We start from the raw sequence: 72089 nt of genomic DNA, 5'->3' as shown, positions 1-72089 counted from the left end.
ATCACCTTGCACTTATCCACATTAAATTTCATCTGCCATTTGGATGCCCAATTTTCCAGTCTCACAGGTCTTCCTGCAATTTATCACAATCTGCTTATGATTTAACTACTCTGAACAATTTTGTGTCATCTGCAAATTTGATTATCTCACTCGTCGTATTTCTTTCTAGATCATTTATAAATATATTGAAAAGTAAGGGTCCCAATACAGATCCCTGAGGCACTCCACTGTCCACTCCCTTCCACTGAGAAAATTGCCCATTTACTCCTACTCTCTGTTTCCTGTCTTTTAGCCAGTTTGCAATCCACGAAAGGACATCGCCACCTATCCCATGACTTTTTACTTTTCCTAGAAGCCTCTCATGAGGAACTTTGTCAAACGCCTTCTGAAAATCCAAGTATACTATATCTACCGGTTCACCTTTATCCACATGTTTCATGTTTCATCTCCACATGTTTTATCCACATGTTTCATGTTTCATCTCCATTATTGTTTACATGTTTGAATTAATAACCTGTCCTTTCTCTTCTTTCTCTGCCAAGTTCCAATCTCCCTGTTATATGTAACTGCATTTTCCGCACCACTGTTTTTAGTTTATGTTTATGATGCACCCCTGTTCTATGTGAACCAGCATGATGGGACTGCGTTCTCGAATGCCGGTATATAAAAACCCAAAATAAATAAAATAAATAAATAAATGTTTATTAACTCCTTCAAAAAAGTGAAGCAGATTTGTGAGGCAAGACTTGCCCTGGGTAAAGCCGTGCTGACTTTGTTCAATTAAACCATGTCTTTCTATATGTTCTGTGATTTTGATATTTAGAACACTTTCCACTATTTTGCCTGGCACTGAAGTCAGGCTAACCGGTCTGTAGTTTCCCGGATCGCCCCTGGAGCCCTTTTTAAATATTGGGGTTACATTTGCTATCCTCCAGTCTTCATCTGCAAATTTGATTACCTCACTTGTCATATTTCTTTCCAGATCATTTATAAATATATTGAAAAGTAAGGGTCCCAGTATAGATCCCTGGGGCACTCCACTGTCCACTCCCTTCCCCTGAAAGAATTGTCCATTTAATCCTACTCTCTGTTTCATGTCTTTTAGCCAGTTTGTAATCCACGAAAGGACATCGCCACCTATCCCATGACTTTTTACTTTTCCTAGAAGCCTCTCATGAGGAACTTTGTCAAATGCTTTCTGAAAATCCAAGTACACTACATCTACCGGTTCACCTTTATCCACATTTTTATTAACTTCTTGAAAAAAGTGAAGCAGATTTGTGAGGCAAGACTTGCCTTGGGTAAAGCCATGCTGACTTTGTTCCATTAAACCATGTCTTTCTATATGTTCTGTGATTTTGATGTTTAGAACTCTTTCCACTATTTTTCCTGGCACTGAAGTCAGGCTAACCGGTCTGTAGTTTCCCGGATCATCCCTGGAGCCCTTTTTAAATATTGGGGTTATATTAGGTATCCTCCAGTCTTCAGGTACAATGGATGATTTTAATGAGAAATTACAAATTTTTACTAATAGGTCTGAAATTTCATTTTTGAGTTCCTTCAGAACTCTGGGGTGTATACCATCCTGTCTAGGTGATTTACTACTCTTCAGTTTGTCAATCAGGCCTACCACATCTTCTAGGTTTACCATGATTTGGTTCAGTCCATCTGAATCATTACCCATGAAAACCTTCTCCAGTACGGATACCTCCCCAACATCCTCTTCAGTAAACACAGAAGCAAAGAAATCATTTAATCTTTCTGCAATGGCCTTATCTTCTCTAAGTGCCCCTTTAACCCCTCGATCATCTGATGGTCCAACTGACTCCCTCACAGGCTTTCTGCTTCGGATATATTTAAAAAAGTTTTTACTGTGAGTTTTTGCCTCTACGGCCAATTTCTTTTCAAATTCTCTCTTAGCCTGTCTTATCAATTTCTTACATTTAACTTGCCAACGCTTATGCATTATCCTATTTTCATCTGTTGGATCCTTCTTCCAATTTTTGAATGAAGATCTTTTGGCTAAAATAGCTTCTTTCACCTCCCCTTTTAACCATGCCGGTAATCATTTTGCCTTCTTTCCACCTTTTTTAATGAGTGGAATACATCTGGACTATGCTTTTAGAATGGTATTTTTTAACAATGACCACGCCTCTTGCACACTTTTTACCTTTGTAGCTGAACCTTTCAGTTTTTTTCTTACAATTTTTCTCATTTTCTCAAAGTTTCCCTTTTGAAGGTTTAGCACAAGAGCCGTGGATTTGCTTACTGTCCCCCTTCCAGTCATTAATTCAAATTTGTTCATATTATGATCACTATTTCCTTTTTTTTTTTTTTGCAAAATAATTTTTATTGAGTGCCTGTGCTCCACTGAGAATTAGATCCAAAATTGCTCCTTCTCTCCTCGGTTCTTCAACCATTTGCTCCATAAAAATGTCATTTATTCCATCCAGGAACTTTATATCTCTAGCTTGTACCGATGATACATTTACCCAGTCAATATTAGGGTAATTGAAGTCTCCCATTATTACCGTACTACCAATTTGGTTAGCTTCCCTAATTTCTCTTAGCATTTCACTGATTGAAGGACACCTATCTTATGCTGAACAACTTTCCATAGTTCTTGGTTCTATTGTCTATGATATTTAGCTGTTACCTTGTAAAGGTATTTCTTGTTTCTGCATGCATCTAGAGCTGAGGAGAGCATTGCCAGTCAGCTTTCAAAAGTCAGCAACTTTAAAACGAGCATGCTGGCACATGCTTTGGAGCGTAAGCATGCACGAGGGAACATACGTGGGCAATCAGGCATCGAGAATTAAAATTCACCCATCTCGCTTAGGTATGCTTCTAATTCTAACTGGAGGAACTGTAGATTTTCTATCTTCCTGAGGGGTTCGTAGGCTATAACTCACATAGGTAAGCGGATTGTAAAACCTTCTCACTGATAGAAAAATTCCAATTTTACCAATCAGTCTACCAGTTTGCCTGTGCATATTGTGCTGATCCAGACCCCTCTGGCTCCTCAGCCTGTTCTCCCCCCAACTGATCGAGCCTCGTCACTCAGTCGAATTAGGCCGTAACAGAGACTCCTACAGACTTGCACCTCATCAAGAGCAGAAATAAATATACATGGATAACCGGCTGTTGCATGCTACAGTGACCAGTTTTAAAATACACAGTTATGTGCACAATTGTTGGAAGCGCCCTGGAAAACCCGTGTCCTGCCCATGCCCTGCCCCAATTGTGCCACATTTCTGCTTGTGTGTGGCCCAGTTACATTCACTTATGGGCCGTTTTGTGTGAGGAACACTTTTAAAATTCCCCCCCACGGTTGTTCTGATGTTGCTGTGTTAAGCATATTCCGCACATGTGTAAACAACCATGAACGTACTTTGTTCTATACATTCGTTTGTAATGTAAACATGTGATGGTCGAAACAAGCATATCTATGATAGTATTATGATACACTTATTGGGATATATAATGAAAATGACAGGATGTATTTTTTTTTGGGAGGGGAGAAGATGAAAATGGATTTGGATTGATTAACTGATTTCTCAGACCCTGTTAATTCACTCTGACGTCTTTGATCCTTCTGTTTTTTAAATTATGTAACAGGAAATCTAAGGGATGACCTTGCATAGTACATGAAAGCTGAAAAAAGATGAACTGGCTCATCCCTTTTGCCCAGCTGTGCTGACCCTATAGCTAAGGATGCTTCCGAGCTGCCAGCATCAGAGTAAGACAACCTGACAGATTTCTCCTTCCACAGCAGTCTTTTTTCTCTGCCTCCTTTGTACTCCAACAGTTTTGCTGGAAGAAAATTCCCACTTCCTCCTCCCATACACCAAACTTATCCATCCCTAACTGGGAAGCTCAGTAATAACCTAAGCAGCCTGCATTACAAGTTTTACCATTGCCAGAACATCTGGGCCCCTAGGTCCCTTGCGCAGTCTGCCAGACAGACCTGGCTAAGTGAGCGCCTGCATTTCCGCTGGGCCTTCTTGTTATTATAGAACTTGCAGCCTGCAAGACAGACCCAGCTGCTAGTTTGAATCTAAAAAGCTACCATTACTAGCGATACTCTCAGGTGAACTCTCCAGACAGACATTGCTTCTTGTGCTTTAATGGTAATTTTACGTTGTCTTGCCAAATTCTCCAATTAGCTAGAAAATGATATTATAAAATCAACATTTAAAAAAAAAATTATTTTCTGAATACAAAAAACAGACAAATGATTTCAGTTTGTCTAGAAAGTTCAGTACACATGGGCTGGCCAGGTATTACTAATATACACACCCAGGTGAGTTGGTTGATAACTTACATTAAACTTCATTTTAGAAAAAATTGCTTTACACAGATTTGAATTGTTTTTCACTGCTAAGAGATGAAATGATGCATAGAATTTATAATAATACATTATTTCATATTTTGGTAATTTTGCATAACACTTGCTTTAGGTGATACTAAATATTTTCAGGAGTAAACATTTTTATCCATTGCTTTGTTGATTTAATTGTGTATTTGGAGAAAAATGATAACTTCAGAGAATGTCCTCAAGAATCACAATTAAGAGCCGTATTTTATAAATGTGCGCGAGCGCGTACTTTTGTTCGCGAGATTTTAATAGATACGCACGTAGCCGCACGTATCCATTAAAATCCGGAGTCGGCGCGCGCAGGCTGCCCAAAATCGGCAGCCTGCGCGCGCCTAGCCACACAGCCTGCCTCCGTTCCCTCCGAGGCCGCTCCGATTTCCTTCCACCCCCCCCGCAGCTTCCCTTCCCTTCCCCTACCTAACCCACCCCCCCGGCCCTATCTAACCCCCCCTACCTTTGTCAGCGAACTTATGCCTGCTGAAAGCAGGCATAAGTTTGCGCGTGCCGGCCGGCTGCCCCGTGTTCCGGTCCCGGGGGCTGGTCCGGAGGCCGCGGCCACACCCCCCGGAACGTCCCCGGGCAGAAACCATGCCCGTGTCGCCGCCCCTGAAACGCCGCGTCGTGTGCGACACGCCCCCAAAACGCCACGTCACTCCAGGCACGCCCTCGACACGCCCCTCCATGCAAGCCCTGGGACTTACGCGCGTCCCGGGGCTTGCGCGCGCCGCCGAGCCTATGCAAAATAGGCTCGGCGGCGCGCAGTGGGGGTTTGGGGTAGGTTTTCGGGGGGTACACGCGTATCCCTTTGAAAATCAACCCCTAAGTCTCCCAAGTAGGACACCTCAGCGTCTTACTAATTTTGTCTTTAATGATCTGTTTAACTTTCTCATTTCTTAGAGTATAGATGACAGGGCTTAGTAAGGGGGTTACAAGGGTAGTTAATAATTCCAGTATTTTATTTAGGTTTTTTATGTTAATGTGGGGTATCACATAAATGAAAATGCAACTTCCAAGGCTCAATATAACAACAATGAGATGGGAGGCACAAGTGGAGAAGGCTTTCTGGTGCCTCGCAATGGATGGCATACGCAGGATGGTGGACATGATACACATATAGGATATCAGGGTAATAAAGAAACAACTTAACAATAAAAACGAGGCAAATATATAAACAATCATTGTAAGAGTTTGGGTATCAGAACAAGCAAGTTCCAACAATGGACCCGTGTCACAATAGAATTTATCCATGATATTAGGACCACAGAATGATAGCTGCATGATAAAAATGCCAGGAATTGTAATCAGCAGGAAAGAGGATCCCCAACAGATGAGGACAAGCCATAGGCAAACTCTACCGCTCATAATGGTCTCATAGTGCAGTGGACGGCAGATCGCCAGATAACGATCATAGGACATGACTGCCAGGAGAATAAACTCTGCTGCTCCTATGAAGAAACTAAAATAGCATTGTGTAAAACAAGCAGCAATGGAAATGGATTTCCTCTCTGACAAGGTGTCTAGCAGCATCCTGGGGATAGTGCAGGTGATGATCCAGATATCCATGAATGACACGTTGCTGAGGAAGAAGTACATGGGTGTGTGAAGGTGGGAATCGATGCATACCAAGGCGATGATCAGACTGTTCCCAGTCAGGGTCAATAAGTAGATCAGGAGGAGAGCCATGAAGGACAGAATCTGAAGTTCAGAAGTGTTTAGGAACCCAAATCCCTGCAAAATGAACTCTGTCACCCTGCTTTTATTTCCAAGTCCCAGGTCTGAGATAATTTCCATCTGCAGAAACAAATATAAAAGTAAATATTAATGCAAGACATGGAACTGCACACATAAGGAAAATAAATGTCTTTGGTCCATCTCACAGAATGTACTAGTTTTGGCTTGATTCTGTACAATATGAAAGTCTTCTTCTTAGCTCTATTCCTTTCTCTTTTTCAAACTGTAAATCTAGTTTTCTTTCATCTAACATATTATATTTCTCATTATTTTTTATAATAAATACAAATAATTATGTGGACACCTTTTTATTATGCTACTCTTAATTTAATGTTTTACATAAGAAAATGCCATACTGGGTCAGACCAAGGGTCATTCAAGCCCAGCATCCTGCTTCCAACAGTGGCCAATCCAGGCCATAAGAACCTGGCAAGTACCCAAAAACTAAGTCTATTCCATGTTACCATTGCTAATGGCAGTGGCTATTCTCTAAGTGAACTTAATAGCAGGTAATGGACTTCTCCTCCAAGAACTTATCCAATCCTTTTTTAAACACAGCTACACTAACTGCACTAACCATATCCTCTGGCAACAAATTCCAGAGTTTAATTGTGCGTTGAGTAAAAAAGAACTTTCTCTGATTAGTTTTAAATGTGCCCCATGCTAACTTCATGGAGTGCCCCCTAGTCTTTCTACTATCTGAAAGAGTAAATAACCGATTCACATCTACCCGTTCTAGACGTCTCATGATTTTAAACACCTCTATTATATCCCCCCTCAGCCATCTCTTCTCCAAGCTGAAAAGTCCTAACCTCTTTAGTCTTTCCTCATAGAGGAGCTGTTCCATTCCCCTTATCATTTTGGTAGACCTTCTCTATACCTTCTCCATCGCAATTATATCTTTTTTGAGATGCGGCGACCAGAATTCTACACAGTATTCAAGGTGCGGTCTCACCATGGAGCGATACAGAGGCATTATGACATTTTCCGTTTTATTCACCATTCCCTTTCTAATAATTCCCAACATTGCTAATTTTCAGAATTAAAATTCCGAAACACAGTGGCTTAGTCTGCATATTTTCAAGTGATAGGACTTATTTTTATACCTTGATAAGTGCTAAGATTTCAGCCACAGGAGAGAAAGCTGCATAAAATGTTGTTCATGTCCCACAACAGCAGTGTCACACACTTGGCTTTAAATCCATTTAAACTCTAGTAAGTCTTAAATAAAATGGATTTGTTTTAATACAACTGTGTTAAAAAGGCCTAGACAGTCTCCAATTGCCTATTAAACATCTCCTCAAGAAAAAAAAAAGTATATTTATTTATCTTACGCCTTTGCATTGGAAATTCAAATCAAGTTACGTTCATGTACAGTAGATATTTTCCTGTCTCCATAGGGCTTACAATGTAAGGAGTGAATTTTCATAGGAGTTTCACATGTAACAAAGCATGTATGTGAAGAAATAACATGTACGCACATACATGAGATTTTGTAATCCTTGAGTGTACACACATAATTGCAATAGGTGGGCTAGGGTCATTCTCTGTGGTTCATAAGTAGGCACTCGAGTTTCTATTTTGTAAGAGGTATACACATACATTAGTGAACTTGTCCAATCACATTTAAACCTACTAATTGACTCACACATTTGAAATTTGACTTTTCTTTGGTCTCAGATTTTTGGGTAGGAGGTCTGGGTGAACTGGTAGGGATTCATGTTGAAATGCTATCACAAGAACTGCTGAGATTGGCTACACCCTAAAATCACCACATGCACGTTTTCATGCACCTATCTTTTAGGCTCTATAATGGAAAGAAAACCAAATATTTGTGTAAACATTGATGCTTTGTAATAACTACAGAAAATAATTAAGCATTTTGTCAAATTATTTCTAAGTTTTGATGGTACAGTCTGTGACAACATTGATTTTATTTATAGTGCCTTAAACAATGTTGTTTTCATAACCTTAGAGTGAGAGTTCAGAGTATTAGAGTGAGTTCAGTTTGTGAAACAGTTTGTGTGTATTCAGCAGTGCAGAAAGGAGCTGAAAGCAGGAATACTTCCAGAAATATGGCAATAGAGGAAATGTCTAGTAACGTCATGAGCTCAGCAAGGAAAACAAGACCCTATGATATTCAGACCAGTGAGGAGACATGGAATAGGAGTAACAATGGGATCCTCCTAGCAAATGCACTAAATTGCCTATAAGAGGGAAAAAAAACCAGAGCGGAAACTGAGAAGGATATATAGTTTATGAAAGAAGGTTAGGAACAGATAAACATGCCTAAAATGTTCCTTGGACTAGGAAGCTGGTGATGCATTTAGTTACAGTTCTGTTTGAAATGATCAGTTCAAACACTCGGCACAGATTTGTGATGACTTTGCACACTCAATAGTGCCTGTAGAGCAGTTTGTAAATAACAGTAATTCAGATTAGATTTCATAGCTACTCATCTGGAGTTCTCTAACAATATTTTGGGATCTGATTAAAGAAAACTGTGCTACCACAGACAGACATGGTCACCCTCTACTTTGAGAGCCTTTCATCCCCTAGTCCACTATAACAACTCACTGAACACCCTAAGACCATGTAGGACATACCTGTAACCTCCAGTTACAAGTCTGGAGCTTGAGAAATCCTCAGAAACCTACTAAGCAATGGCAAAATTGCACAAAGATCAATGTAAATGAGAAAACCACCCAACAATTCATTTTCAACAAGGAATGGTGAATTATCTTCCCAACTTTTTCTGGCCCATTCCAATAGTTTCCTCAGAATACGATCCTGCAGAATGAGCACAGCTTTAAAGATCCCCTCTACAGCTGAATCAAGAAATACCAGGGAGTTGAGATGATGAATTATTTGCCTAAACAATCCAATAAATTAAAAATAAAAACTTCATTTACATGAAAGTAGAATTAGATGATGCTGTGGTTTTCTTTGTTAGCTGTGGTGGGAGGTGGTTTTTGTGATGAATTGCTGTTTTCTATTTTGAAATCAAATTTAAAAAAAAAGCTTTTTTAATATGCCCTTGCCATTGGATTAGTTTTATTCTGGTCGAGGCTACAAACGTTTGCTCCAGTGTTGACCCTAGGATTGTAAAGAAACATTGGAGATCGTGATACTATTTATTGGACCATAAATACATTAAGTTGAATTCTGAAGACAGAAAAATACCTACAGTACCTTAATGTAATCTGCTCTGATGTGCTTGAAAGTGGAAGATAAATCAAATTAACAAAAAAAATACAAATAGTTATTTTGGCCGGGTCTGATTTCTGAATTTGCATCCCCATTACATTCTGCTATTATTGTTCTACTTCTTTCATTTGAAATCAAAATCATAGGACAGATGTGTAAAAACCTGGAGTGTCCAGAAGTCTACCTATATTGCAACTCTGCGTTAACCTGATGAGTAACAACAATGTTAATACCATCAAATTTTGAGAGGGCATAATATCAGATACATCAGTGTCACCAACCCTTATCCTAAAGATATCCATTCTATCGATATGAGATGGAAACCTTGTGTGGTGATGCAGTAAAGCTCAGGGAAGTGTACAGACCAAAGTGATGATTTCAGTGTTAGTAAATAAGCACATACCTGTTACCACTCCAGCTGGAGGACTGGAAGCTTCTTCACCCATGCATCTGGGCCACACTGTTTCTTCTGTGTGAATTCAGCAGTCATTATTGTGCACTTGTCCTCATGTCTTGTGCAGTTAGTATAGCTGTGTTTAAAAAAGGATTGGATAAATTCTTGGAGGAGAAGTCTATTACCTGCTATTAATTAAGTTGACTTAGAAATTAGCCACTGCTATTACTAGCAATGGTAACATGGAATAGACTTAGTTTTTTGGATACTTGCAAGGTTCTTATGGCCTGGATTGGCCACTGTTGGAAACAGGATGCTGGGCTTGATGGACCCTTGGTCTGACCCAGTATGGCATGTTCTTATGTTCTTACATGCAACAATGCAATATGAGTCACATCTTCCATTCTGTCTATTTATATCTTAGGTGCTATATGGAGAAGCACCTGCCTCTTTATTACATCAACTATGGTGTCTATAGGGTATAATTAAATCTGAAAGGATTTACAATAAGAAAAGTTTCATTCTACAGGGAATAACTTAATTGCAGTGGGTATATTAATCTCAGAACCAAAACCCACTGGATGTAATATTCATTATGCTGGTTAATGGACAAGTTTTCTGTTGAAAGTTAGCTGGATATTTTGTTTCTTATATTCAGCAGGATAACTGCCTCACTGAATATACTTGCTTAAAGTTATCTAGCTACATGTAGCCACATAACTTATAAACCTAACTGGCTATGTTTGAATATAGCTGGGAAGGTTGGTAAGTTATCCGGCCTTGTATGGACTGATAATTTCTACTTAACTGAATATCTTCAAAGTAGTGATGTCAAAGCAAAAAAACAAACCAACAAAGCAAAACTAAATAAAGAGACCTATGGCTGATTCTGACCCTCACTTTACCTAAATTTAATATACAGCTCTATCAGGCCATGCATTCCCCCCCCCCCCCCCCCGAAATAAGACAAAATTGCTGTGAGTTACCATTCAGGCCTGGTCCCTATACTCCTTCCTCCTTCCTGGTTTCTTTTTTGATTTAAGTGGGTTGCCTGGAGACCCTCCCACCCACACATCTATGGTTTCAAGATACCGGAAACTCAACACCCCCAATGCAAAAAAATTATTCCTTGTCGGGAGCGGGATACGAAGTTACCTGCTTCTGGCGTTGCAGCACTGCATCTATCAGGAGCAGCACTGTATGTTTAACCCATAGTTTATGCTTCCAGTTCTAGAAGCAAAAATTACCCACAGTAGATGTGTTGTGGACTTTTTATGCTTCCAGTGCAAATAGTGACCATTGTTTGTAACTGTATGCTATTTAAGTTAACAGGCACTATTTAAATTTAATGCACACAACTTCAAATTAGTGCACAACAATTTGTTTTAGTGTACACTAAAAATGACATTTAAAACAACATTTTTTCAAAACGATTCTAAACAAAATGGGGTGGATTTTAAAACCCCTGTGCGCATAAATCCGGCATGATTTACGCGCACAGGGTACTTGCGCGCCGGCGTGACTATTTTGCATAGGCCGCCGGCGTGCGTAAAACCCCGGGACGCGCGTAAGTCCCGGGGCTTTCGAAACGGGGAGGGAGGGGGCGTGTCCGGCGGCGTTTCGGGGGCGGACCCGGGGCGTGGCGCCGGCCTGGGGGTGGGGTCGAGGCCTCCGGACCATGCCCCCGGGACCGGAGGACGGAACGGGGCTGCCGGCAACGCGCGCAAAGTTACGCCTGCTTTCAGCAGGCGTAACTTTGCCGACAAAGGTAAGGGGGGAGTTTAGATAGGGCCGGGGGGGGGGGGGGGTGGGTTAGGTAGGGGAAGGGAGGGGAATGTGGAGGGAGGGTGAAGAAAAGGTCCCTCCGAGGCCGCTCCGAAATCGGAGCGGCCTCGGAGGGAACAGGCAGGCCGCGCTGGGCTCGGTGCGTGAAAGGTTGCACAAATGTGCACCCCCTTGCGCGCGTCGACTCCGGATTTGATAAGATATGCGCGGCTACGCGCGTATCTTATAAAATCTGGTGTACTTTTGTTCGCGCCACGCGCGTATTGTTTTAAAATCCGCCCCAATGTAATTAAAGAATGAAAAAAAAATAATATGATAAAAAAAATGAGTGATGCACACTCCTACTGGGTAACCTCACAAAATCCTCTGCTCAGTTTGAAGTCTCAGATTGCTTGCTGTGCCCTTGGAATAACCAACCACAGCAAGGAAAGCTGTGGTCATTGCAATCATGCCAATGTGTTGTACAGTTTTAGGTGTGGATCAATGCTTGATGAATCTTTGTCTTGTTTGAGAGGATGCTTGATGCTAGGGTGAGAGAACATAGAACAAAATTTCATCTTTTTTAGACTTTCCTCACTCCAAATGATGTCAAATCTTCACCAAGGTGTACTGTGCTGTTCGTACGTCTCCCTCTATATGCAAAACTGGCCCCTAAACCACCACTAACACCTCACGTCGACCTATCAGGGGGCCCTCCTATAGAGATGTAAATACTTAACTACTATGAGGGCCTTGTTATTGGTCTCTCTCTCTCTTATAGGGTTTATCACACTGCATGGTAAACTTACTGTGTAGTGCAATAATACTGATACAGTTTTGCAGTAGCTCCAAAATTTCCCTAAACATGCCCCTTTTTGATGTATTTCGGTGGGTAGCAATTTTAAATACAGAAATGTAGTTGGAAAAAAGGGAGACATTTTGAATGGATAAATCTTTCAAAAATTTAACCCTATAATAATCCACTTATGCCCCACCCAAAGTATCAGTTGTGATCTTTAAAGACTCCAGAATTATTCTCTTATACCTTTGATTTTTAGAGGGCAATTTATAAAGCTGTTCATGCAAGCAACAATTTGTAGTGATAGAGTAAAAGAACAGAGACTTGAGATACATTGAGAACTATCTAAGCAAGCAGAAAACCATTCTCTGAACAGAAGCGTGGCTGTGGGCCAGATCAAGGTCACTTGTATTTATATATGTATTTGTTTATTTATTTGCTTTTTGATTTATTTAGCTCTTCTTATATTCTGATAAATCCATACAATGTTCGGTGTTGACTACATCATATTACATTCAAAATAATCAAACAAATGTCACAGAACTAAAAATACAGGGCCGGATTTTAAAATCCCTGAGCGCGTGAATCCGACCGGATTTACGTGCACAGGGAACTCGTGCGCCGGCGCGCGCACAGCCCTGGGACGCGCGTAAGTTCCGGGGCTTCGTAAAAGGGGCGGGGAGGGAGCATGTCCGGGGGCATGTCCGGGGTCAGGGGGTGGTTTGGGGTGGGACCGGGGAGCATGGTGCCGGCCCGGGGGCGTGGTCGAGGGCTCTAGACCAGCCCCCGGGTCGGGTGATGGCGCGCCAGCAGCCCGCTGGCACGTGCAGATTTACGCCTGCTGAAAGCAGGCGCAAATCTGCCAACAAAGGTAGGGGGGATTTAGATAGGGCCGGGGGGTAGGTTAAGTAGGGGAAGGGAGGGGAAGGTGTGGGGGGTGGAAAGAATGTTCCCTCCGAGGCCGCTCCGATTTTGGAGCGGCCTCGGACGGAAAGGCAGCGCTCACCGGGCTCAGCGCGCACAAGTTGTACAAATGTGCACCCCCTTGTGCGCGCCGACCCCGGATTTTATAAGATACGTGCGGCTATGCGCGTATCTTATAAAATCCAGCCTACTTTTGTTCGCGCTCGCGCAAATTTATAAAATCTACCCCACAATATGCATTAATTATTTACTTAAAAGCAATTGAAAAATAAAATGGCTTCATATGCTTTCCTAAAACTTAAATGTTGTAATACAGTTAATCTCTACCGGAAGAGCATTCCACAAAGTTGGGGCTATGAATTGAATGCTCTATTACAAGTTACAAGTCCTTGGTGAGGCTCCACCTGGAGTATTGTGTTAGTTTTGGAGACCGAATCTCAAAAGGGACAGAGACAGGAGGAGGCAGTCCATAGAAAGGTGACAAAAATGGTGGGGGGTTTCCATCAAATGACTTATGAGGAGAGGTTGAAGGACTTGAATATGTATAGCCTAGAGGAGAGGAAATGCAGGGGAGATATGATACACACCTTCAGATACCTGAAAGGTTTTAATGATGCAATTTGACAAACTTCCATTGGAAATAAATCAGTAGAACTAGGGGTCTCTTCATGAAACTCCAGGGAGGATGACTCAGAACCAACATCAGGAAATATTTCTTCACGGAGAGGGTGTGGATGCCTGGAATGCCCTTCCAGAGGATGTTGTGAAGACGAAAATGGTGAAAGATTTCAAAAGGGCATGGGATAAACACTGTGGATCCCTAAAGGTTAGAGTATGGAAATGAGAAAAGAGCACATGGGAGGAACTTGCTGGTACAGCGGTTACTATCTGTAACCAACAAGCCTTCAGACTGTTGATGCAACTCATTATTGCTCTCTGCTTTAATGGCAGGGGGAAAAGAGGAATTAGATTTGGACAACAACCAATAAGGACATGAATTTTATGGTCTGGGAAAACAAATAAGCATGAGGGTAACTTGCTGATGCAGCTGTTATTACCCTTAACCAATAAGCCTGATACTTGTGATGTAACTCCAACATTGCTTTCTGCTTCAATGGCAAGAGATAACGGGGAATAGGACTTGGACAACAACCAACAAGGGCTCTTACTTTAACGGTCTGGGAAACTATGTATGAGGGTAAGGGTGGGTGAGGCGGCAGCACACTGCATGGAGTGGCAGTGGCCGTAGCGGCATTCACGGAGTGGGATGACAGTGGGTACCACCTTCACGGAGTGGAAGGTTGGAGGGCTGCCGCCTCACTGGGACAGTGGCAGCAAGCAGGGGGTAACAACACAAAGTCTTTGCCAGTGGGGGAGTAGGCCAGTCTTATAAAAGGATGTATGGCGCGACTGTACTACCATAAGCTTGCTGGGCAGACTGGATGGACCATTTGGTCCTTTTCTGCCATCAATTCTATGTTTCTATGTAATCTACAACTTTTAACAGCAGGTACCTGTAATAGATTGTGATCCTGTGATCTCAAAGCTCTTTTTGAATTTTTGTTGCCAGCACATTAGTAGTAGTTGTTTTATTCCAAAGCTTAAACACATTAGTAACTATCTTAAACTGTGATCTCCACTTATTTGGTAGCTAGTGCAATTCACATTGAATTACCTAGTAGACCATCCAAAGCAGTGATAAAGAGATGGAAGCAAGTAGGAGAAAACTGGAAACACAAGAACAGGAGCTTACAGAAGTAGAATAACCAATACTTCTGAGCTGTTGAACCATCAAGACCCTGGTATAAACAGGAAATATAAATTGACTGCCAATTATTCCTAACCTTTGGGAGCTAATGGAAGCTTTCTGAGGGATAGAGCTAGTAGGGCTGTGTAGAGGGACGCCATACGTTGCATTCGGGATTCGTATTCGTCGGGGGGGCAGATACGTTGCATTCGGCAAGGGGGGCCCTCGATATGTTTATATGTTAATTCTTATTCGTCCCGGCTAAAATTAAATTAACTACAACCCCCCCACCCTCCTGACCCCCGCAAGACTTACCAAAACTCCCTGGTGGTCCAGTGGGTGGTCCGGGAGCCATCTGCACTCACACCCTCGGCTGCCGGTTTCAAAATGGCTCCAATAGCCTTTGACCTACTATGTCACAGGGGCTATCGGTGCCATTGCTCCTACCATGTGACAGGGGCTGACCAATGGCACCGGTAGTCCCTGTGACATAGTAGGGCAAAGGCTATCAGCGCCATTTTGAAACCAGCAGCCGAGGGTGTGAGTGCAGGAGATGGCTCCCAGACCCCCCCCCCCCCGCTGGACCACGAGGGAGTTTTGATAAATCTTGGGGGGGTCAGGAGGTGGGGGGTTTGTTTAAATTGGCTACTTTAGATGCCCGAATAATTCGGCGAAGATTCGTTGTATTCGTGGGGAATCGCGATACGTTTCGCTTCCCCACAAATACAACAAATATGTCCCTATACATTGCGGATAGCCAATTCGTAGGGAACGAATGCACACCCCTAAGAGCTAGACTAAGTACAGAAACTGGTGACATCAGTATAGAAAATATTTAGGACCTGTTTGATGGACAATTCCCCGAGTAGGATCCCAATTTCAGCTATTTGTGTACTCATGAATGGGTTTCACTAGTTTTGGTCTGCATTTTCTCAATAACCAAAACTATTTTGAAATAGGATGAGCAGCATTAGAAGCACTCTGCTTTATGCTCTGCAGGTATCACCTTTAAATATCTAGAATTCCAATTAATTATGAAGGGCACTGTTCATCAAATATATGTGATGCTTGTCCCAATTGTCCATCTGCAAAGTTTTATTTGATCCACTTTGTCTATATATAAACCATACTTAATCTCAAGAAAACAATAGGCTATATGGTTTCAGCAGTAGATTATACATATTGGGTCACACAGGTCACACAGGTCACACAGGTCACACAGGTCGCTGTGTGACCTGTTCAATAGATCCCTAGAAACAGGAGTGGTACCAAGAGATTGGAGAAGAGCGGTGGTGGTCCCGCTTCACAAGAGTGGGAACAGGGAGGAGGCTGGCAACTACAGACCGGTCAGCCTCACTTCGGTGGTGGGAAAAGTAATGGAGTCACTGTTGAAAGAGAGAATAGTGAACTATCTACAGTCAGGAGAATTAATGGACCAGAGGCAACATGGATTCACCAGGGGAAGATCCTGTCAGACAAATCTGATTGACTTTTTTGACTGGGTAACCAAGGAATTGGATCAAGGAAGAGCGCTCGATGTCATCTACTTGGATTTCAGCAAAGCTTTTGATACGGTTCCGCACAGGAGACTGGTGAATAAAACGAGAAGCTTGGGAGTGAGTGCCGAGGTGGTGACCTGGATTGCAAATTGGTTGACGGACAGAAGACAATGTGTGATGGTAAATGGAACTCTCTCTGAAGAGAGAGCGGTTTTAAGCGGTGTACCACAAGGATCGGTTTTGGGACCGGTCCTGTTCAATATCTTTGTGAGCGACATTGCGGACGGGATAGAAGGTAAGGTTTGTCTTTTTGCGGATGACACTAAGATCTGCAACAGAGTGGACACGCCGGAAGGAGTGGAGAGAATGAGATGGGATCTAAGGAAACTGGAAGAGTGGTCAAAGATATGGCAGCTGAGATTCAATGCCAAGAAGTGCAAAGTCATGCATATGGGGAGTGGAAATCCGAATGAACTGTATTCGATGGGGGGGGAAAGGCTGATGTGCACGGAGCAGGAGAGGGACCTTGGGGTGATGGTGTCTAATGATCTGAAGTCGGCGAAACAATGCGACAAGGCGATAGCTAAAGCCAGAAGAATGCTGGGCTGCATAGAGAGAGGAATATCGAGTAAGAAAAGGGAAGTGATTATTCCCTTGTACAGGTCCTTGGTGAGGCCTCACCTGGAGTACTGTGTTCAGTTCTGGAGACCGTACCTTCAAAAAGACAAAGACAAGATGGAGGCGGTACAGAGAAGGGCGACCAGGAAGGTGGAGGATCTTCATCGGATGACGTATGAGGAGAGATTGAAGAATCTAAATATGTACACCCTGGAGGAAAGGAGGAGCAGAGGTGATATGATACAGACTTTCAGATACTTGAAAGGTGTTAATGATCAAAAGACAACGACAAACCTTTTCCGAAGGAAAAAAATCAGCAGAACCAGGGGTCACGATTTGAAGCTCCAGGGAGGAAGATTCAGAACCAATGTCAGGAAGTATTTCTTCACGGAGAGGGTGGTGGATGCCTGGAATGCCCTTCCGGAGGATGTGGTGAAGACCAGAACTGTGAAGGACTTCAAAGGGGCATGGGATAAACACTGTGGATCCATAAAGTCAAGAGGCTGCCAATGAAGAGTGGGTGACTCGCCAGAATGACGGCTACTGCCTGGAGTCAATACCCTTATTAAATAAACATACACAGGCTTACTGTGACTCCAAAATCGCTCTAAGCTTCAACAGCAAGAGGAAATGTGGAAAAAAGGATTCACACTCACAAAGAGGGGAGTAGCTGGCTTGTTACGGCGGTTACTACCCCAAATCAAATAAGCCTGATACTTCACTTTCAATGCATATACAGCATAGTTCTCTGATTCAACGGCAGGGGAGAAGAAAAACTGATACTTCACACATCCAGAAAAGAGGGTTCGCACTCGCAAAGCAGGGAGTAGCTGGCTTGTTACGGCGGTTACTACCCCAAACCAAATGTGCCTGATACTTCACTTTCGATGCATATCCAGCATAGCTCTCTGCTTCAACGGCATGGGAGAAGAAAATCAACCAATAAGGGCTGTATAACAGTCTGGGTAAAACAAATAAACATGGGTGCAGATTGCTTATTGCGGCGGCTTCTACCCCTAACTAATCAAGCTAGATATTTCACTTGGATGCAGCTCCATCACTGCTCTCTACATTAAAGGTGGGGGGTGGAAGGGAAATAGAACCAAGAGCTAAGAGAAACAGATAAGTATGAGAGAGAAAATTTGCGGGGCAGACTAGATGGGCCATTTGGTCTCCTTCTGCCGTCATTTCTATGTTTCTATGTTTCTATGTTTCTATTAAGCTTCGATGATGCCAACAGTAACATCTAGTGGGCATAAAGGATAAGACTTCCATTGGTTATGGGTTTCTTCCCTTTGCCTTACTTTTTCCTGAAAACAACGTTTTCGCTGTTACCTTGCTCCCTGGTGCAGAAACCAGAGGAAACATATGTTTCAATGGAGGGAGAGAAAATATTACTTTACACCTAGGCTTAAAGTTTAGCTTCTTTTCTGAAGAGCCCATGGGAGGATCATGGGAAGTCAAGTTAAGATGGAGCAGCCTTTCCATAAAAGTCTCATCATTTATCACTCTGCAAAGGTTGAGCTGTCTGCCTATGCTGAACTGTGCTTTAATTTTTATTTTATTTTACAGGGTGTGGTTTCTCCTCCACAAGACAAAAACGCATTCCGTGCAGCTCCTCTATCGACTGGACCTATTGCCACTCAGCACAGAGATGCCCTCAACAATGGTAACGTAATGCAAACTTATATACAACATATAGGATACAATGCAATGAATCTTTATATACTGGTGTTCAGATAAATATGTGGATGAAGGAGTGCATCTCTTTTGCTGGGTTACATTATTGTATCCTAAGGTGACCTCTTCTACTGTTGATTTACAGTCTTTATTATATGTTTTGACATATACAAGTCTTTCTGATCATGCAGCCGGCACCAAGGCTTAATATGAAGATTCTACTTGATTCAATTTTATTTTCGTGGGAGTTAAAATAATTGTTCTAAAAAGTGTGGATGTTGAAAAGGCACTAGAGTCACATGCACAGGCATTGCTGGCTCTGATAACGCTTTGTTGGTCTGCTATTAGAAGTCTCCAAGATTTGTACTTGAGTTTTCAGGACTGCATTGTTTCTTTCTTCAGAGGACTGGATTTTATTTTCCTGTTACCTAAAGCCATTCCTCTCAGGCAGATGTCAAACAATAACATTATTATATTCTTTTTCGTGGTATTTTTTGGTAGAATTGTTTTTTTTCTCTCTGAAACTTGCAGGTTAAAACAAAAATAAGATGAATAAGAAGAATACCTTACGGATGTTTCTTGGTTAGATTTTAGAAGGAGTAGCACAGTGGATATAGTAGCCAGGAGTTCAAATCCTGCTTCTCCCACTGATGCTCCTTGTGACCTTCCATTGCCTCAGGTACAAACTTTGGGTCTGATTTAATATGTGTTTTTTTCCTTGTAAACACAGAGTGGGAGAAAAACCCATTAGAGCCCTATTTACAAAATATGTTTTTTCCATAGACACAAAATGGGAGAAAACAATGAGGAAATAGGATCTTTAGATTTTTAAATCCACTTAGGCAGGACTCTACCTTGTGCACTAGATTGCAACTTGCCTTGAACTCTGGTCTGGAAAGGCAAATAATTAAATATTACATCCATAGCCACCCTGTTTATTGGTCCTGAAAAATAGAATGAGCAAAAGTGTTTTCAAGACCCGATGAAGGAAGCGCTAGCTCCTCAAAGTTAGTCAAGAAATGTATTAAGTTTATGCAATGAAAAGTTCACCTGAAATGGAAAAAATATTCAAGAAATTAGTATAATAATATAGAAAGGAACAATATGGAATAAAGTGTAGGAATAGTATGCAGTGTCTAGTACAATGTGTCCATGTCTTCACAGTAATGAAGGACACAGAGAGGTGAGACAAAGCTGTTTCTGGATGGAGACTCATGGGCAGTCCTGGGGTTTTCAGAAATCATTTTCCAGACCTTTTTTTTTGCATGGGTAATCTTGCCGCTTCCTTTTGAAAGCAACTCTGCATGTACTGAAATACAGAATTTATAGGAGCAGTCAGACGGGTCAGGCCCAAGTCATTCTGTCTCAGAGAATGGCAAGCGGCAGGTGCAGAGTGTAGAGCTCTCTGTTCACGCTCGTGTTCTTCCAGTGTCCAGCAGTGATAGTTATAGGAATGCATTGAAGCTGAGATGGTACCCCTGACTGCTCTTTTGTTAAATGGTCTGTGATTGTTTTTGCCTTCCATAAGTTTGACTAATCCCTTTATGAAACCCAGTGATGGCTATTTTCTTCCAAAACATCCCGGAAAATGTACTTCCTTTTTTCAGCTCAAACTGGTTTTCTGATAGCTTCAGTGGGTGCTCCTCTACATCTTAATATTATGAAGGAACGGAGTCAATACCCAGTGCTGGCAAAAAAAGCCTTCTTCATGAAACTGGAACTTCTCACATTTTTGCCCTGTCTAAAAATGACACCTCTGGGAAACGCGTGGCCGTGGGCGACTTTTTTTTGGCAATGGTTAGCCTAGCTCTCTTTTACCTTGCAAGCTGAAATCTTGTGTTCTGTGATGAGTTTCCGAAGGATAAGAAGGAAATGCAAAGCTCAGCATGTGCTCTTTTTGAAACCAAAGTCACCCAGCAGCAATACAAAAAACTGATTTCCTTATCATCTCAACACATGGGGATTATATCAGCTCCAGAAAGTAACCCTCCAGATCACAAATATACAACCTAGTTTGAAGTAGGAATAGTCTCCAAGAGGATTCCCACCCGGTTTGTCGGCATAGAAATCCATTCATTTCCCCTCAGTTTACAGAGCCAAAATCTATCAGCTTTTTATTAGATTGAAACTAACATTGTTACAGCAAAACCTACCACAGGTTGATGGAAATCCAATATGAATAATGTTGGAGGGGCAGATTTTCTGTTGTGCCATGATAGATTTTATGAAAATAAATGTCACAAATGAATCCTGTCATTTCAAATGACATTTGAAATGACAGGATTCAAATGGTACCTGTCATTTCAAATGACATTTGAAATGACAGATACCAGCATGTCCAAGAAGCGTTAGGACAGCGCACCCAGGATACTGTATAGCGCTCTATACAATAAAATGGGTTGCGCGGGCCTAACGCTTCACAGACGCTTCTTGGACGCAGCTTGTATTTGTAAGCTATTTACATACAGTATCGAGCGGTAGGTGAGCCGGACTGTGCGTGCGGCAACCGCGGGTGCGCCTGGCACTAATGCAGCTCTTCCTACCGCTCCTTACTGTATCGGCCTGTAAGTTAGCATTAGAAGAATAAACTATGGTGTGGTAATGTAGTGTCTGTAATTAGAGTTAATCACACAAAAATGATTCAGAATTAACTATGACTTACAACATTCTACCTCACCTGACAGTTATCCCAGAAAGTTAAGATACTTTAGTTTGTTAATGTTCTTTTTGTATTGTCTCACCCAATTTTGCCTAGGCCATATTGAAGTAGAAATTTCATTAGGTCTTAAAGTATTAAAAGGTAAACTTCAAATGTGTCAATTATAGATAAGATATTACGCTTTGTTCACAGTTTTACGTAATGCAAAGACTCGAGTAATCAGATTGGAACGCATGACAAAGTATGAAATCCTTTTACAATCAAGGAATATTATCTTTCATCACTGTTCTGCTCTCACCCTGCTACCTTGTTACTAGAAATAATTGATTCCAAACCATGATTGTGCAGTACTAATGGAGTATGAATTGCAGCCCCGGGAAGGCTTAAAAAAATATCCCTCTTTCTAAGGCTGATGCAGTTTATTTTGTAGATGGCTCTGCTCTCCATGATGATACAGGCTCGCTGCAGATTGGATATGCTGTATGTACCCAGTGGGAAGTGCTGGAAGCTGGACCTCTCACTCATGCACGATCAGCACAGACTGCAGAATTGGTAGCCCTCACTTGGGCTTGTTTTAGAGGAAAGGGATTATGTCTCACTTATGGGGCATTATGGAAAATGAGAGGATTTTTAACAGCAAATGGAGAAATGATTAAGAATGGGTCCTTTGTTAAAGCTTTGCTAGAAGCTATCTTGTTGCCTCTTGAGCTGGCAGTAGTTAAATGTGCAGGGCATAGCAAGGAAGATTCAAATGTAGCCAAAGGGAATAACTTGGCAAGATAAGACAGCCAAGCATGCAGCTCTGACCAACAATACTGTGGGAATTGCAGGATGCCCTTTGCTAAAACACAGAGAAAACAAAGACTTTAATATTAAAAATTTGATTCAGTGGCAGGCACAAGATAAGGATTATTGAAAGCTATGGGCAAAAGGAGGGGCCACTATCCAAAATCAGGAACAAGATCAAATATGATTTGGCCCAAATGATGAATTAGTGGCCCCCCGACATATACTGCCCCATATTTTATTTTCTCTTCATCAGGCATCTCCTTCAGCATTAGTGGTTATGTTCTTTCACCACTTGTGGAGATGGTTTCAGCAGTCATGGCTCTGGCTATTACCATATGTTCTCAGTGTATGCAATGTAATTTGTACAAAGCCTCCAAGGGCTTGATCATCACTCCTGCACACCTAAAGCGTCCCCTGGGTCATTTTTTGCAGATCCAGGTTGACTTTATCGAATTACACCAATGCCAAACATACAAGTATGTACTAACAATGATTTGCAGCTTCTCAGGATGGGGAGAAGCTTTTCCAGTAGTAAAAGCAGACGCAATCTCTGTAGCTAAGATTTTAATAAGAGAATTTATTCCAAGATATGGAATCCCAGAATCAATTGATAGTGATCAGGGGTAAAAGGAGGGGTACCAAAGGACCCTGATCACTGATCACTATCAATTGATAGTGATCAGTGATCAGGGTCCTTTGGTAAACATTTTTCATTACATGCACGAACAATAGTACGCGCAGGCGTACTTTTATAAAATCTACCCCTTATTGGATTACATAATAGAAATGTCATGATTTAATTTTTGGGGCGGGGAGAAGATGAAAATGAATTTGGATTGATTAACTGATTTCTCAGACCCTGTTAATTCACTCTGACGTCTTTGATCCTTCTGTTTTTTAAATTAGGTAATTGTAAATCAAAGGGATGACCTTCCATAGTAAATGAAAGCTGAAAAAAGATGAACTGGCTCATTCCTTTGGCCCAATTATGCAGTCCAGATTGCTAAGGATGCTTCTGAGCTGCCAGCATCAGAGCAAGACAACCTGACAGATTGCTCCTTCCAGAGTAGTCTTTTTTCTCTACCTCCTTTGTACTCCACCAGTTTTGTAGGAAGAATATTCCCACTTCCTCCCCCCATATACATCCCTAACTGAGAAGCTCAGTAATAATGTAAGCAGCCTGCATTACAAGTTTTACCATTGCCAGAACATCTGGGCCCCTAGGTCCCTTGCGCAGTCTGCCAGACAGACCTGGCTACGTGAGCGCCTGCATTTCCGCTGGGCCTTCTTGTTATTATAGAACTTGCAGCCTACAAGACAGACTCAGCTGCTAGTTTGATTCTATCATCTCAGCTTCATCTAAAAAGCTACCATTACTAGCGATTCTCTCAGGTGAACTCTCCAGACAGTCATTGCTTCTTGTACTTTAATGGTAATTTTCCATTGTTCTTGCCAAATTCTCCAATTAGCTAGAAAATGATATTATAAAATCAACATTTAAAAAAATTATTTTCTGGATACAAAAAACAGACAAATGATTTCAGTTTGTCTAGCAAGTTCAGTACACATGGGCTGGCCAGGTATTACTAATATACACACCCAGGTGAGTTGGTTGATAACTTACATTAAACTTCATTTTAAAAAAATTGCTTTACTCTGGTTTTAATCCTTTTTTACTTCTAACAGGTGAAATGATGCATATAATTTCTAATGATATATTATTGAATATCTTGGTAGTTTTTCAAAACACATAGCTTTAGGTAATACTGAATATTTTCTAGAGTAAACCTTTTTAACCATTTCTTTGTAGATTTGATTCTGGGGCAAAATTATAACCTCAGGGAATGTCCTCAAGAATCACGATCAAGTCTCCCAAGCAGGGTACCTCGGTTTCTTATCAATTGTGCCTTTCATGATCTGTTTAACTTTCTCATTTCTTATAGTATAGATGAAGGGACTTAGGAAGGGGGTTACAATGATGTTTAACACTGCCACCATTTTGTTTAGGCCTATTGAGTTATTGTGGGGTATCACATACATGAAAATGCTACTTCCAGAGCTCAATATAACAACAGTGAGATGGGAGGCACAGGTGGAGAAGGCCTTCCGGCTCCTCCCAGTGGATGGCATACGCAGGATTGTGGAGATGATACTCATATAGGAAAACAGAGTAATAAACAAAGAACTTAACAATGTAAATGAGGCAAGGATAAAAATAACCAATTTAAGGGTTTGGGTATCAGAACAAGCAATCTCCATCAATGGCGTTGTGTCACAGAAGAAATGATCAATGATTTTAGGACCACAGAATGATAGCTGCATGATAAAAATGGCAGGAAATGTAATCAGCAGGAAAGATCCACCCCAACAGATGATGACAAGCCATAGGCAAACTCTACCGCTCATGATGGTCTCATAGTGCAGCGGACGGCAGATCGCCAGATAGCGATCATAGGACATGACTGCCAGGAGAATAAATTCTGCTGCTCCCAGGAAGTAATAAAAATAGAGTTGTGTAAAACAAGCAGGAATGGAAATGGATTTCCTCTCTGACAAGGTGTCTAGCAGCATCCTGGGGATGATGGAGGTGGGCAGCCAGATCTCCATGAAAGCCAAGTTGCTGAGGAAGAAGTACATGGGTGTGTGAAGGTGGGAATCAATGTATACCAAGGCGATGATCAGACTGTTCCCAGTCAGGGTGAATAAGTAGATCAGGAGGAGAGCCATGAAGGACAGCATCCGAAGTCCAGAATTGACCGTAAACCCAAATCCCTGCAAAATGAACTCTGTTACCCTGCTTTTATTTCCAAGTCCCGGGTCTGAGATAATTTCCATCTGCAGAAACAAATGAAAAAATAAAGATCAATGCAAGTCAGAGAGCTGTACACTAAAGGGAAAATAAATGTCTTTGATCAATGTCACAGAATGTGTTCATTTTTCACCTCTATTTATTTCGGTATTGTTGTCAATGCTAGTGTGACAGATTTTGCACAATATCAAAGTATTTTTCTTAGCTCTGTTCCTTTCTCTTTATGGTTCTGCAAATCCTTGTTCTAATATATTGTATTTCTTATAATTTTCAATAAAGAAAAACAACTGTTTCTGTTACACAGGTGCTAAGAAAAATGTATATTTTTGTAAACCGTTATGATGGCTCTACCGAATGACGGTATATAAAACTCAACAAAGAAATAAATAAATAAATAAATAAACTATGTTTTCAACTTTTGATTAAGCCACCCCTCATGTAATATTTTCAGAATTCCAAATCTCAAACACAGTGGCTTAGTCTGCATGTTTCCTAGTTGATAGGACTTTATATACCATGATACTGTAGGTGCTAACACTTCAGCCACATGAGAAGAAGTCTGAATCAAATTTTAAAGTCCCACAACAGTTTGTACTTGTAGCATGCATTCATTTAACTGGGAAGAAAAAGGGATGGTGTTAGGGATATTCCGATGGATTCATAAGTAGATGCACAGTCGCTATTTTGTATACGCACAAACATTACTGAATTTGTGTAAACACTTTTACACCTGCTCATTGACTCACACAATTGAAACTGGACTTGGATTTTGTCTGCATTTTTTGTGCAGGAGCACTGTGTACACTGGTGGGGGGGATCATGGAGAAGTGCTGCAGGGCTAGATGAACTCGTGAAGGTCTAGGTGAACTGCTGGAGGCATTGGTGAATGTGATTCCGAATACTTGTGCACCTAATCATTTTCAGGTTGGTGCAGCTACTCTGCTGTTATACTTTGCCCTCCATGATTTGTTTTAATCTTTGAATATTTATTTTATGTATGTTCTATTGTAAGCCACCGAGAGCACTGAGTTGGAGGAAAATAAATTGAGAAAAAGAAATAAAAAAATACCTGCCTTCAAATTTAATTTTGGATTATTACATGTGATTTGTTACAATTATTTAGCACGTAAAATATATTATGTATATTTTTACAAAATCGACAGAAAAAGTATGCATGTTTCTGCTTTACAAATATATACTTGAATTGTAACATATGCAGTTTTGTAAAGGCAAAAAGTGCCACACAGTTTATAAAATACTATCACAAATCTCCACAATCCTATTTTCATGTACAAATAATTGGCCATGGAAATAGTTGAAAGTGGGCTCCATATATACTGTAGTAAAAGAGACACAACAGCTCTACCATTCTGGCCACCCAGATAATCATCTATACAATGCACAGCCATCTTACAGCTGTGTATACATAGAGTATTCAATTCCTGAGCAACATCTGCTTCCTCCTCATCCTCCAACCATTCCTCTCTACTCCCGTCTATCCATTTAACTTCACGTAGGTCCCAGATCAAAATTAGACTTGCTTATAAAAAAGGGACTACTTCTCTTTTCTATTCCTACAAAAATTCCAAGTAATTTAACAGCCCACTAATATCTTTTGATAATCTATTCCACAGAGATAAAGCAATTACCGAGAAGGCTATTTTTCTGAATCCATGTCTCTGCAGTGATTTTACATTGGGTATTTCCGGCAGATGCTATAAGAGTATAGGGAAGATTCTGGCTGGGACATTGAGTTTTTTTCTTACATGCTAAGAAATGTACTGCCATTCCATCAGTATATAGCACTAGTGCCGCATGGTATGTTTGAGAAAAGTGTTAGTTCCTGTGATTTGAGCACTGGTGATGGTACACAATAGAGAGTTGTGAGCATACCTTACAGGGAATAGTTCTGAGTACTAAAGTGAGTTCAGTTTGTCAAGCAATTTGTGTGCATTCAGCTATGCAGAGAGGAGCTGAAAGCTGGAGGAATACTTCCAGTGATATGGCAAGGGAGAAACTGTTTGCTACTGGTGAGATCATGAGCTCCTGCAAGGAAAAAGGCCATCTTATGAGATTCATTCTAGTGTGGGCATGGAACAGGGAGTAACAATGGGATCTTTCTTGCAAATGCAGTGAATTGCCTATAAGAGGGAAAAACTGCAAAGCAGAAATATTCACAGTTTATTAAAGAAGGCTAGGAATACATAAACATGCCTCAAACATCCAACAGGTCTTTTTTAAGAAAATAAATTTGTTGATGCATTTAGTTACTCTTGCGTGAAATGATCAATTCAAATTCTCATAACACATTTGTCATGACTGTACAAACTCAATAGTGGCTGTAGAGCAGTTTGTAAATAACAGTGTCAGACCAGTTTTCAAATCTACTGACCTGGAGTTGTCTACTATAATTTCAAGGTCTGGTTAAAGAAAACTGTGCTGCCACGGAGAAACATAGGGGGCAGATTTTCAAAGGGGTACGTGCGTAACCCCCGAAAAGCTGTCCCTTCCACCCCCTGCATACGCCGAGCCTATGTTGCATAGGCTTGGCAGCGCGCGCAATCCCCGGGACGTGTATAAGTCCCGGGGCTTTCCTGGGGGGGCGTGTTGCGGCCTGTGTCATCCCGGGGGCGTCATTGGGGGCATTCTGGGGGCAGGGCTGTGGGCATGATTCTGGCCCTGGGGCGTTCCTGGGGTGTGGACGCGGTCTCCGGACCAGCCCCCGGACCGGAACATGGTGCGCCGGCGTGCACAAGTTACGCCTGCCTTGGGCAGGCGTAACTTTTGAAATAAAGGTAGGGGGGGAATTAGTTATTGCTGGGGGGGGGTGGGGTGGGTTAGTTATCTGAAGGAAAGGGAAGGTGGGGGCGCCGGAAAGAAAGTTCTCTCCGAGGCCACTCCGATTTCAGAGCAGCCTCGGAGGGAACGGAGGCAGGCTACGTGGCTTAGCGCGCCCAGGCTGCTGATTTTGCACAGCCTTGTGTGCGCCAACACCGGATTTTAAAAGATATGTGTGGCTACGTGCGTATCTTTTAAAATCCGGCGTACTTTTGTTTGCACCGGGTGAGCGAACAAAAGTACTCGCGCGCGTACTTTTTAAAAATCTGCCCCATAATCTCCATCTACATTGAGAGCCTTTCATCCCCTAGTCCTCTAAAACAAGTGATTGACCACCCTGTGACCTGTTCAAAAGATCCCTGGAAATGGGAGTGTAATGGTTAATTAAAGCGACTTTGAAGAGAGAAAGGTGTTAAGAGGAGTACCACAAGGATTGGTTTTGGGACTGACACTGTTCTATATCTTTGTGAGTGACACTGCAGAATGGATAGAAGGTAAAGTTTGTCTAATCGTGGATGATGCTAAGATCTGCAACAGTGTGGGCATGTCTGAAGGAGTGGAGAGAATAAAAATTGATTTAAGAAAGCTTGGTCGAAGATGTGTCAGTTAGAATTCAATGCCAAGAAGTGCAAAGTCATGCATCTGGGATGAGATAATCCATAAAAGTTGTATATGATGGGGGTGAAAGACTGATGTGCATTGACCAAGAAATGGATCTTGGAGTAATAGTGTCTGGCAGTCTGAAGTTGGTGAAGCAAGGTGATAGCTAAAGCCAGAAGAATGCTGGGCTGCATAGAAAGAGAAATAGCCAGTAAGAAAAAAGGAAATGATAGTGGTCTTGTATAGGTCCTTGGTGAGGCAACATCTGGAGTATGGTGTACTAGAGCCCATAACTAAAATTGATAGAGATATGGTGGAGGTATTCCAGACAAGGGCGACCAAAATGGTGTGGGGTCAGTATTGGAAGACTTGTCAGGAGCGGCTAAAGGATCTAAAAATGCCTACCCAGAAGAGAGGAGGTACAGGGGAAATATCATAGAGACCTTCAGAAATTTGAAATGTTTTAATGATACATGAACCTTGAACATTTTTGTTGGAAAGAAATCAGTAGAAGTTGGGGTCACGAAATGAAACTCCATGGTGAGATGCCTCAGAACCAATGTCAGGAAATATTTCTTCACACAGAGGTGGTCATAAAGACAAAAACAGTCAAATAATTCAAAGGAGCATGGGATAATCACAGTGGATCCATGAAGTCTAGAGGATGGAAATGAGGTAAAGAGTGCATGGGAGTAACTTGTTGGTGTGGTGATTACTACCTTAATCAATAAGCCTTGATGCTTTTGATGAAACTAAAACATGGCTAGCCACTTAAACAGCAGGGGGAAAGGGGAGGTGGATTCAAACAACAACCAATGAGGTTCCTGACTTTTGTGGTCTGGGGAAGTAATAAGTATGGGAGTAACCTGCATGGAGCAGCAGTTACTATCCTTAACAGAAAGCATGGGATTATAACCTTAACCAATAATCCTTGATGCGTTTGACACAACTGCAACATCGCTCTCCACTTTGACAGCTGTGGTGATGGTGTGGATGGAAGAGGAATTGGATTCAGATGACCACTAAGACGGGCTATGACGTTTATGGTCTGGGGTACTAATATGCAGACGTAAAAAGAAAAAACACAGAATTGCTTCTAAGACCAGGTCCACAAGCAAAGCACATCAAGCAACACTATCTGAATTTTCAAGAAGGCTCATCACCCATTAAAAATGTTGCTAACATTAAATTATTTTATGGCTTATCATAAGGCTTGGGGATAACTGTGCGGAGTGGAAATTACTACCCATAAGAGAAACATGGGGGTAACCTGCATGGAGCAGCAGATACCCCATAAGAATCTTGCTGGGCTGATGGATGGATCATTTGGTCCTTTTCTGCCGTCATTTCTATGTTACTATATTAGTATGTAAGACCATTTAGGACGGCCCTCTAACCTCTGGTTACAAGTTTGTGCAATTTTGCCAGTGCCTACCAGGTTTGTGGGGATTTTTCAGGCTTCAAATTTCAAAGTAAATAAGAAAACCACCCAACAATTCTATTTGAATGAGGAGTTGTGAAACATCATCCCAAAAGTTACTGCTCCATTCCAAAAGCTTCTTCAGAATACGATCTTGCAGAATGAGCACAGCTTTAATGATTCTCTTTATAGCTGAATAAAGAAATACCAGGTAGCTGAGATGGTTTATTAGTTGCCTAATCAAGCCAAAAAAACAACAAAATAACTTCAGTTAAATGAAAATAGAATCTGTTTGTGCTGGGGTTTACTTTGTTAGTTATGGCGGGAGTTTTTTTTTGTGATGATTTGCTGTTTTCTATTTTGAAATCAAAGTGAAAAAAAAGCTTTTGTAACATACCTTTGCCATTGGATTGGATTTATTGAGGTTCAGGCTACAAATGTCAGCTCCAATGTTGACCCCAGGATTGTAAGGATACATTGGAGATCGTGATATTATTTATTGGACCATCCAATATACTTTAAATTCTGAAGACAAAGAAATGCCTACAGTATCTGAATATAATGTGGTTTGATATGTTGAAAGCGGAATATAAATCAAATAAACAAAAAAATAAATAAAACAAACAATAATTTACAAATAGATATTTTGTCTTCTGATTTCTTAATTTGCATCTCTATTACATTCTTTTATTATTTGTTCTGTTTCTTCCATTTCAAATCAAAATAATTAGGAAGATGTGTAAGCACCTAGAGTGCAATTATGGCATCTCTGCATTAATCTGATGAGTATCGACAGTGTTAAATTCAATCAAACCTTGAGAGAGTATAATATCAGGTGCATCGATGTCACCAACCCTTACCCTGAAGACATCCATTCTGTCAATATGGGACAGAAACCTTGTGTGATGATGCAGTAAAGCCCAGGAAGGTATACATACCAAAGTGATGATTTCAGTGTTAGTAAATAAACATATGCCTGTTACCATTCTAACTGGATGACTGGAAGTTTCTTTTCCCATGCATCTGGTCCACACTGTGTCTTCTGTATGACTTCAACAGTCCTTAATGTGTACTTGTCTTATTACCTTGATCTACATGCAACACTGCAATACGAGTCACAACTTTCATCCCCTCTATTTATATCATAGGCACCATGAGAAGCACCTGCCTCTTTATTACATCCATTATAGTGTCTATAGGGTATAAATAAATGCGAGATGGATGATTTGCAATAAAAACAACCACCTTATTCTACTGGGAATAAATTAATTGCAGTGTGGTTTTTCGTCTCAGAACTAAAACCCACTGGGTGTAATATTCATTATGTCGGTTAAAGGACAAGTTTTTTGATGAAAGTTAGCTGGATAGCTTGTTCCTTACAGTTAGCAGGACCCCCAGGGATTATTGGCAAGCTTTTTGGCCAGCTTGGGGGGCCTCCTGACCCCCTCAAGGCTTGCCAATAATCCCTGGGGGTCCAGCGGGGGTCCTGGAGCGATGTCGTCATCGGCTGCCAATAATCAAAATGGCGCCGATAGCCTTTGCCCATACTATGTTACAGGGGCTTTCGGCGCCATTGGTTGGTTCTCCTACCATGTGACAGGGGCTGACCAATGGCGCCGGTAGCCCCTGTGACATAGTAGTTCAGAGGCTATTCGGCACCATTTTGAGTGTGGCTAGCACTAGCACACTGGGCACGGCACGGAGGGACAAATGGCACCCGGGACCCTGCTGGACCACCAGGGATGTTGGTAAGTTTTGGGGAGGGATCGGGATGTGGGGGGGGTGGGGGTGTATGTAATGTATTAAAATTAATTTAAATGCGTGGGGTGGTTTTTTTTTTAGCTTTGTTTTCCCGCGTCGTTTTTTGGCCCGGTTTCGGTTTTCCCCGTTTAGTTTTTTTTTTTTTTTTGCAAAAAAGCTAAACGATAAAAACCGAACTTTACCACGAAGTATCCGAGTCAAAAAACTACCCGGTAGCAAAACACAAAGCACATCTCTAGAAAAAAGATGAACTGGCTCATCCCTTTTGCCCAGCTATGCTGACCCTATAGCTAAGGATGCTTCCGAGCTGCCAGCATCAGAGTAAGACAACCTGACAGATTTCTCCTTCCACAGTCTTTTTTTCTCTGCCTCCTTTGTACTCCAACAGTTCTGCTGGAAGAAAATTCCCACTTCCTCCCCCCATACATCGAACTTATCCATCCCTAACTGGGAAGCTCAGTAATAATCTAAGCAGCCTGCATTACAAGTTTTACCATTGCCAGAACATCTGGGCCCCTAGGTCCCTTGCGCAGTCTGCCAGACAGACCTGGCTATGTGAGCACCTGCATTTCCACTGGGCCTTCTTGTTATTATAGAACTTGCAACCTGCAAGAGAGACCCAGCTGCTAGTTTGATTCTAAAAAGCTATCGATACTAGCGATACTCTCAGGTGAACTCTAAAGACAGACATTGCTTCTTGTACTTTAATGGTAATCTTCCATTGTTCTTGCCAAATTCTCCAATTAGCTAGAAAATGATATTATAAAATCAACATTTAAAAAAATTATTTTCTGGATACAAAAAACAGACAAATGATTTCAGTTTGTCTAGCAAGCTCAGTACACTTGGGCTGGCCAGATATTACTAATATACACACCCAGGTGAGTTGGTTGATAACTTATATTAAACTTCATTTATACAAAAAATTGCTTTACACAGGTTTGAATTAGTTTTCACTGCTAAGAGATGAAATGATGCATAGAATTTATAATAATATATTATTTCATATCTTGATAATTTTGCATAACATTTGCTTTAGGTGATACTAAATATTTTTAGGAGTAAACATTTTTATCCATTGCTTTGTTGATTTAATTGTGTATTTGGAGAAAAATAATAACTTCAGAGAATATCCTCAATAATCACAATTAAGTCTTCCAAGCAGGACACCTCAGTTTCTTACTAATTTTGTCTTTAATGATCTGTTTAACTTTCTCATTTCTTAGAGTATAGATGAAAGGGTTTAGCAAGGGAGCTACAATGGCACTTAATAAATCCACCATTTTATTCAGGTTTTTTATCTTAATGTGGGGTATCACATACGTGAAAATGCAACTTCCATAGTTCAATATAACAACAACGAGATGGGAGGCACAGGTGGAGAAGGCCTTCTGGCTCCTCCAGTGGATGGCATATGCAGGATGGTGGAGATGATACATATATAGGATATCAAGGGTGATAAAGAAAGAACTTAACAATGTAAATGAGGCAAGGATAAAAATAATCAATTTAAGAGGTTGGGTATCAGAACAAGCAATCTCCATCAAAGGCGCCGTGTCACAGAAGAAATGGTCTATGATATTAGGACCACAGAATGATAGCTGTATGATAAAAATGGCAGGAAATGTAGTCAGCAGGAAAGATCCTCCCCAACAGATGAGGACAAGCCATAGGCAAACTCTACCACTCATAATGGTCTCATAGTGCAGGGGACGGCAGATCGCCACATAGCGATCATAGGACATGACTGCCAGGAGAATAAACTCTGCTACTCCCAAGAAGAAATAAAAATAGATTTGTGTAAAACAAGCAGCAATGGAAATGGACATTCTCTCTGACAAGGTGTCTAGCAGCATCCTGGGGACTGATGCAAGTGGTGACCCAGATATCAATGAAAGACAGGTTGCTGAGGAAGAAGTACATGGGTGTATGAAGGTGGGTATCAATGTATACCAAAGCAATGATCAGAGTGTTCCCAGTCAAGATTAATATGTAGATCAGGAGGAGAGCCTTGAAGGGCAGAATCTGAAGTTCAGAAGTGTGAGGGAACCCAAATCCCAGGAAAATGAACTCTGTCACCCTGCTTTTATTTCCAAGTCCCAAGTCTGAGATAATTTCCATCTGCAGAAACAAATAGAAAATAAAGATTAATGTAGGACATGGAACTGCGCACATAAAGAAAATAAAGTCTTTGGCCCATCCCACAGAATGTACTAGTTTTGGCTTGATTCTGCACAATATGAAAGTCTTCTTCCTAGCTCCATTCCTTTCTCTTTTTCGAACTGTAAATCTAGTTTTCTTTCATCTAATATATTATATGTCTTATTATTTTTACTATAAATACTATTGGAACATTTAAGAAAGGAGTCAAAGCTTGGCTCTTTCAACAAGCATTCTATTAACTCTATAGTTCAAGTTCCTTGATTTAGTATTTTATTTTTTCTTATTGTTTTTTACATGTTTTCTAAAGAATTTGATGTATTTTTTCTTATTGTTTTTATATGTTTTTATTAAGAATTCTATGTGTTTTATGATTTCATGATTATAATTTTGCAATTCAAATGTATTTTAATTGTGTATTTGACATTTCATTGTAAACCGATGTGATGTTTCCTACGAACATCGGTATATAAAAATGAATAAATAAAATAAATAAATAAATACTAATAACTATGTGGACACCTTTTTATTAATGTTTTGTTGCTAATTTTCAGAATTACAAATCCCAAATACAGTGGCTTATTCTGCCTGTTTTCAAGTGATAGGACTTATTTTTATATCTTGATAAGTGCTAAGATTTCAGCCACATGAGAGAAAGTCTGCTTAAAATGTTGTTAAAGTCCCACACCAGCAGTGTCACACACTTGGCTTTAAATCCATTTAAACTCTGGTAAGTCTTAAATAAAATTTTTTTTTTCAAAATTATTTTTATTGGTCAAGGGTAGTACAAAGCCGTGCAAAAAGGCTGCACGCTGAACAGTATGCACAGTAAACAGTTACAAGACATAAGTCAAGCCACAATGTGAAATATCAGGTTGCAGAGAAAATATGAAACATGGGAGAAACATAGCCGTACACATAACCCCTGACCTTCGGTTTTCCTGTTATGCTTGCGCAACCAGTAACGCTGTACCCCCCCCCCCCCCCCCCCGGAAACAATCATTTCAGTCCCAAGCCTAGGCACTTCCCCTTCCCCACAAGCGCTATCTCACATGCATACATACATCTTTTATTTATTTATTTATTTATAATTTTTCTATACCGAAGTTCCTGTATGAAATACAAATCACTCCGGTTTACAAGGAACATAAAATCGCCCAGGGCTTTACATAAACGCCCAAAGGCATTACAGAAAACAATTAAACAGTAAGTTTCCATAGAACAATAAAACAGAAAATTGCCCAGGGCTTTACATAGATGCCCGAGGCTATATATAAAACAATTACATTAAACAGTAACTTGCCAATGGTTTTACATAAGAACAATTGAACAAAGTAGTGGAAGGGAGGCATAGAGTAAGAGAATAATTATGAAGTAAATGATACATGAATGCATTAAAAAGAGTAACTGCATGAAAAGAAATTCAAATTTAAAAGGGAGGGGTACTAAAAAGTGGCGCAACAAGAGAGGGGGAGATCAGATTGGATTGTAGAAGGAAAAGCAGAAGGGAAAAGGGATCAGCATTGTCTTCTGATGTGGGAGGACCTACGGGGGGGAATTGAGGGAGGAAGAGACAAGGACAGCAAAGGTAGTATCACCTGTAATGAGAGACAGCATAGTAAGCTTAACGAGATCATATGTCCAGCAGCCATTCTAGCACTTCCCCTACCCCCCCCCCACCCCCACCCGAGACCAAGGAAAAAGCTTAGGTCCACACATTAGAGTAGCCCGCAGTGTGTAAGTTCACCTGCATCCCTCTAGGGAGGCCCTGAAAGAAAACCTGCCAACATTCTCATACTGCTTATCTCATGCACGATGTCCCATAAGACAGTCCATGTCATCCGGGAATACCAAGCTGTAACTGGGGGCACGGTGTTGGGTTCCACCCACATGGAGAGAATGGTCCGAAATGTCAGTAACATCGCTAGACGAGCAAATTTGGCTTTGGATAGTGAACAGGGGAGAGAACTGTGCAGCGGATGAGTAACCACCATGGCACCCGCACAATGTATGGGAATGCCGGTACATTGAGAGACAACCTGCAACACCTGAGTCCAGAGAAGATTAACAGTTGTACAGTGGAGAAGGCGGTGCTGTAGATTGCCCTCCTCTTTGCCACACTTGATGCAAAGCGGGGAATCCGTAAGGCCCATTCGGAAATGCCTCACGTCATCATAATACGATAAGTGAAGGATTCAATACTGTAATTCCCGAAGCCCCAGATCTGGGTTCTGTCTGTGTAAAGACTTGAACCAGCGCTACAGGTGGTCAGACGTCACCTCGCTATCCAGGATGGTCGACCAGCGGGAGGCTAGTATAGTCAGATGGTCCCTGCATTTGTATTCCGCACCCAGCCTTTTCCAACCCGTGATAGAATTAGCAAGACATGTTGTGTCAAAAAGTTTTGTGGCAAATAAAGTTTCCACGGCAAGTTGAATGTAATGTCGGGCTTGTAGATATCCAAATAAATGTTTGGGTGGTATATGAAAGGTTCTAGTTAGGGTTTGGAAGTCCACAAGTTCATGGGTTTCAGGATCAAACATGTGAAAAAGATACACCATCCCCTGGGTGGCCCAGAGTTGAAAAATGCCCCTACAGTCTCGGCCTGGACAAAAGTCCAAATTTCCCAGGAGTGGAGTCATCAAAGATGCAAGACCTCTCAGGGTTTTGATGCAAGGGTAGATGCAAGGGTAGATTAAGGGTAGATGCAAGGGTAGAGTAATCTTCTAGGGAAAACCAGCGCTTGCAACCCCTTCGGGTTTAACTGAGGAAGAGAGAGAGGTGTCCAGGGAGTGGTCATGCTATTCAGTAAACCCTCATCACATTAGCAGTATTGATCAACAATCCATTCCCCCAGAAATCTCAGCTGGCTGGCTGCATTATATAGCCGGAAATCAGGCAACCTGTAACCTCGCACCTCCCTAGAGTGCTCCAAAACAGTGTACTTTATCCATGCCTTCTTACCCTTCCAGAGAAATCGAGATAGCCCAGCACGCAGGCGCTGTACATCGCAAACAGTTAAATTTGATTTAGGAGGGCCGCCAGTATTTTAAGATCGACATTGTGCAGGGAAATAGGTCTATATGAGCCCACATCTGCCTGGTCTTTGCCCTTTTTTGGTAGGACCACAATAACCGATTGGTTTGTCTCAGCGGGTAACTCCATGGTATTAACCAACTCATTATAAAATTTAGAAAGTGAGGTCAAAAGGTGAAATTTGAGGGTTTTATAGAATTCTGCCCCTAATCCATCTGGCCCCCAGCTTTTCCCTGCTTCAAGCCCTGAATCACCTAATATATTTCTTGGTCAGCAATAGGCGTATTTAATAGCGACTGCTGATCTTGAGACAAGCGTGGCCATTGTATCTTTTGGAAAAATGTGGAAGTGACATCAAGATCTTGGCCCTTCTTCCCATAGAGATCCATATAGTACTCTAAAAATCTGTGCACTATATCCGCAGGAGCGGTCACATAGTGGTTCAAATGGTCTCTAATCCCTGCAATAACCATTTTCTGATTTCGAGGTCAAATTAAGGGCCTCATTTTCCAAGGAGTTACCGTGCATGATAATTCTGCAAACCACGCTAACAGCAGTTAATGTGGTTTGTGAATGCAAATTTTTAATTTTGTATTCAGGGGGTGGAGCAAATGTAAAGTAGGGAGGGTTTATCATGTGCTGCGAAACAGCTGCACTGTTAGTGTGGCCAATAACTACACATCTTTCATTTGTGTTATGTTGTGCAATCACACGTGCTACAAGTCGGCAAGAGTTTATTGTGGTTCATGATGTCTCCTGACAGATGAGAGAGAGAGAGAGAGAGAGAGAGAGAGAGAGAGAGAGAGAACACGTTGCCATAGTGTCTCCTCCCTAGACAGGTATTTGTATCCCTATGGGAGGCCCACCTAGTAACTCGAGGTGAGGTTTAAGTATTAGTGTAGGGGGTTAGGGGCCACTTTCACATTCAACGTGAGACGTACGAACAGAACAGTGGTCTCTTGTGAAGATTTGATGACCTATGGGGTGAGGAAACTCACTCCAAGATGAGATTTGTGCAATGTTCTCTCCACCTTGCTTGTTGTTACCCAGGTAGAGAGTCCATAGGAGTTTCACATGTAACAAAGCATGTATGTGAAGAGATAACATGTACGCACATACATGAGATTTTGTAATCCTTGAACGTAATTGCAGTAGGTGGTCTAGGGTCATTCTCTGTGGTTCATAAGTAGGCACTCAAGTTTCTATTTTGTAAAAGGTATGCACATACATTAATGAACTTGTCCAATCACATTTAAACCTACTAACTGACCCACACATTTTGACATTGGTGTCTAATTTTCTTTGGTCTCAGATTTTTGGGTAGGAGGTCTGGATGAACTGGTAGGGGTTCATGTTGAAATGCTATCACTAGAACTGCCGAGATTGGCTACACCCTAATATCACCGCATGCATGTTTTCATGCACCTATTTTTAGGCTCTATAATGGAAAGAAAACCAAATATTTGTGTAAACATTGATGCTTTGTAATAATTACAGAAAATAATTAAGCATTTTGTCAAATTATTCCTAAGTTTTGATGGTACAGTCTGTGGTTTTATTGATAGTGCCTTAAACAATGTTGTTTGCATTACCTTAGAGTGAGAGTTCAGAGTATTAGAGTGAGTTCAGTTTGTGAAACAGTTTGTGTGTATTCAGCAGTGCAGAGAGGAGCTGAAAGCAGGAATACTTCCAGAAATATGGCAATAGAGGAAATTTCTGGTAACGTCATGAGCTCAGCAAGGAAAATAAGACCCTATGATATTCAGATCCAGTGAGGAGACATGGAATAGGAGTAACATTGGGATCCTGCTAGCAAATGCACTATATTGCCTATAAGAGGGAAAAAAACCCAGAGCGGAAACTGAGAAGGATATATAGTTTATGAAAGATGGTTAGGAACAGATAAACATGCCTAACAAGTTCCTTGGGTTATTTCTAAGACAAGGAAGCCGGTGATGCATTTAGTGACAGTTCTGTGTGAAATGATCAGTTCAAACACTCTGCACAGATTTGTGATGACTTTGCGCACTCAATAGTGCCTGTAGAGCAGTTTGTAAATAACAGTAATTCAGATCAGATTTCAGAGCTACTCATCTGGAGTTCTCTAACAATATTTTGGGATCTGATTAAAGAAAACTGTGCTACCACAGACAGACATGGTCACCCTCTCCTTTGAGAGCCTTTCATCCCCTAGTCCACTATAACAACTCACTGAACATCCTAAGACCATGTAGGACATACCTGTAACCTCCAGTTACAAGTCTGGAGCTTGAGAAATCCTCAGAAACCTACTAAGCACTGGCAAAATTGGACAAAGATCAATGTAAATGAGAAAACCACCCTACAATTCATTTTCAACCAGGAATGGTGAATTATCTTCCCAACTTTTTCTGGCCCATTCCAATAGTTTCCTCAGAATACGATCCTGCAGAATGAGCACAGCTTTAAAGATCCCCTCTACAGCTGAATCAAGAAATACCAGGGAGTTGAGATGATGAATTATTTGCCTAAACAATTCAATAAATTAAAAATAAACACTTCATTTACTTGAAAGTAGAATTAGATGATGCTGTGGTTTTCTTTGTTAGTTATGGTGGGAGGTGGTTTTTGTGATGATTTGCTGTTTTCTATTTTGAAATCAAATTTTAAAAAAAAAGCTTTTTAAATATGTCCTTGCCATTGGATTAGTGTTATTCAGGTCGAGGCTACAAACATTTGCTCCAGTGTTGACCCTAGGATTGTAAAGAAACATTGGAGATCGTGATACTATTTATTGGACCATAAATACATTAAGTTGAATTCTGAAGACAGAAAAATACCTACAGTACCTTAATGTAATCTGCTCTGATGTGCTTGAAAGTGGAAGATAAATCAAATTAACAAAAAAAATACAAATAGTTATTTTGGCCGGGTCTGATTTCTGAATTTGTATCCACATTACATTCTGCTATTATTGTTCTACTTCTTTTATTTTAAATCAAAATCATAGGATAGATGTGTAAAAACCTGGAGTGTCCAGAAGCCTACCTATATTGCATCTGTGCATTAATCTGATGAGTAACAACAATGTTAATACCATCAAATTTTGAGAGGGCATAATATCAGCTACATCAGTGTCACCAACCCTTATCCTGAAGATATCCATAACACTAGCAGCCGTCACTCCACCCCACTTGGCCGTCGTCCCTACCTTCTGATCCCTTACCGTACCTTAGATACAAATGCATTTCTTTTGAGTACACATATAACACAGAAACTGTTGTTGGTATAATAAGGCCGCAGCTTTTATTTAACATGTCAAGAAAAGCTTCCCTGGATACCCGAGCCGGTGTGATGTCTCCACCGCTGCCCGCCGTAGGGACCAAGCAAGGCAGCCTTACTCCATGGGCCACCCGCCTTCTCCACCATTAAGTGAGCCCCTGGCCATTGGCGCATTCCACGCCCCCACCTTCTAGCGCCGCCCCAGGCGCCGATCGGCTACCACGCCGTCCTGTGATGTCACCAGCACCACTTGCAATATGCCCAACCGGCCCGGGTAACCGCCCCCTTCTTCTCAGCTGCGACAATAACCCGCCACAATGCATAATATTTTGACTGTACTAACTAACCTAAGCATGCTATCTGCTGAATATGTTAGCAGTTATAACCAGGTACACATCATAATATTGAGAGCTTAGTATAATCCACAGTGTTTCTCTTCCCTTCGAACATCGCTCTTTAAAGACATTGCCAAGTTTTGTTTTTTTTTTAACTTATTTCCAAGGGTGGGTGGGTGGGATTTTCAGGCGCGCGGTCAACAAGAGGGATCTCTGGCCTCCGTCGCAGCCCTTTAAAGGGCCGCTGACATCATCAGCCGGCGCCGCTCCCTATCGGCGCCGAAGCCCAGGGCGTGGCTTAGTGCCACATACTTGCTCTTGCGTGCGTAAGGGGGGGTGTGCCCGATCCTGCCCCGGCTCGCTCGCTAGCGTCGTGCGCCTCTTCTCTCTCCGTTTTACGTCCCGCCGTCCTTCGTGGGGAGGACGGCACTTCGGTTATGGGTTGGGCTCTGGCCAGTCGGCGCAGACCCACCTATTTCTGTCGGTATGAGATGGAAACCTTGTGTGGTGATGCAGTAAAGCCCAGGGAAGTGTACAGACCAAAGTGATGATTTCAGTGTTAGTAAATAAGCACATACCTGTTACCACTCCAGCTGGATGACTGGAAGCTTCTTCACCCATGCATCTGGGCCACACTATTTCTTCTGTATAACTTCAGCAGTCATTATTGTGCACTTGTCCTCATGTCTTGTGCAGTTAGTATAGCTGTGTTTAAAAAAGCGGCAGTAGCCACAGAGGCATTCACGGAGCGGGATGCCAGTGGCCAGTAGTTGGTGTTCCACCTTCACGAAGCGGAAGGATGGAGGGCTGCTATCTCAAAAAAAACCTCCAAAAAACAAAAAAACAAACAAAAATAAAAACAGGGGTGGGTAAGAGTATGGGATAAGGGTGTGGCCTGCTTGTTACAGCGGTTACTACCCCTAATTGAGCTGGACGTTCACTTGGATGCAGATACGGCGCTGCTCTCTAAATTGGTGGTGGGGTGGAGGGGAATTAGGGCTGGAGGGTACTGGAAGCCAATAGTAACAGGTGGGAGAGAAAAAAAGGGGAAAAAATGGATAAAGTGCGTAGCTTGCTGGGCAGACTGGATGGGCCGTTCGGTCTTCTTCTGCCGTCATTTCTATGTTTCATTTCATTTCTATAAGTTCTTGGAGGAGAAGTCTATTACCTGCTATTAATTAAGTTGACTTAGAAATTAGCCATTGCTATTACTAGCAATGGTAACATGGAATAGACTTAGTTTTTGGATACTTGCCAGGTTCTTATGGCCTGGTTTGGCCACTGTTGGAAACAGGATGCTGGGCTTGATGGACCCTTGGTCTGACCCAGTATGGCATGTTCTTATGTTCTTACATGCAACAATGCAATATGAGTCACATCTTCCTTTCTGTCTATTTATATCTTAGGCTCTATATGGAGAAGCACCTGCCTCTTTATTACATCAACTATGGTGTCTATAGGGTATAATTAAATCTGAAAGGATTTACAATAAGAAAAGTTTCATTCTACAGGGAATAACTTAATTGCAGTGGGTATAATAATCAAAACCCACTTGGGGTAATATTCATTATGCCGGTTAATGGACAGGTTTTCTGTTAAAAGTTAGCTGGATATTTTGTTTCATATATTCAGCAGGATAACTGCCTCGCTGAATATACTTGCTTAAAGTTATCTAGCTACATGTAACCGGATAACTTATAAACCTAACTGGCTATGTTTGAATATAGCTGGGAAAGTTGGTAAGTTATCCGGCCTTGTATGGACTGATAATTTCTACTTAACTGAATATCTTCAAAGTAGTGATGTCAAAGCAAAACAAACAAACAAAAAAAACCCCAAAACAAAACAAAACAAACAGAGCAAAACTAAATAAAGAGACCTATGGCTGATTCTGACCCTCACTTTTCCTAAATTTAATATACAGCCCTATCAGGCCATGCATCCCCCCCCCCCGAAATAAGACAAAAGAGCTGTGAGTTACCATTCAGGCCTGGTCCCAATACTCCTTCCTGGTTTCTTTTTTGATTTAAGTGGGTTGACTGGAGAACCTCCCACTCACACATCTATGGTTTCAAGATACCGGAAAATCAAACCCCCCCCCCCATCCCAATGCAAAAAAATTAATCCTTATCATGAGCGGGATACAAAGTTACCTGCTTCTGGCTCTGCAGCACTGCATCTATCAGGAGCAGCACCGGATGTTTTACCCATAGTTTATGCTTCCAGTTCTAGAAGCAAAAATTACCCACATTTTTTCAAAACGATTCTAAACAAAATGTAATTAAAGAATGAAAGAAAAATAAAATGACAAATAAAATGAGTGATGCACACTCCTACTGGGTAACCTCACAAAATCCTCTGCTCAGTTTGAAGTCTCAGATTGATTGCGGTGCTCTTGGAATAACCAACCACAGCAAGGAAAGCTGTGGTCATAGCAATCATACCAATGTGTTGTACATTTTTAGGTGTGGATCAATGATTGATGAATCTTTGTCTTGTTTGAGAGGATGCTTGATGCTAGGGCGAGAGAACATAGAACAAAATTTCATCTTTTTTAGACTTTCCTCACTCCAAATGATGTCAAATCTTCACCAAGGTGTACTGTGCTGTTCGTACGTCTCACTCCAAATGATGTCAAATCTTCACCAAGGTGTACTGTGCTGTTCGTACGTCTCCCCCTATATGCAAAACTGGCCCCTAAACCACCACTAACACCTCACCTCGACCTTTTAGGCGGTCATCCTATAGAGATGTAAATACTTAACTACTATAAGGGCCTTGTAGATGGTCTCTCTCTCTTATAGGGTTTATCACACTGCATGGTAAACTTACTGTGTAGTGCAATAATACTGATACAGTGGTGCAGTAGCTCCAAAATTTCCCTAACTATGCCCCCTTTTGATGTATTTCGGTGGGTAGCAATTTTAAATACAGAAATGTAGTGCAGTAGCTCCAAAATTTCCCTAACTATGCCCCCTTTTGATGTATTTCGGTGGGTAGCAATTTTAAATACAGAAATGTAGTTGGAAAAAAGGGAGACATTTTGAATGGATAAATCTTTCAAAAATTTAACCCTATAATAATCCACTTATGCCCCACCCAAAGTATTAGTTGTGATCTTTAAAGACTCCAGAATGGTTCTCTTATACCTTTGATTTTTAGAGGGCAATTTATAAAGCTGTTCATGTAAGTAACAATTTGTAGAGATAGATTTAAAGAACAGAGACTTGAGATACATTGAGAACTTTCTAAGCAAGCAGAAAACCATTCTCTGAACAGAAGCGTGGCTGTGGGCCAGATCAAGGTCACTTTATTTATGTATGTATTTGTTTATTTATTTGCTAGTGCAATTCACATTGAATTACCTGGTAGACCATCCAAAGCAGTGATAAAGAGATGGAAGCAAGTAGGAGAAAACTGGAAACACAAGAACAAGAAATTACAGAAGTAGAATAACCAGTTCTTCTGAGCTGTTGAACCATCAAGACCCTGGCATAAACAGGAAGTATAAATTGACTGCCAATTATTCCTAACCTCTGGGAGCCAATGGAAGCTTTCTGAGGGATAGAGCTAGTAGGGATGTGCAGAGGGACGCCATACGTTGCATTCAGGATTCGTATTTGTCGGGGGGCAGATACATTGCATTCGGCAAGGGAGGCCCCCGATACGTTTATATGTTAATTCTTATTAATCCTGGCTAAAATTAAATTAACTACAACCCCCCCCCCACACTCCTGACCCATGTGACAGGGGCTGACCAATGGAACCAGTAGCCCCTGTGACATAGTAAGGGCAAAGGCTATCGGTGCCATTTTGAAACCAGCAGTCGAGGGTGTGAGTGCAGGAGATGGCTCCCAGACCCTCCGCTGGACCACCAGAGAGTTTTGGTAAGTCTTGGGGGGGTCAGGAGGGTGGGGGTTTGTTTAAATTGGCTCTATTATGGGTTCCATGGGTCTTTTTTATCTTTTTTAAAGACTATAATTGACCCCAGGCTAACGTTTGGGTTAATGGGGAATTATCTCAAGATTTTACTCTAGCTCGTGGTACCAGGCAAGGATGCCCCTTATCTCCCCTATTATTTTTTCTTTCTCTGGACCCATTATTACGTGTATTGGAGGAGAATCCAGGCATAGAGGGGATAAAGATGGGACCAGTGATGTTCAAAGTTGCGGCATTTGCAGACGACCTTTTACTGCATCTGACAAATCCTACCAAATCACTTCCGGTTGCTCTTGAGGTAATTGCAGAGTATGGGCTTTATGCTGGATTACGCCTGAACTTAGATAAGTCAGAAGCTTTGATGATAGGCTGGCAAACTCTATTCCATGGAATGGGGAATTTCCTTTGAAGTGGGCAGGTGATCGCATTAAATATTTGGGGATTTGGGTCCCTAAATCACTTGCTCACTTGTATGAAATGAATGTATCCACTTTGCAAGAAAAAACAGAACTCTTTCTATATGCATGGCTTCCACTTCCACTTTCTCTCATTGGACATATTCATTTACTCAAAATGACAATTCTACCACGCTGGCTATACATGCTTGGTGTTCTTCCTCTCCTTCTTACACAAACCACTGTAGCTAGATATTAGAGAGTAGTAACAAAATTCATATGGGGAGGTAAAAGGCCGAGGATTAAATTATCAATATTGATGAAGCCATTCTCTATGGGGGGATTGGGTCTTCCAGATTTAAAACTTTATAACCATGCAATAAATCTGAGACATATTGGTGATTGGTTACTAGGCACGCAATTTTTTTCTGATACTTCATTTGAAGCGCAATTACTTGCTTCCATATCGCCACGCTATGCTTTACATGTCCCTCATGCCTCTATTTCTAATATAATATACTCGGATTTGCTTTTAAGACCATTACGATGGACCTGGAGGTGGCTATTACAAAAGCTCTCCTTACTGGACAAGATATCGCCATTCCTTCCATTCTGCGGTAATCCAGTATTTCCTGCAGGTTCAGACTCTTCACGATTCCGCCTCTGGGATAGATCACGACTATATTGTATTGGGCAATTGATCCATTTGGATGGAACATTACTTACCTTCTCGAAAATACAGTCATCTTATGGCCTAGCAGCTACAGACTATTTCCAACATCTCCAAGCCAGACATTATTTGCGTTCTCTGGGCTCTCCCACCTTTTTGGATGCTAAATGGCAATTACTAAAGACATGGTTTGACTTGGACAACCCCCAGAAAAGATCTATTTCTTATTTATATAAACAGTTGGAAGATATACATAATAGATTGTTTTTAGAAGAGGTTCAGATCAAATGGCAGAGAGAACTTAGATATCCAATTCCGGTTACATCGTTAAAGACTGCCTTCATTATGACAAAGAAAATTAGAAGCAACTCAAGCAGTGCCAGGTGGTACAAAGGAAAGAAATCTCCGTTTATTTTTTTTTTCCTAATTCTGCAGAGATAATAAGTATTCCTGTCTTTCCGGGGACTCCAGGTGCATTTAATTAAATGGAAAAGGCCTTTCTCAGCTAGGCAGATATAAGAATTTAGTTCTTTGAACATTCCTGAGAAACCAAATGGCTAATCAAGAGTTTGTGTAAGGCTATAAAATTTAATCCTTGAAGGGGCTTCTTCCACAACCAGAGATAAGGATTTAGCTTCAAAGCTGTTCCTTTCAAGGTCTGGGAGGGGGGTTGAAAGGCATCTAAGAGAGACCTTTTTATTTATTTATTTCTTTTTTGACTAGTGCTAAGGTTTTAGAAAAAAAAAAAGAAGGCATATGGAAATCAATGTTGTTTCTCTTATGGCCTATTGATTACTGACTACACTGAATATAGTTAATTATCAATAAACACAATTTAATAACATATTTTCTGACACCGGGACCCACTGTGGAACCATGAAAGTGAGCAGACCCGTGCGCGGGACGGCTGCGGGCGGGGAGCGTAGCATACGCAGGCAATCAGGCATGAAGAATTAAAATACACCCATCTCGCTTAGATGTGCTTCTAATTCTAAGAACCAACTGGAAGAAATGTAGATTTAGTATCTTCCTGAGGAGTTCGTAGGCTTTAACGCACGTAGGTAAGCAGATTGTAAAACCTTCTCACTGGAAGGAAAATCCCAATTTTACCAATCAGTTTACCAGTTTGCCCTGCGCATATTGAGCTGATCCAGACCCCTCTATCTCTTAAGCCTTTTCTCCCCCCAACTGATCCAGCCTCATCATCCAGTCGAATTAGGCCATAACAGAGACTCCTAGAGACTTGCACCTCATCAAGAGCAGAAATAAATATACATGGATAACCGGCTGCTGCATGCTACAGAGACCAGTTTTAAAATAGATAGTTATGTGCACAATTGTTGGAAGCACCCTGGAAAACCCGTGTCCTGCCCATGCCCTGCCCCAATTGTACCACATTTCTGCTTGTGTGTGGCCCAGTTACATTCACTTAAATTTCACCCCTCTGGTTGTTCTGATGTTGCTGTGTTAAGCATGTTCTGCACATGTGTAAACAACCATGAATGTACTTTGTTCTATACATTCATTTGTAATGTAAACATGTGATGGTCGAAACAAGCATATCTATGATACTATTATGATACACTTATTGGGATATATAATGGAAATGACAGGATGTTTTTTTTTTTTTTGGGAGGGGAGAAGATGAAATGGATTTGGATTGATTAACTGATTTCTCAGACCCTGTTAATTCACTCTGATGTCTTTGATCCTTCTGTTTTTTAAATTATGTAACAGGAAATTATAGGGATGACCTTGCATAGTACATGAAAGCTGAAAAAAGATGAACTGGCTCATCCCTTTTGCCCAGCTATGCTGACCCTATAGCTAAGGATGCTTCCGAGCTGCCAGCATCAGAGTAAGACAACCTGACAGATTTCTCCTTCCACAGCAGTCTTTCTTCTCTACCTCCTTTGTACTCCAACAGTTCTGCTGGAAGAAAATTCCCACTTCCTCCCCCCATACATCGGACTTATCCATCCCTAATGGGGAAGCTCAGTAATAATCTAAGCAGCCTGCATTACAAGTTTTACCTTTGCCAGACATCTGGGCCCCTAGGTCCCTTGCGCAGTCTGCCAGACAGACCTGGCTATGTGAGCGCCTGCATTTCCACTGGGCCTTCCTCTTATTATAGAACTTGCAGCCTGCAAGAGAGACCCAGCTGCTAGTTTGATTCTAAAAAGCTACCATTACTAGCGATACTCTCAGGTGAACTCTAAAGACAGACATTGCTTCTTGTACTTTAATGGTAATCTTCCATTGTTCTTGCCAAATTCTCCAATTAGCTAGAAAATGATATTATAAAATCAACATTTAAAAAAATTATTTTCTGGATACAAAACACAGACAAATGATTTCAGTTTGTCTAGCAAGCTCAGTACACATGGGCTGGCCAGATATTACTAATATACACACCCAGGTGAGTTGGTTGATAACTTATATTAAACTTCATTTATACAAAAAATTGCTTACACAGGTTTGAATTAGTTTTCACTGCTAAGAGATGAAATGATGCATAGAATTTATAATAATATATTATTTCATATCTTGGTAATTTTGCATAACATTTGCTTTAGGTGATACTAAATATTTTTAGGAGTAAACATTTTTATCCATTGCTTTGTTGATTTAATTGTGTATTTGGAGAAAAATAATAACTTCAGAGAATATCCTCAATAATCACAATTAAGTCTTCCTAGCAGGCCACCTCAGTTTCTTACTAATTTTGTCTTTAATGATCTGTTTAACTTTCTCATTTCTTAGAGTATAGATGAAAGGGTTTAGCAAGGGAACTACAATGGTACTTAATAAATCCACCATTTTATTCAGGTTTTTTATCTTAATGTGGGGTATCACATACGTGAAAATGCAACTTCCATAGTTCAATATAACAACAATGAGATGGGAAGCACAGGTGGAGAAGGCCTTCTGGCTCCTTCCAGTGGATGGCATACGCAGGATGGTGGAGATGATGCACATATAGGATATCAGGGTGATAAACAAAGAACTTAACAATGTAAATGAGGCAAGGATAAAAATAACCAATTTAAGAGTTTGGGTATCAGAACAAGCAATCTCCATCAAAGGCGCCGTGTCACAGTAGAAATGGTCTATGATATTAGGACCACAGAATGATAGCTGCATGAAAAAAATGGCAGGAATTATAATCAGCAGGAAAGAGGCTCCCCAACAGATGATGACAAGCCATAGGCAAACTCTACCGCTCATAATGGTCTCATAGTGCAGCGGACGGCAGATCGCCAGATAGCGATCATAGGACATGACTGCCAGGAGAATAAACTCTGCTTCTCCCAGGAAGAAATAAAAATAGATTTGTGTAAAACAAGCAGCAATGGAAATAGACTTTCTCTCTGACAAGGTGTCTAGCACCATCGTGGGGACGATGCAAGTGGTGACCCAGATATCAATGAAAGACAGGTTGCTGAGGAAGAAGTACATGGGTGTGTGAAGGTGGGAATCGATGTATACCAAGGCGATGATCAGACTGTTCCCAGTCAAGATTAATATGTAGATCAGGAGGAGAGCCAGGAAGGGCAGAATCTGAAGTTCAGAAGTGTGAGGGAACCCAAATCCCAGCAAAATGAACTCTGTCACCCTGCTTTTATTTCCAAGTCCCAAGTCTGAGATAATTTCCATCTGCAGAAACAAATATAAAATAAAGATTAATGTAGGACATGGAACTGCGCACAGAAAGAAAATAAATGTCTTTGGCCCATCCCACAGAATGTACTAGTTTTGGCTTGATTCTGCACAGTATGAAAGTCTTCTTCCTAGCTCAATTCCTTTCTCTTTTTCGAACTGTAAATCTAGTTTTCTTTCATCTAATATATTATATGTCTTATTATTTTTACAATAAATACTACTGGAACATTTAAGAAAGGAGTCAAAAATTGGCTCTTTCAACAAGCATTCTCTTAACTCTATAGTTCAAGTTCCTTGATTTAGTATTTTATTTTTTCTAATTGTTTTTTACATGTTTTCTAAAGAATTTGATGTATTTTTTCTTATTGTTTTTATATGTTTTTATTAAGAATTCTATGTGTTTTATGATTTCATGATTATAATTTTGCAATTCAAATGTATTTTAATTGTGTATTTGACATTTCATTGTAAACCGATGTGATGTTTCCTACGAACATCGGTATATAAAAACAAATAAAATCAATAAATAAATACAAATAACTATGTGGACACCTTTTTATTATGCTACTCTTAATTTAATGTTCTGTTGCTAATTTTCAGAATTACAAATCCCAAACACAGTGGCTTAGTCTGCCTGTTTTCAAGTGAAAGGACTTATTTTTATACCTTGATAAGTGCTAAGGGGCGGATTTTCAGAGCCCTGCTCGCCTAAATCCGCCCAAAACCGGGCGGATTTAGGCGAGCAGGGCCCTGTGCGCCGGTGAGCCTATTTTACATAGGCCTACCGGCGCGCGCAGAGCCCCGGGACTCGCGTAAGTCCCGGGGTTCTCCGAGGGGGGTGTGTCGGGGGCGGGCCCGAACCGCGCGGCGTTTTCGGGGCATGTCCGGAGTGTTCCGGGGGCGGGCCCGGGGGCGTGGTTACGGCCCGGGGCGGCCCGGGGGTGTGGCCGCGCCCTCCGGACCCGCCCCCAGGTTACGTCCCGGCGCGCAGGAGGCCCGCTGGCGCGCGGGGATTTACGCCTCCCTCCGGGAGGCGTAAATGCGCCGACAAAGGTAAAGGGGGGGGCTTAGACAGGGCCGGGTGGGTGGGTTAGGTAGGGGAAGGGAGGGGAAGGTGAGGGGAGGGCAAAAGGAAGTTCCCTCCGAGGCCGCTCCGATTTCGGAGCGGCCTCGGAGGGAACGGGGGTAGGCTGCACAGCTCGGCACACGCCGGCTATACAGAATACATAGCCTTGCGCGCGCCGATCCAGGATTTTAGCGGATACGCGCGTATCTACTAAAATCCCGCGTACTTTTGTTGGCGCCTGGAGCGCCAACAAAAGTACGCCAACGCGCCTTGTTTGAAAATCTACCCCTAAGATTTCAGCCACATGAGAGAAAGTCTGCATAAAATGTTGTTAAAGTCCCACAACAGCAGTGTCACACACTTGGCTTTAAATCCATTTAAACTTTGGTAAGTCTTAAATAAATTTTTTTTTTTTCAAAATAATTTTTATTGGTCAAGGATAGTACAAAGCTGTGCAAAAAGGCTGCACGCTGAACAGTATGCACAGTAAACAGTTACAAGACATAAGTCAAGCCACAATGTGAAATATCAGGTTCCAGAGAAAATAAGAAACATGGGAGAAACATAGCCGTACACATACCCCTGACCTTCGGTTTTCCTGTTATGCTTGTGCAACCAGTAACACTGTACCCCCCCCCCCCCCCCCCCCCGGAAACAATCATTCAAGTCCCAATCCTAGGCACTTCCCCTTCCCCACAAGCGCTATCTCACATGCATACATACATCTTTTATTTATTTATTTATTTATAATTTTTCTATACCGAAATTCCTGTATGAAATACAAATCACTCCGGTTTACAAGGAACAGAAAATCGCCCAGGGCTTTACATAAACGCCCAAAGGCATTACAGAAAACAATTAAACAGTAGGTTTCCATAGAACAATAAAACAGAAAATTGCCCAGGGCTTTACATAGATGCCCGAGGCTATATATAAAACAATTGCATTAAACAGTAACTCGCCAACGGTTTTACATAAGAACAATTCAACAAAGTAGTGGAAGGGAGGCATAGAGTAAGAGAATAATTATGAAGTAAATGATACATGAATGCATTAAAAAGAGTAACTGCATGAAAAGAAATTCAAATTTAAAAGGGAGGGGTACTAAAAAGTGGCGCAACAAGAGAGGGGGAGATCCGATTGGATTGTAGAAGGAAAAGCAGAAGGGAAAAGGGATCAGCATTGTCTTCTGATGTGGGAGGACCTAGGGGGGGGAATTGAGGGAGGAAGAGACAAGGACAGCAAAGGTAGTATCACCTGTAATGAGAGACAGCATAGTAAGCTTAACGAGATCAGATGTCCAGCAGCCATTCTAGCACTTCCCCTACCCCCCCCCCCACCCCCACCCGAGACCAAGGAAAAAGCTTAGGTCCACACATTAGAGTAGCCCGCAGTGTGTAAGTTCACCTGCATCCCTCTAGGGAGGCCCTGAAAGAAAACCTGCCAACATTCTCATACTGCTTATCTCATGCACGATGTCCCGTAAGACAGTCCATGTCATCCGGGAATACCAAGCTGTAACTGGGGGCACGGTGTTGGGTTCCACCCACATGGAGAGAATGGTCCGACATGTCAGTAACATCGCTAGACAAGCAAATTTGGCTTTGGATAGTGGACAGGGGAGAGAACTGTGCAGCGGATGAGTAACCACCATGGCACCCGCACAATGTATGGGAATGCCGGTACATTGAGAGACAACCTGCAACACCTGAGTCCAGAGAAGATTAACAGTTGTACAGTGGAGAAGGTGGTGCTGTAGATTGCCCTCCTCTTTGCCACACTTGATGCAAAGCGGGGAATCCGTAAGGCCCATTCGGAAATGCCTCACGTCATCATAATACGATAAGTGAAAGATTCAATGCTGTAATTCCCGAAGCCCCAGATCCGGGTTCTGTCTGTGTAAAGACTTGAACCAGCGCTGCAGGTGGTCAGATGTCACCTCGCTATCCAGGATGGTCGACCAGCGGGAGGCTAGTATAGTCAGATGGTCCCTGCATTTGTATTCCGCACCCAGCCTTTTCCAACCCGTGATAGAATTAGCAAGACATGTTGTGTCAAAATGTTTTGTGGCAAATAAAGTTTCCGCGGCAAGTTGAATGTAATGTCGGACTTGTAGATATCCAAATAAATGTTTGGGTGGTATATGAAAGGTTCTAGTTAGGGTTTGGAAGTCCACAAGTTCATGGGTTTCAGGATCAAACATGTGAAAAAGATACACCACCCCCTGGGTGGCCCAGAGTTGAAAAATGCCCCTACAGTCTCGGCCTGGACGAAAGTCCAAATTTCCCAGGAGTGGAGTCATCAAAGATGCAAGACCCCTCAGGGTTTTGATGCAAGGGTAGATGCAAGGGTAGATTAAGGGTAGATGCAAGGGTAGATTAATCTTCTAGGGAAAACCAGCGCTTGCAACCCCTTCGGGTTTAACTGAGGAAGAGAGAGAGGTGTCCAGGGAGCGGTCATGCTATTCAGTAAACCCTCATCACAGTAGCAGTATTGATCAACAATCCATTCCCCCAGAAACCTCAGCTGGCAGGCTGCATTATATAGCCGGAAATCAGGCAACCTGTAACCTCGCACCTCCCTAGAGTGCTCCAAAACAGTGTACTTTATCCATGCCTTCTTACCCTTCCAGAGAAATCGAGATAGCCCAGCACGCAGGCGCTGTACATCGCAAACAGTTAAATTTGATTTAGGAGGGCCGCCAGTATTTTAAGATCGACATTGTGCAGGGAAATAGGTCTATATGAGCCCACATCTGCCGGGTCTTTGCCCTTTTTTGGTAGGACCACAATAACCGATTGGTTTGTCTCAGCGTGTAACTCCATGGTATTAACCAACTCATTATAAAATTTAGAAAGTGAGGTCAAAAGGTGAAATTTGAGGATTTTATAGAATTCTGCCCCTAATCCATCTGGCCCCCAGCTTTTCCCTGCTTCAAGCCTTGAATCACCTAATATATTTCTTGGTCAGCAATAGGTGTATTTAATAGCGACTGCTGATCTTGAGACAAGCGTGGCCATTGTATCTTTTGGAAAAATGTGGAAGTGACATCAAGATCTTGGCCCTTCTTCCCATAGAGATCCATATAGTACTCTAAAAATCTGTGCACTATATCCGCAGGAGCGGTCACATAGTGGTTCAAATGGTCTCTAATCCCTGCAATAACCATTTTCTGATTTCGAGGTCAAATTAAGGGCCTCATTTTCCAAGGAGTTACCGTGCATGATAATTCTGCAAACCACGCTAACAGCAGTTAATGTGGTTTGTGAATGCAAATTTTTAATTTTGTATTCAGGGGGTGGAGCAAATGTAAAGTAGGGAGGGTTTATCATGTGCTGCGAAACAGCTGCACTGTTAGTGTGGCCAATAACTACACATCTTTCATTTGTGTTATGTTGTGCAATCACACGTGCTACAGGCCGGCAAGAGTTTATTGTGGTTCATGATGTCTCCTGACAGAAGAGAGAGAGAGAGAGAGAGAGAGAGAGAGAGAACACGTTGCTATAGTGTTTCCTCCCTAGACAGGTATTTGTATCCCTATGGGAGGCCCACCTAGTAACTCGAGGTGAGGTTTAAGTATTAGTGTAGGGGGTTAGGGGCCACTTTCACATTCAACGTGAGACGTACGAACAGAACAGTGGTCTCTTGTGAAGATTTGATGACCTATGGGGTGAGGAAACTCACTCCAAGATGAGATTTGTGCAATGTTCTCTCCACCTTGCTTGTTGTTACCCAGGTAGAGAGTCCATAGGAGTTTCACATGTAACAAAGCATGTATGTGAAGAGATAACATGTACGCACATACATGAGATTTTGTAATCCTTGAACGTAATTGCAGTAGGTGGTCTAGGGTCATTCTCTGTGGTTCATAAGTAGGCACTCAAGTTTCTATTTTGTAAAAGGTATGCACATACATTAATGAACTTGTCCAATCACATTTAAACCTACTAACTGACCCACACATTTTGACATTGGTGTCTAATTTTCTTTGGTCTCAGATTTTTGGGTAGGAGGTCTGGGTGAACTGGTAGGGGTTCATGTTGAAATGCTATCACTAGAACTGCCGAGATTGGCTACACCCTAATATCACCTCATGCATGTTTTCATGCACCTATTTTTAGGCTCTATAATGGAAAGAAAACCAAATATTTGTGTAAACATTGATGCTTTGTAATAATTACAGAAAATAATTAAGCATTTTGTCAAATTATTCTTAAGTTTTGATGGTACAGTCTGTGGTTTTATTGATAGTGCCTTAAACAATGTTGTTTGCATTCCTTAGAGTGAGAGTTCAGAGTATTAGAGTGAGTTCAGTTTGTGAAACAGTTTGTGTGTATTCAGCAGTGCAGAGAGGAGCTGAAAGCAGGAATACTTCCAGAAATATGGCAATAGAGGAAATTTCTGGTAACGTCATGAGCTCAGCAAGGAAAATAAGACCCTATGATATTCAGACCAGTGAGGAGACATGGAATAGGAGTAACATTGGGATCCTGCTAGCAAATGCACTAAATTGCCTATAAGAGGGAAAAAAACCCAGAGCGGAAACTGAGAAGGATATATAGTTTATGAAAGATGGTTAGGAACAGATAAACATGCCTAACAAGTTCCTTGGGTTATTTCTAAGACAAGGAAGCCGGTGATGCATTTAGTGACAGTTCTGTGTGAAATGATCAGTTCAAACACTCTGCACAGATTTGTGATGACTTTGCACACTCAATAGTGCCTGTAGAGCAGTTTGTAAATAACAGTAATTCAGATCAGATTTCAGAGCTACTCATCTGGAGTTCTCTAACAATATTTTGGGATCTGATTAAAGAAAACTGTGCTACCACAGACAGACATGGTCACCCTCTCCTTTGAGAGCCTTTCATCCCCTAGTCCACTATAACAACTCACTGAACATCCTAAGACCATGTAGGACATACCTGTAACCTCCAGTTACAAGTCTGGAGCTTGAGAAATCCTCAGAAACCTACTAAGCACTGGCAAAATTGGACAAAGATCAATGTAAATGAGAAAACCACCCTACAATTCATTTTCAACCAGGAATGGTGAATTATCTTCCCAACTTTTTCTGGCCCATTCCAATAGTTTCCTCAGAATACGATCCTGCAGAATGAGCACAGCTTTAAAGATCCCCTCTACAGTTGAATCAAGAAATACCAGGGAGTTGAGATGATGAATTATTTGCCTAAACAATTCAATAAATTAAAAATAAACACTTCATTTACTTGAAAGTAGAATTAGATGATGCTGTGGTTTTCTTTGTTAGTTATGGTGGGAGGTGGTTTTTGTGATGATTTGCTGTTTTCTATTTTGAAATCAAATTTAAAAAAAAAGCTTTTTAAATATGTCCTTGCCATTGGATTAGTGTTATTCAGGTCGAGGCTACAAACATTTGCTCCAGTGTTGACCCTAGGATTGTAAAGAAACATTGGAGATCGTGATACTATTTATTGGACCATAAATACATTAAGTTGAATTCTGAAGACAGAAAAATACCTACAGTACCTTAATGTAATCTGCTCTGATGTGCTTGAAAGTGGAAGATAAATCAAATTAACAAAAAAAATACAAATAGTTATTTTGGCCGGGTCTGATTTCTGAATTTGCATCCCCATTACATTCTGCTATTATTGTTCTACTTCTTTCATTTGAAATCAAAATCATAGGACAGATGTGTAAAAACCTGGAGTGGCCAGAAGCCTACCTATATTGCATCTCTGCGTTAATCTGATGAGAAACAACAATGTTAATACCATCAAATTTTGAGAGGGCATAATATCAGCTACATCAGTGTCACCAACCCTTATCCTGAAGATATCCATAACACTAGCAGCCGTCACTCCACCCCACTTGGCCGTCGTCCCTACCTTCTGATCCCTTACCGTACCTTAGACACAAATGCATTTCTTTTGAGTACACATATAACACAGAAACTGTTGTTGGTATAATAAGGCCGCAGCTTTTATTTAACATGTCAAGAAAAGCTTCCCTGGATACCCGAGCCGGTGTGATGTCTCCACTGCTGCCCGCCGTAGGGACCAAGCAAGGCAGCCTTACTCCATGGGCCACCCGCCTTCTCCACCATTGTGAGCCCCGGCCATTGGCGCATTCCACGCCCCCACCTTCTAGCGCCGCCCCAGGCGCCGATCGGCTACCACGCCGTCCTGTGATGTCACCAGCACCACTTGCAATATGCCCAACCGGCCCGGGTAACCGCCCCCTTCTTCTCAGCTGCGACAATAACCCGCCACAATGCATAATATTTTGACTGTACTAACTAACCTAAGCATGCTATCTGCTGAATATGTTAGCAGTTATAACCAGGTACACATCATAATATTGAGAGCTTAGTATAACCCACAGTGTTTCTCTTCCCTTCGAACATCGCTCTTTAAAGACATTGCCAAGTTTTTGTTTTTTTTTTAACTTATTTCCAAGGGTGGGTGGGTGGGATTTTCAGGCGCGCGGTGAACAAGAGGGATCTCTGGCCTCCGTCGCAGCCCTTTAAAGGGCCGCTGACATCATCAGCCGGCGCCGCTCCCTATCGGCGCCGAAGCCCAGGGCGTGGCTTAGTGCCACATACTTGCTCTTGCGTGCGTAAGGGGGTGGTGTGCCCGATCGTGCCCAGGCTCGCTCGCTAGCGTCGTGCGCCTCTTCTCCCTCCATTTTACGTCCCGCCGTCCTTCGTGGGGAGGACGGCGCTTCAGTTATGGGTTGGGCTCTGGCCAGTCGGCGCAGACCCACCTATTTCTGTCGGTATGAGATGGAAACCTTGTGTGGTGATGCAGTAAAGCCCAGGGAAGTGTACAGACCAAAGTGATGATTTCAGTGTTAGTAAATAAGCACATACCTGTTACCACTCCAGCTGGAGGACTGGAAGCTTCTTCACCCATGCATCTGGGCCACACTGTTTCTTCTGTATAACTTCAGCAGTCATTATTGTGCACTTGTCCTCATGTCTTGTGCAGTTAGTATAGCTGTGTTTAAAAAAGCGGCAGTAGCCACGGAGGCATTCACGGAGCGGGATGCCAGTGGCCAGTAGTTGGTGTTCCACCTTCACGGAGCGGAAGGATGGAGGGCTGCTATCTCCAAAAAAAAACCCAAAAAACAAAAAAACAAACAAAAATAAAAACAGGGGTGGGTAAGAGTATGGGATAAGGGTGTGGCCTGCTTGTTACAGCGGTTACTACCCCTAATTGAGCTGGACGTTCACTTGGATGCAGATACGGCGCTGCTCTCTAAATTGGTGGTGGGGTGGAGGGGAATTAGGGCTGGAGGGTACTGGAAGCCAATAGTAACAGGTGGGAGAGAAAAAAAAGGGGAAAAAAATGGATAAAGTGCGTAGCTTGCTGGGCAGACTGGATGGGGCCGTTTGGTCTTCTTCTGCCGTCATTTCTATGTTCATTTCATTTCTATAAGTTCTTGGAGGAGAAGTCTATTACCTGCTATTAATTAAGTTGACTTAGAAATTAGCCACTGCTATTACTAGCAATGGTAACATGGAATAGACTTAGTTTTTTGGGTACTTGCCAGGTTCTTATGGCCTGGATTGGCCACTGTTGGAGACAGAATGCTGAGCTTGATGGACCCTTGGTCTGACCCAGTATGGCATGTTCTTATGTTCTTACATGCAACAATGCAATATGAGTCACATCTTCCTTTCTGTCTATTTATATCTTAGGCGCTATATGGAGAAGCACCTGCCTCTTTATTACATCAACTATGGTGTCTATAGGGTATAATTAAATCTGAAAGGATTTACAATAAGAAAAGTTTCATTCTACAGGGAATAACTTAATTGCAGTGGGTATAATAATCAAAACCCACTTGGGGTAATATTCATTATGCCGGTTAATGGACAGGTTTTCTGTTAAAGTTAGCTGGATATTTTGTTTCATATATTCAGCAGGATAACTGCCTCGCTGAAAATACTTGCTTAAATTTATCTAGCTACATGTAACCGGATAACTTATAAACCTAACTGGCTATCTTTGAATATAGCTGGGAAGGTTGGTAAGTTATCCGGCCTTGTATGGACTGATAATTTCTACTTAACTGAATATCTTCAAAAGTAGTGATGTCAAAGCAAAACAAACAACAACAACAAACAAAAAACCCAAACAAAACAAACAGAGCAAAACTAAATAAAGAGACCTATGGCTGATTCTGACCCTCACTTTACCTAAATTTAATATACAGCCTTATCAGGCCATGCATCCCCCCCCCCCCCCCCCCGAAATAAGACAAAATTGCTGTGAGTTACCATTCAGGCCTGGTCCCTATACTCCTTCCTCCTTCCTGGTTTCTTTTTTGATTTAAGTGGGTTGCCTGGAGACCCTCCCACCCACACATCTATGGTTTCAAGATACCGGAAACTCAACACCCCCAATGCAAAAAAATTATTCCTTGTCGGGAGCGGGATACGAAGTTACCTGCTTCTGGCGTTGCAGCACTGCATCTATCAGGAGCAGCACTGGATGTTTAACCCATAGTTTATGCTTCCAGTTCTAGAAGCAAAAATTACCCACAGCAGATGTCTTGTGGACTTTTTATGCTTCCAGTGCAAATAGTGACCATTGTTTGTAACTGTATGCTATTTAAGTTAACAGGCACTATTTAAATTTAATGCACACAACTTCAAATTAGAGCACAACAATTTGTTTTAGTGCACACTAAAAATGACATTTAAACAACATTTTTTCAAAACGATTCTAAACAAAATGGGGCGGATTTTAAAACCCCTGTGCGCATAAATCCGGCAGGATTTTCGCGCACAGGGTACTTGCGCGCCGGCGTGCCTATTTTGCATAGGCCGCCGGTGCGCGCGTAAGTCCAGGGGCTTTCGAAACGGGGAGGGAGGGGGCGTGTCCGGGGGCGTTCCCGAAACAACGCGGCGTTTCAGGGGCGGGCCCGGGGCATGGCGCCGGCCCGGGGGCGTGGTCGTGGCCTCCGGACCATGCCCCCGGGACCGGAGGACGGAACGGGGCTGCCGGCAACGCGCGCAAAGTTACGCCTGCTTTTAGCAGGCGTAACTTTGCCGACAAAGGTAAGGGGGGAGTTTAGATAGGGCCAGGGGGGTGGGTTAGGGAGGGGAAGGTGGGGGGAGGGCGAAGAAAAGGTCCCTCTGAGGCCGCTCCGAAATCGGAGCGGCCTCGGAGGGAACAGGCAGGCCGCGCTGGGCTCGGCGTGCGAAAGGTTGCACAAATGTGCACCCCCTTGCGCGCGTCAACCCCGGATTTGATAAGATAGGCACGGCTACGCGCGTATCTTATAAAATCTGGTGTACTTTTGTTCGCGCCAGTGGCGCGAATAAAAGTACCGGCGCGCGTATTGTTTTAAAATCCGCCCCAATGTAATTAAAGAATGAAAGAAAAATAAAATGACAAAAAAAATTAGTGATGCACACTCCTACTGGGTAACCTCACAAAATCCTCTGCTCAGTTTGAAGTCTCAGATTGCTTGCTGTGCCCTTGGAATAACCAACCACAGCAAGGAAAGCTGTGGTCATTGCAATCATGCCAATGTGTTGTACAGTTTTAGGTGTGGATCAATGCTTGATGAATCTTTGTCTTGTTTGAGAGGATGCTTGATGCTAGGGTGAGAGAACATAGAACAAAATTTCATCTTTTTTAGACTTTCCTCACTCCAAATGATGTCAAATCTTCACCAAGGTGTACTGTGCTGTTCATACGTCTCACATTACATGCAAAACTGGCCCCTAAACCCAGAACCACCACTAACACCTCACGTCGACCTATCAGGGGGCCCTCCTATAGAGAGATAAATACTTAACTACTATGAGGGCCTTGTAGATGGTCTCTCACTCTCTTATAGGGTTTATCACACTGCATGGTAAACCTACTGTGTAGTGCAATAATACTGATACAGTTTTGCAGTAACTCCAAAATTTCCCTAAACATGCCCCCTTTTGATGTATTTGGGTGGGTAGCAATTTTAAATACAGAAGTGCAGTTGGAAAAAAGGGAGACATTTTGAATGGATAAATCTTTCAAAAATTTAACCCTATAATAATCCACTTATGCCCCACCCAAAGTATCAGTTGTGATCTTTAAAGACTCCAGAATTATTCTCTTATACCTTTGATTTTTAGAGGGCAATTTATAAAGCTGTTCATGCAAGCAACAATTTGTAGTGATAGATTAAAAGAACAGAGACTTGACATACATTGAGAACTTTCTAAGCAAGCAGAAAACCATTCTCTGAACAGAAGCGTGACTGTGGACCAGATCAAGGTCACTTGTATTTATATATGTATTTGTTTATTTATTTGCTTTTTGATTTATTTAGCTCTTCTTATATTCTGATAAATCCATACAATGTTCGGTGTTGACTACATCATATTACATTCAAAATAATCAAACAAATGTCACAGAACTAAAAATACAGGGCCGGATTTTAAAATCCCTGAGCGCGTGAATCCGACCGGATTTACGTGCACAGGGAACTCGTGCGCCGGCGCGCGCACAGCCCTGGGACGCGCGTAAGTTCCGGGGCTTCGTAAAAGGGGCGGGGAGGGAGCATGTCCGGGGGCATGTCCGGGGTCAGGGGGTGGTTTGGGGTGGGACCGGGGAGCATGGTGCCGGCCCGGGGGCGTGGTCGAGGGCTCTAGACCAGCCCCCGGGTCGGGTGATGGCGCGCCAGCAGCCCACTGGCACGTGCAGATTTACGCCTGCTGAAAGCAGGCGCAAATCTGCCAACAAAGGTAGGGGGAATTTAGATAGGGCCGGGGGGTAGGTTAAGTAGGGGAAGGGAGGGGAAGGTGTGGGGGGGTGGAAAGAATGTTCCCTCCGAGGCCGCTCCGATTTTGGAGCGGCCTCGGACGGAAAGGCAGCGCTCACCAGGCTCAGCGCGCACAAGTTGTACAAATGTGCACCCCCTTGTGCGCGCCGACCCCGGATTTTATAAGATACGTGCGGCTACGCGCGTATCTTATAAAATCCAGCCTACTTTTGTTCGCGCTCGCGCAAATTTATAAAATCTACCCCACAATATGCATTAATTATTTACTTAAAAGCAATTGAAAAATAAAATGGCTTCATATGCTTTCCTAAAACTTAAATGTTGTAATACAGTTAATCTCTACCGGAAGAGCATTCCACAAAGTTGGGGCTATGAATTGAATGCTCTATTACAAGTTACAAGTCCTTGGTGAGGCTCCACCTGGAGTATTGTGTTAGTTTTGGAGACCGAATCTCAAAAGGGACAGAGACAGGAGGAGGCAGTCCATAGAAGGGTGACAAAAATGGTGGGGGGTTTCCATCAAATGACTTATGAGGAGAGGTTGAAGGACTTGAATATGTATAGCCTAGAGGAGAGGAAATGCAGGGGAGATATGATACACACCTTCAGATACCTGAAAGGTTTTAATGATGCAATTTGACAAACTTCCATTGGAAATAAATCAGTAGAACTAGGGGTCTCTTCATGAAACTCCAGGGAGGATGACTCAGAACCAACATCAGAAAATATTTCTTCACGGAGAGGGTGGTGGATGCCTGGAATGCCCTTCCAGAGGATGTTGTGAAGACTAAAACGGTGAAAGATTTCAAAAGGGCAAGGGATAAACACTGTGGATTCCTAAAGGCTAGAGTATGGAAATGAGAAAAGACACATGGGAGTAACTTGCTGGTATGGCAGTTACGATCTGTAACCAACAAGCCTTCAGACTGTTGATGCAACTCATTATTGCTCTTTGCTTTAATGGCAGGGGAAAAAGAGGAAAAGGGGAATTAGTTTTGGACAACAACCAGTAAGGAAATTAATTTTACGGTCTGGGAAACAAATAAGCATGAGGGTAACTTGCTGATGCAGCTGTTATTACCCTTAACCAATAAGCCTGATACTTGTGATGTAACTCCAACATTGCTTTCTGCTTCAATGGCAAGAGATAACGGGGAATAGGACTTGGACAACAACCAACAAGGGCTCTTACTTTAATGGTCTGGGAAACTACGTATGAGGGTAAGGGTGGGTGAGGCGGCAGCAGATTGCATGGAGTGGCAGTGGCCACTGCGGCATTCACGGAGTGGGATGACAGTGGGTACCACCTTCACGGAGCGGAAGGTTGGAGGGCTGCCGCCTCACTGGGACAGTGGCAGCAAGCAGGGGGTAACAACACAAAGTCTTTGCCAGTGGGGGAGTAGGCCAGTCTTATAAAAGGATGTATAGCGCGACTGTACTACCATAAGCTTGCTGGGCAGACTGGATGGACCATTTGGTTCTTTTCTGCCATCAATTCTATGTTTCTATGTAATCTACAACTTTTAACAGCAGGTACCTGTAATAGATTGTGATCCTGTGATCTCAAAGCTCTTTTTGAATTTTTGTTGCCAGCACATTAGTAGTAGTTGTTTTATTCCAAAGCTTAAACACCTTAGTAACTATCTTAAACTGTGATCTCCACTTATTTGGTAGCTAGTGCAATTCACATTGAATTACCTAGTAGACCATCCAAAGCAGTGATAAAGAGATGGAAGCAAGTAGGAGAAAACTGGAAACACAAGAACAGGAGCTTACAGAAGTAGAATAACCAGTACTTCTGAGCTGTTGAACCATCAAGACCCTGGTATAAACAGGAAATATAAATTGACTGCCAATTATTCCTAACCTTTGGGAGCTAATGGAAGCTTTCTGAGGGATAGAGCTAGTAGGGCTGTGTAGAGGGACGCCATACGTTGCATTCGGGATTCGTATTCGTCGGGGGGGCAGATACGTTGCATTCGGCAAGGGGGGCCCTCGATATGTTTATATGTTAATTCTTATTCGTCCCGGCTAAAATTAAATTAACTACAACCCCCCCACCCTCCTGACCCCCGCAAGACTTACCAAAACTCCCTGGTGGTCCAGCGGGTGGTCCGGGAGCCATCTGCACTCACACCCTCGGCTGCCGGTTTCAAAATGGCTCCAATAGCCTTTGACCTACTATGTCACAGGGGCTATCGGTGCCATTGCTCCTACCATGTGACAGGGGCTGACCAATGGCACCGGTAGTCCCTGTGACATAGTAGGGCAAAGGCTATCAGCGCCATTTTGAAACCAGCAGCCGAGGGTGTGAGTGCAGGAGATGGCTCCCAGACCCCCCCCCCCCCCGCTGGACCACGAGGGAGTTTTGATAAATCTTGGGGGGGTCAGGAGGTGGGGGGTTTGTTTAAATTGGCTACTTTAGATGCCCGAATAATTCGGCGAAGATTCGTTGTATTCGTGGGGAATCGCGATACGTTTCGCTTCCCCACAAATACAACAAATATGTCCCTATACATTGCGGATAGCCAATTCGTAGGGAACGAATGCACACCCCTAAGAGCTAGACTAAGTACAGAAACTGGTGACATCAGTATAGAAAATATTTAGGACCTGTTTGATGGACAATTCCCCGAGTAGGATCCCAATTTCAGCTATTTGTGTACTCATGAATGGGTTTCACTAGTTTTGGTCTGCATTTTCTCAATAACCAAAACTATTTTGAAATAGGATGAGCAGCATTAGAAGCACTCTGCTTTATGCTCTGCAGGTATCACCTTTAAATATCTAGAATTCCAATTAATTATGAAGGGCACTGTTCATCAAATATATGTGATGCTTGTCCCAATTGTCCATCTGCAAAGTTTTATTTGATCCACTTTGTCTATATATAAACCATACTTAATCTCAAGAAAACAATAGGCTATATGGTTTCAGCAGTAGATTATACATATTGGGTTTGTGCCTTTAAGCTTCGATGATGCCAACAGTAACATCTAGTGGGCATAAAGGATAAGACTTCCATTGGTTATGGGTTTCTTCCCTTTGCCTTACTTTTTCCTGAAAACAACGTTTTCGCTGTTACCTTGCTCCCTGGTGCAGAAACCAGAGGAAACATATGTTTCAATGGAGGGAGAGAAAATATTACTTTACACCTAGGCTTAAAGTTTAGCTTCTTTTCTGAAGAGCCCATGGGAGGATCATGGGAAGTCAAGTTAAGATGGAGCAGCCTTTCCATAAAAGTCTCATCATTTATCACTCTGCAAAGGTTGAGCTGTCTGCCTATGCTGAACTGTGCTTTAATTTTTTTTTTATTTTACAGGGTGTGGTTTCTCCTCCACAAGACAAAAACGCATTCCGTGCAGCTCCTCTATCGACTGGACCTATTGCCACTCAGCACAGAGATGCCCTCAACAATGGTAACGTAATGCAAACTTATATACAACATATAGGATACAATGCAATGAATCTTTATATACTGGTGTTCAGATAAATATGTGGATGAAGGAGTGCATCTCTTTTGCTGGGTTACATTATTGTATCCTAAGGTGACCTCTTCTACTGTTGATTTACAGTCTTTATTATATGTTTTGACATATACAAGTCTTTCTGATCATGCAGCCGGCACCAAGGCTTAATATGAAGATTCTACTTGATTCAATTTTATTTTCGTGGGAGTTAAAATAATTGTTCTAAAAAGTGTGGATGTTGAAAAGGCACTAGAGTCACATGCACAGGCATTGCTGGCTCTGATAACGCTTTGTTGGTCTGCTATTAGAAGTCTCCAAGATTTGTACTTGAGTTTTCAGGACTGCATTGTTTCTTTCTTCAGAGGACTGGATTTTATTTTCCTGTTACCTAAAGCCATTCCTCTCAGGCAGATGTCAAACAATAACATTATTATATTCTTTTTCGTGGTATTTTTTGGTAGAATTGTTTTTTTTCTCTCTGAAACTTGCAGGTTAAAACAAAAATAAGATGAATAAGAAGAATACCTTACGGATGTTTCTTGGTTAGATTTTAGAAGGAGTAGCACAGTGGATATAGTAGCCAGGAGTTCAAATCCTGCTTCTCCCACTGATGCTCCTTGTGACCTTCCATTGCCTCAGGTACAAACTTTGGGTCTGATTTAATATGTGTTTTTTTCCTTGTAAACACAGAGTGGGAGAAAAACCCATTAGAGCCCTATTTACAAAATATGTTTTTTCCATAGACACAAAATGGGAGAAAACAATGAGGAAATAGGATCTTTAGATTTTTAAATCCACTTAGGCAGGACTCTACCTTGTGCACTAGATTGCAACTTGCCTTGAACTCTGGTCTGGAAAGGCAAATAATTAAATATTACATCCATAGCCACCCTGTTTATTGGTCCTGAAAAATAGAATGAGCAAAAGTGTTTTCAAGACCCGATGAAGGAAGCGCTAGCTCCTCAAAGTTAGTCAAGAAATGTATTAAGTTTATGCAATGAAAAGTTCACCTGAAATGGAAAAAATATTCAAGAAATTAGTATAATAATATAGAAAGGAACAATATGGAATAAAGTGTAGGAATAGTATGCAGTGTCTAGTACAATGTGTCCATGTCTTCACAGTAATGAAGGACACAGAGAGGTGAGACAAAGCTGTTTCTGGATGGAGACTCATGGGCAGTCCTGGGGTTTTCAGAAATCATTTTCCAGACCTTTTTTTTTGGCATGGGTAATCTTGCCGCTTCCTTTTGAAAGCAACTCTGCATGTACTGAAATACAGAATTTATAGGAGCAGTCAGACGGGTCAGGCCCAAGTCATTCTGTCTCAGAGAATGGCAAGCGGCAGGTGCAGAGTGTAGAGCTCTCTGTTCACGCTCGTGTTCTTCCAGTGTCCAGCAGTGATAGTTATAGGAATGCATTGAAGCTGAGATGGTACCCCTGACTGCTCTTTTGTTAAATGGTCTGTGATTGTTTTGCCTTCCATAAGTTTGACTAATCCCTTTATGAAACCCAGTGATGGCTATTTTCTTCCAAAACATCCCGGAAAATGTACTTCCTTTTTTCAGCTCAAACTGGTTTTCTGATAGCTTCAGTGGGTGCTCCTCTACATCTTAATATTATGAAGGAACGGAGTCAATACCCAGTGCTGGCAAAAAAAGCCTTCTTCATGAAACTGGAACTTCTCACATTTTTGCCCTGTCTAAAAATGACACCTCTGGGAAACGCGTGGCCGTGGGCGACTTTTTTTTGGCAATGGTTAGCCTAGCTCTCTTTTACCTTGCAAGCTGAAATCTTGTGTTCTGTGATGAGTTTCCGAAGGATAAGAAGGAAATGCAAAGCTCAGCATGTGCTCTTTTTGAAACCAAAGTCACCCAGCAGCAATACAAAAACTGATTTCCTTATCATCTCAACACATGGGGATTATATCAGCTCCAGAAAGTAACCCTCCAGATCACAAATATACAACCTAGTTTGAAGTAGGAATAGTCTCCAAGAGGATTCCCACCCGGTTTGTCGGCATAGAAATCCATTCATTTCCCCTCAGTTTACAGAGCCAAAATCTATCAGCTTTTTATTAGATTGAAACTAACATTGTTACAGCAAAACCTACCACAGGTTGATGGAAATCCAATATGAATAATGTTGGAGGGGCAGATTTTCTGTTGTGCCATGATAGATTTTATGAAAATAAATGTCACAAATGAATCCTGTCATTTCAAATGACATTTGAAATGACAGGATTCAAATGGTACCTGTCATTTCAAATGACATTTGAAATGACAGATACCAGCATGTCCAAGAAGCGTTAGGACAGCGCACCCAGGATACTGTATAGCGCTCTATACAATAAAATGGGTTGCGCGGGCCTAACGCTTCACAGACGCTTCTTGGACGCAGCTTGTATTTGTAAGCTATTTACATACAGTATCGAGCGGTAGGTGAGCCGGACTGTGCGTGCGGCAACCGCGGGTGCGCCTGGCACTAATGCAGCTCTTCCTACCGCTCCTTACTGTATCGGCCTGTAAGTTAGCATTAGAAGAATAAACTATGGTGTGGTAATGTAGTGTCTGTAATTAGAGTTAATCACACAAAAATGATTCAGAATTAACTATGACTTACAACATTCTACCTCACCTGACAGTTATCCCAGAAAGTTAAGATACTTTAGTTTGTTAATGTTCTTTTTGTATTGTCTCACCCAATTTTGCCTAGGCCATATTGAAGTAGAAATTTCATTAGGTCTTAAAGTATTAAAAGGTAAACTTCAAATGTGTCAATTATAGATAAGATATTACGCTTTGTTCACAGTTTTACGTAATGCAAAGACTCGAGTAATCAGATTGGAACGCATGACAAAGTATGAAATCCTTTTACAATCAAGGAATATTATCTTTCATCACTGTTCTGCTCTCACCCTGCTACCTTGTTACTAGAAATAATTGATTCCAAACCATGATTGTGCAGTACTAATGGAGTATGAATTGCAGCCCCGGGAAGGCTTAAAAAAAATATCCCTCTTTCTAAGGCTGATGCAGTTTATTTTGTAGATGGCTCTGCTCTCCATGATGATACAGGCTCGCTGCAGATTGGATATGCTGTATGTACCCAGTGGGAAGTGCTGGAAGCTGGACCTCTCACTCATGCACGATCAGCACAGACTGCAGAATTGGTAGCCCTCACTTGGGCTTGTTTTAGAGGAAAGGGATTATGTCTCACTTATGGGGCATTATGGAAAATGAGAGGATTTTTAACAGCAAATGGAGAAATGATTAAGAATGGGTCCTTTGTTAAAGCTTTGCTAGAAGCTATCTTGTTGCCTCTTGAGCTGGCAGTAGTTAAATGTGCAGGGCATAGCAAGGAAGATTCAAATGTAGCCAAAGGGAATAACTTGGCAAGATAAGACAGCCAAGCATGCAGCTCTGACCAACAATACTGTGGGAATTGCAGGATGCCCTTTGCTAAAACACAGAGAAAACAAAGACTTTAATATTAAAAATTTGATTCAGTGGCAGGCACAAGATAAGGATTATTGAAAGCTATGGGCAAAAGGAGGGGCCACTATCCAAAATCAGGAACAAGATCAAATATGATTTGGCCCAAATGATGAATTAGTGGCCCCCCGACATATACTGCCCCATATTTTATTTTCTCTTCATCAGGCATCTCCTTCAGCATTAGTGGTTATGTTCTTTCACCACTTGTGGAGATGGTTTCAGCAGTCATGGCTCTGGCTATTACCATATGTTCTCAGTGTATGCAATGTAATTTGTACAAAGCCTCCAAGGGCTTGATCATCACTCCTGCACACCTAAAGCGTCCCCTGGGTCATTTTTTGCAGATCCAGGTTGACTTTATCGAATTACACCAATGCCAAACATACAAGTATGTACTAACAATGATTTGCAGCTTCTCAGGATGGGGAGAAGCTTTTCCAGTAGTAAAAGCAGACGCAATCTCTGTAGCTAAGATTTTAATAAGAGAATTTATTCCAAGATATGGAATCCCAGAATCAATTGATAGTGATCAGGGGTAAAAGGAGGGGTACCAAAGGACCCTGATCACTGATCACTATCAATTGATAGTGATCAGTGATCTTTGGTAAACATTTTTCATTACATGCACGAACAATAGTACGCGCAGGCGTACTTTTATAAAATCTACCCCTTATTGGATTACATAATAGAAATGTCATGATTTAATTTTTGGGGCGGGGAGAAGATGAAAATGAATTTGGATTGATTAACTGATTTCTCAGACCCTGTTAATTCACTCTGACGTCTTTGATCCTTCTGTTTTTTAAATTAGGTAATTGTAAATCAAAGGGATGACCTTCCATAGTAAATGAAAGCTGAAAAAAGATGAACTGGCTCATTCCTTTGGCCCAATTATGCAGTCCAGATTGCTAAGGATGCTTCTGAGCTGCCAGCATCAGAGCAAGACAACCTGACAGATTGCTCCTTCCAGAGTAGTCTTTTTTCTCTACCTCCTTTGTACTCCACCAGTTTTGTAGGAAGAATATTCCCACTTCCTCCCCCCATATACATCCCTAACTGAGAAGCTCAGTAATAATGTAAGCAGCCTGCATTACAAGTTTTACCATTGCCAGAACATCTGGGCCCCTAGGTCCCTTGCGCAGTCTGCCAGACAGACCTGGCTACGTGAGCGCCTGCATTTCCGCTGGGCCTTCTTGTTATTATAGAACTTGCAGCCTACAAGACAGACTCAGCTGCTAGTTTGATTCTATCATCTCAGCTTCATCTAAAAAGCTACCATTACTAGCGATTCTCTCAGGTGAACTCTCCAGACAGTCATTGCTTCTTGTACTTTAATGGTAATTTTCCATTGTTCTTGCCAAATTCTCCAATTAGCTAGAAATGATATTATAAAATCAACATTTAAAAAAATTATTTTCTGGATACAAAAAACAGACAAATGATTTCAGTTTGTCTAGCAAGTTCAGTACACATGGGCTGGCCAGGTATTACTAATATACACACCCAGGTGAGTTGGTTGATAACTTACATTAAACTTCATTTTAAAAAAATTGCTTTACTCTGGTTTTAATCCTTTTTTACTTCTAACAGGTGAAATGATGCATATAATTTCTAATGATATATTATTGAATATCTTGGTAGTTTTTCAAAACACATAGCTTTAGGTAATACTGAATATTTTCTAGAGTAAACCTTTTTAACCATTTCTTTGTAGATTTGATTCTGGGGCAAAATTATAACCTCAGGGAATGTCCTCAAGAATCACGATCAAGTCTCCCAAGCAGGGTACCTCGGTTTCTTATCAATTGTGCCTTTCATGATCTGTTTAACTTTCTCATTTCTTATAGTATAGATGAAGGGACTTAGGAAGGGGGTTACAATGATGTTTAACACTGCCACCATTTTGTTTAGGCCTATTGAGTTATTGTGGGGTATCACATACATGAAAATGCTACTTCCAGAGCTCAATATAACAACAGTGAGATGGGAGGCACAGGTGGAGAAGGCCTTCCGGCTCCTCCCAGTGGATGGCATACGCAGGATTGTGGAGATGATACTCATATAGGAAAACAGAGTAATAAACAAAGAACTTAACAATGTAAATGAGGCAAGGATAAAAATAACCAATTTAAGGGTTTGGGTATCAGAACAAGCAATCTCCATCAATGGCGTTGTGTCACAGAAGAAATGATCAATGATTTTAGGACCACAGAATGATAGCTGCATGATAAAAATGGCAGGAAATGTAATCAGCAGGAAAGATCCACCCCAACAGATGATGACAAGCCATAGGCAAACTCTACCGCTCATGATGGTCTCATAGTGCAGCGGACGGCAGATCGCCAGATAGCGATCATAGGACATGACTGCCAGGAGAATAAATTCTGCTGCTCCCAGGAAGTAATAAAAATAGAGTTGTGTAAAACAAGCAGGAATGGAAATGGATTTCCTCTCTGACAAGGTGTCTAGCAGCATCCTGGGGATGATGGAGGTGGGCAGCCAGATCTCCATGAAAGCCAAGTTGCTGAGGAAGAAGTACATGGGTGTGTGAAGGTGGGAATCAATGTATACCAAGGCGATGATCAGACTGTTCCCAGTCAGGGTGAATAAGTAGATCAGGAGGAGAGCCATGAAGGACAGCATCCGAAGTCCAGAATTGACCGTAAACCCAAATCCCTGCAAAATGAACTCTGTTACCCTGCTTTTATTTCCAAGTCCCGGGTCTGAGATAATTTCCATCTGCAGAAACAAATGAAAAAATAAAGATCAATGCAAGTCAGAGAGCTGTACACTAAAGGGAAAATAAATGTCTTTGATCAATGTCACAGAATGTGTTCATTTTCACCTCTATTTATTTCGGTATTGTTGTCAATGCTAGTGTGACAGATTTTGCACAATATCAAAGTATTTTTCTTAGCTCTGTTCCTTTCTCTTTATGGTTCTGCAAATCCTTGTTCTAATATATTGTATTTCTTATAATTTTCAATAAAGAAAAACAACTGTTTCTGTTACACAGGTGCTAAGAAAAATGTATATTTTTGTAAACCGTTATGATGGCTCTACCGAATGACGGTATATAAAACTCAACAAAGAAATAAATAAATAAATAAATAAACTATGTTTTCAACTTTTGATTAAGCCACCCCTCATGTAATATTTTCAGAATTCCAAATCTCAAACACAGTGGCTTAGTCTGCATGTTTCCTAGTTGATAGGACTTTATATACCATGATACTGTAGGTGCTAACACTTCAGCCACATGAGAAGAAGTCTGAATCAAATTTTAAAGTCCCACAACAGTTTGTACTTGTAGCATGCATTCATTTAACTGGGAAGAAAAAGGGATGGTGTTAGGGATATTCCGATGGATTCATAAGTAGATGCACAGTCGCTATTTTGTATACGCACAAACATTACTGAATTTGTGTAAACACTTTTACACCTGCTCATTGACTCACACAATTGAAACTGGACTTGGATTTTGTCTGCATTTTTTGTGCAGGAGCACTGTGTACACTGGTGGGGGGGATCATGGAGAAGTGCTGCAGGGCTAGATGAACTCGTGAAGGTCTAGGTGAACTGCTGGAGGCATTGGTGAATGTGATTCCGAATACTTGTGCACCTAATCATTTTCAGGTTGGTGCAGCTACTCTGCTGTTATACTTTGCCCTCCATGATTTGTTTTAATCTTTGAATATTTATTTTATGTATGTTCTATTGTAAGCCACCGAGAGCACTGAGTTGGAGGAAAATAAATTGAGAAAAAGAAATAAAAAAATACCTGCCTTCAAATTTAATTTTGGATTATTACATGTGATTTGTTACAATTATTTAGCACGTAAAATATATTATGTATATTTTTACAAAATCGACAGAAAAAGTATGCATGTTTCTGCTTTACAAATATATACTTGAATTGTAACATATGCAGTTTTGTAAAGGCAAAAAGTGCCACACAGTTTATAAAATACTATCACAAATCTCCACAATCCTATTTTCATGTACAAATAATTGGCCATGGAAATAGTTGAAAGTGGGCTCCATATATACTGTAGTAAAAGAGACACAACAGCTCTACCATTCTGGCCACCCAGATAATCATCTATACAATGCACAGCCATCTTACAGCTGTGTATACATAGAGTATTCAATTCCTGAGCAACATCTGCTTCCTCCTCATCCTCCAACCATTCCTCTCTACTCCCGTCTATCCA

At 41.7% G+C, this 72089-nt stretch overlaps 4 protein-coding genes and 1 pseudogene across 4 annotated transcripts; all 5 read right to left on the bottom strand.

Moving 5' to 3' along the window:
* Positions 1-5197: 5197 nt before the first annotated feature.
* LOC115077369 (olfactory receptor 6C4-like) lies at positions 5198-6169 on the bottom strand. The gene has a single exon (XM_029579663.1). The coding sequence runs from the start codon at positions 6167-6169 to the stop codon at positions 5198-5200; it is 972 nt and encodes a 323-aa protein (XP_029435523.1).
* A 17883-nt stretch (positions 6170-24052) lies between these two features.
* Positions 24053-25024, bottom strand: LOC115077368 (olfactory receptor 6M1-like). The gene has a single exon (XM_029579662.1). The coding sequence runs from the start codon at positions 25022-25024 to the stop codon at positions 24053-24055; it is 972 nt and encodes a 323-aa protein (XP_029435522.1).
* Positions 25025-32765: 7741 nt separating this feature from the next.
* LOC115077367 lies at positions 32766-45489 on the bottom strand (annotated as a pseudogene).
* Positions 45490-48098: 2609 nt separating this feature from the next.
* Positions 48099-49070, bottom strand: LOC115077366 (olfactory receptor 6C76-like). The gene has a single exon (XM_029579661.1). It carries the CDS (start codon positions 49068-49070, stop codon positions 48099-48101), a length of 972 nt encoding a protein of 323 aa, XP_029435521.1.
* Positions 49071-69642: 20572 nt separating this feature from the next.
* Positions 69643-70614, bottom strand: LOC115077365 (olfactory receptor 6M1-like). The gene has a single exon (XM_029579660.1). It carries the CDS (start codon positions 70612-70614, stop codon positions 69643-69645), a length of 972 nt encoding a protein of 323 aa, XP_029435520.1.
* Between the last annotated feature and the right edge of the window lie 1475 nt (positions 70615-72089).

This window comes from Rhinatrema bivittatum, chromosome 16, assembly GCF_901001135.1.
Source record: "Rhinatrema bivittatum chromosome 16, aRhiBiv1.1, whole genome shotgun sequence".
Lineage (NCBI taxonomy): Eukaryota > Metazoa > Chordata > Amphibia > Gymnophiona > Rhinatrematidae > Rhinatrema > Rhinatrema bivittatum.
Note: the sequence above shows the minus strand (reverse complement) of the source record. Positions and strands in the feature narration are given on the sequence as shown.

Bases quoted from the DNA above. Each gene is read 5' to 3' on its own strand.
- LOC115077369 (XM_029579663.1), bottom strand. From the start codon at position 6,169: ATGGAAATTATCTCAGACCTGGGACTTGGAAATAAAAGCAGGGTGACA.
- LOC115077365 (XM_029579660.1), bottom strand. From the start codon at position 70,614: ATGGAAATTATCTCAGACCCGGGACTTGGAAATAAAAGCAGGGTAACA.
- LOC115077366 (XM_029579661.1), bottom strand. From the start codon at position 49,070: ATGGAAATTATCTCAGACTTGGGACTTGGAAATAAAAGCAGGGTGACA.
- LOC115077368 (XM_029579662.1), bottom strand. From the start codon at position 25,024: ATGGAAATTATCTCAGACCCGGGACTTGGAAATAAAAGCAGGGTAACA.